We start from the raw sequence: 72,089 nt of genomic DNA on the forward strand, positions 1-72,089 counted from the left end.
CATCTATGCCAACAAAATGAATCTCACTTGCAAATACCCTAGCAACTGAATCACTGTCTTCAGCACCATAATATCTCAAATAACTTCAACATAAATGACCAATTATCTATAGCCACTGAACAATGAAGAAGTCTAAACCATAACCTGATATAGATTTATTCACTTCCTCAATATTTGACCTCATTTCCAAATTCAACTTTGCAGACCAACCCTATAATTCTTCTTACTTGTTCTGCACCATGTCAGTTGACAAATGAAACTGAAAACCATCCATTTTTGACAAAAATAAGGGCATGAATTTAATCTTGAGAGCAACCATATACTTTTTTATTCAAATTTCCTTCTTATTGTTTTCCCCACCTCAAAATAGTTGGTTAATGCATTGCTGATTCTGATACTCATACTGTTTTTTCCAGTAGACCAATGATGTAATATGGTTTCTACATTAGCTCTGCAATCATTTTCCGGTTGTGTTTTTTTATTTATGCTCATTGTAACTTGAGAGGTTAATTTTTGTGTACCCCTAATATACCCACCCCCTGTGCACTTGGGTTTCTTTAATAAATTCATATCAATAAAGTAAGTTGCTTATCAGGGGAAAAAAAAGTATTAGCAAAGATATGACGTATTGTTGTGTAAAGCTGGTAGCTTGTGAGACAATTGCTTCAACTCATCACATAAAAATGTGTTTACATTATGTACCTAAATGCATTCTTTTATTAGGATTGACTATAAAAACGGAGTTCATCGCAATTTTTGAGCACCCTGTTCACATGGAACCAGGCTCTCTCATTTCTTGACTGTGGTTCTGATATGCTGTCTTTTTTAGATAGCATGTTTCTTGTTTAATGTCTACCTTTTTTCTTGTTTTCTTTTCCCTTTTCTCTCTAATATACTTCCTGTATACTGTCACTTTTTTTGTTTAATGAAATTTTAGCAAACACACAAAACAAAAGTTAGATTGATATACAGGTTTTGTGCGAGACAATGGATTTGTAAGAGTACTTTCACAGCCGAATTCAACCAAACACACAAAACAAAAACAAAAACAAAAAACCCAATTCAGAATTTGATAATTCCAACAATCCCATTAAACTATTCACAATAAAACTGAATCAAATCAAAAAATGGGTACCTTGAATCTGGTGAATGCAAATCGTTGCCGCCACTAGTCTTTTGTTGATTCGCTATGACTGTGTTTGTGGCTGAGGCAGTGGCTGAGCTACCGGTTGTACTCGCCGATAGCCAACCGGCACGCCGTGATCCGATCTAGGGTCGTCGAAAAGACCCCAATTTGGTACTCCCCAGGCGCCGCAGAAGTCACCGGAACGGGCTGTACCACTGGTAACTTGACCGGTAACGGAAGCGGCGAAGTGCAATCCATTCTCAGTCAAACCCAAAGCTTCCTCCTGAAGAACCCACTCCTCAACCTGAAAACCCATCTTCCTCCTCCAAAATCCCCATTCCACCCCGAAAAATCAGAAAACTATCCTTCAAAAACAACAAATCTCAACAACCACAACCAGAGCCAGAGCCAGAGCCACAACCGCAGGTCCCTAATTCAGAAGACTCTTCCATTACCAAACCTAGCGACCCAACCCCATCTGAGGCCCCTAATACCCTTTTGCCCATTATATCTCTAAACCCGTTAACATTCGATGGCGAAATCAATCTTGCCCTAAACCATTTGCGCAGCTCCGATCCACTCCTCACCTCCCTAATCGATTCGTATCGTCGTTCTTCTTTCGAATCTGACCCCTCACCACCATTCTTATCCCTCACCAAAAGCATTCTCTACCAACAACTCGCTCCCAATGCTGGGTCTTGCTTGCTGAGCTACGGTGGGTGAGGAGAGAAGGCACAAAAAAAAAAAAAAAACAGTAAAAAACGCAACCCTTAAATAAAAAAAGCTAAGCTACAGTAAAAATTTATCATCTGCATTTTTTAATTATTTGTTACAGTGTTTTCAGTTTTCAGTTTTCAGCAAAATAAGCTCTATCTAAACGGACCCTAAATCGTATTATTCTACAAGTTGAGGAAATTTGAACTGGTTCTTTGTTGCTGCCTCACGCTTATTGACTCTCCACGCTCTACACATTTGACATTTCTAAGGGCATAGCCAATTCTAGTAAATTTATATTTTTGGTTGATTTCATTTAGCTGGAGATTTTGCTTGATAAAGTTTGAATTTTGAAATTAGGTATTAGATTTTCTGTACAGTGTTATGGGTGTGTTTGTTTCCTGACAAAAATAAATATATTTTCTTTACATGTTTTAATGTAAAACAGTGTTATGGGTGTGTTTGTTTTTTTTATTGTAATTAGCTCCTGAACAAAATTTTCAATGGAAAAACAATTCTGCTTTGTTTGATACTTCATTATTTTGTTATGTATCTATAATTAGCATAAGAGGAAAATACAATTCCCTTTCACAATGTGGGTAAATTTCAGAAATTCTTGGAATTTTCACTTGGTGGGTAGTTAAAATCTATATAGAGTGAAAAAATTAGAATCTTGTCTGTAACAAAGAGATGTGAAATTGAGTTAATTAACCGCCTATGAGTGAAGAACTTGATTCAATGATTTTCTATTAGATCAGATTAAGAACTCAACTCCATATAATTTTAAAAAATGATGAGTTTCTATATAATTACTTCTATATCGTTAGTGGGTCAAGTTTTAAAATCTTAGAATTGATGATGTGCTTAATTGCCAGATGGGGAGCTTGCTGCTGAGAAACACATCCAATACATTTTAACGGTCGAAAAGATGTGTTTCGTATATATCTTCTTTTTTTTTTTTCCTCATGATCTAAGTGTATCTTGGGTTGTTGAAATGATTCTTTTGTCATTTATGTCTAAAGTTTTCGTTTAAAGAAAAAATTTTAACAACTCAGAGGAAGGGTGATTTTGTATCTGTTGTGATGGAACATTTGAGAATGAGTGGGGTATACTGGGGATTGACCACTCTGGATCTTTTGGAAAAGCTCCACATTGTAGATGTGGATGAGGTTGTTTCATGGGTCATGAAGTGCCAGCACGAGTCAAGTTTGTAGAGATTCTTCAGTTTCTTCATTAAATCAACTACGTTGTTTAGTTACATTCTGATGGTTCTCCCCAAGATTGTGATTCTTCCTATATATGATTTTTGAGATGTTTGTAACTATTCAATAAGCCCAATAAATTAATGTTCATCATCATGAACACCCTGTATGTTTCTTTCTTATTTCATTAATAATAGTTTCATATTACCTATCAAAAAAAAAAAGTCAAAAGAAAATAAGAGAGAGAGAGAGATAGAGGAGAAAATGAAGATTATATAGTAATATGCTTATGAATCTTCCAATATTTGATTTTTTTTTTTTTTGTTGTTGTTGAGGTAATAGATAGAACTTTATTTGATGTAAGAAACTATAATCAGGAACATGTATGGCCGTGTGTCACCAGACCAAGGAGAAACATTAATTACAAGCAGCTGCTGAAACATGACACGTTGGTTGCATAACAGAGGGACCGTAGCAGCCAAGTGAAATAGAAAACTAACTGTGTGTTGCGCCTAGAAAGACAATCATTTTGATACATGCACTACCCCACCATACCCTTGAAAACAAACACCAAACAACCAAACCTTTCCCCCAGTCACGTAGTTGCTTGAGTAGCCGAGAGGGTCTGATATGCAGCAAGCAACTCAAGGGCCCCTTCATATATCACTTTGGGTTGTGACTGAACATTTTGAAAGTAGGCTTTGTTCCTTGCATTCCATATCGCCCAAGTTGTAGTGCACCATTGTTCCATCTCCTCCCGTGTCAGTTTCTCTTGCATCAACTTGAAGAGCTGGAAAAAATCTTGAGCACATTGTTGCTGCATTTCTGCACTCTTCCTTTAGCCAACGCCCACACATTGCGGGCAAAGGGGCACTCCCGCAGCAAGTGAGCTTCCGTTTCAGGGTGTTGGCGGCAGAACTCGCAGGTGCTCTCCACAGCCACTCTTCTCCGATACAAGTTATCTCGCGTCGGCTGAATATTGGACACAGCCCGCCACATAAAATTTCTGATCTTTGGTGGCACATTGAGGTCCCAAATCATCTTCCACAGCTTGCCTTCCTCCCAAGCTCGTGAGTGTTCCGCTTCCACCCCTTGTTTCAGTCGAAGAGCAACTTGGTAGGCCGAGGATGATGCCGAAGAAATCACCAGTAAACTGCGAGTACTCTTCAAACCGAAACAACACCTGCAAAAAGAGAATAGATGACCTAACAGAGAGTACCGGTGTGGTGCTGGCCAAAAACCCTTCGAAGGTTAAGTTAGAGTCTTTTTAAACAACCCTAGAATGCCAAAGTTGAGATAATTATGCGTACCTTGGCTTATGAGGGTTTTGGAGTATATATAGTGGCATGGATCCGAAATAAACGCCTTGGTGAGGAAGTACTTTCCTTCTAGGAGAGTAATTTGTGGGTTTTGCGTATTATCTAGAGCCTTTTTCCTTATAGGAGTTTTTTTAACTGAGGCCGAGCGTGTAGCGCAAGAACTTTCCTTATATGCATGTATGTAGAGAACAAAACAAGTTAAGGATGAAGGTTGGGTTATTCCTTTAGCTTCTACTTACTAAGGTCGTCACTCTATGTGCATTTCCTATACGGTCGTCAACCTAAGTACCTCTCCAAAAATGCCGTCAGTTTGGGACCTTCAGCCGTGACTCCGTCAGCTAACACTAACCTAACGACGTCACGTATGGGGTGTGGTTTCGATCATCAAAAGGAGACGTCCTAGTGACAATGGCTGACAGGTTCGATACTCCCGTCAGCCTTCTTAACGCATTAACAAGTAAAACCATCACTATCAGCCGACTTAACGGAAAACTCGTGCCTCCTGTTTTCCTTCCATATCAATGTGTCTCTCTGTCGGTCTCTACTGAGTGGGATGGTTATACTTATAACTATTCAATAAGTCCAATCAATTAATGGTTTAACATTTTAAGCTTTCTAAAATTTTGAGAGAGAGAGAGAGAGAGAGAGAGGAAAAATTGTAGATGATTATAGTAATGAACACATAATGATTTAATTAGTTGTGCAGAGGGGGTTTGGCGGTAACATTGGACATGATCCTCACATACTGTATACACTAAGCGCCATACAGGTTTATCCCTTTTTGACAAGCTTAATGTTTTGACATTGATAAGGTGACTAATTGTATCCTTTGGCATACTTATTGGTGGAATTTGAAATTGTATTGTACACTATTCTTTGTTTTTTGAAATACTCCAGTAGCCATAATTTCTAGAAATATTGCATTTATTGGTACTCCACTAGCCACCACTCAGTTTGGTACAGAGACATAGATGACTCTTTACAGGAGATTTAGGCATCAACAAACTTTAATATTTAAACCAAATATAAAGCAGTGTATATCTGGCAATTCTTGTGGTTCTTAATATTTAAGTCAGATGTTGCTGGGCTGCAAAATGAAGATGGATCTTTTTCAGGGGACATATGGGGTGAAGTTGATACACGGTATTCTTTCCCCTTCTGATTTGTTATTTAACATCTCATGATTTTGGGAGTTAGCATCTTTGCAAATAATACATATTTTACCAAACCTATTCTTTTTTCTATAGGTTCTCTTATATTGCTATATGTTGTCTCTCAATATTACGTCGCTTGAATAAAATCAATGTGGAGAAGGCTGTGAGCTACATCGTAAGTTGCAAAAATTTGGATGGTGGATTTGGATGCACACCTAGTGGGGAGTCCCATGCAGGGCAGAGTATGCTAGTTATTTAACTCAGAATCTTTACATGAAGTTTTACTTTCTGATTAGTTTCGACAAATCAAGTGTGCATTTTACTTCCATCATCTTCTTTGTTTTGTTTTTATCTGGGGGGACAATCTTTTCAAATATTTTATGTTTTTTTTTTTGTTATTATTATTATTAGGGTGGAAAATTTGCTGCATCTATTAAAAACAAAATGTGTTTCTCATTTCTCAGATTCAATTGCTGTCAATCAATTGTAAATTTTGCGTCTTGGTAACCCCCCAAACCTCCACTCCTAATGGAAACTATTTCCTATTTGTTTGTTCAACATTAATTTAGAAAAACTCATGCATTTCTCCTAATATATTTGAAGTGGAGGTTGGTAAGGCTGAGATTCTGCCTTATAAATTATAAATTTATAAGTATTGCAGAATGGTCTATTTAATTTCCCGTTAGTTATCAAAAAGTGCTGCAGAATAGTCTATGAAATGTATTATGGGTCTGTTTGGATAGAACTTATTTTGCTGAAACTGAAAACTGAAAATACTGTAGCAAAATAATTTTTAAATGTGTGAATAGTATTGCGAGACCCATTTTTAATTAAAAAGTACATAAATAATGTTGTGAACAGTGCTTGTCAGTGGTGAACAGTGTTTTTTCCCTTAAAAGCTGAAAAGCTGCCCCCCAAAAAAAAAAAAAAAAGCTGAAACGTGAACAGCCAAAACGTAGACGCAAATAATCTGGATCCAAACACATTCTATGTATGATGGATTAGTGTAATTTACTAAGAAGTCCATTGCTTGCATTTCATTGTAAAATAATTTCTTGCTGTGTTTGGCCGTAAACGTGCTGAGTAGTACACTGCTCAAGCTGACTCATATATCTCTTAGTTCACTCATTCATCTCATGAGTATTGGTGAGTGATGTTCTTCTTTAGCTGGCCCTATATGTGCTTGACTAGCCTTCCTTTCTAGGAGTTAAGGTAGGCTCTTCAGGGTAGAAGTCATTTTGTAAGTGATTCAATTGCTCCATACCAAGCTGATCTTGTGTGAAGTTTGAGTAGCTTCAGTTTGTTTATCGACTTACTTGGATGTATACACATCATAATTGAGTAGTTTGTGTTGTGATCAAAAGAAAATTGCAGCTGATTAAAACGCTTATATGTGATTTCTCAACTTTGTAACTGCATTCCCAAATGAATTTCAAGTGAGCTTCCAGTATAACTTTGAGCTGCTTAGAGTTAATCTTTATTTTACCAGGTGCCTCACTTTTCATTAGAGTTAGATATTTGTGAGCCACTCAAACTGCTTGAAAGTCATGTCATTTCACCAACATGTAATCTTAAACTTTTTGAACTTAGTGTTCTCCTCCTAAATCTCTGTATGTGTAAAGGCTAAACAATTATGCCTTTTTATTGTCTGCATTTTGAACCCGAAATTTTTATTCACCAAATATCTAATGTCTCTATCCATTGTGACTGCAGTTTTCTGTTGTGTGGCTGCACTTTCTCTAACGGGGTCATTGCATCATATTGACAAGGACCTTCTTGGGTGGTGGTTATGTGGGCGGCAAGTTAAATCTGGAGGTCTTAATGGCCGTCCTGAGAAACTCCCTCATGTGGGTGTATTTTATTTTAAAATAATTTAACTGAAACTTAGTTTTCCATAAAGAAACATTTTTGTAGTCTTTCTCACTGATTCTGTTGCATTGCTTCAGGTCTGCTACTCGTGGTGGGTTCTTTCTAGCTTGATCATGATAGACAGGGTTCATTGGATAAATAAGGAAAAGCTTGTTAAGTATATCTTAGACTGACAGGTCCAAATGGGCTACTTCAAAGACTATGATTACACCTGTTCATCCTTTATTTTATTTATGCATTGTTAGTTTGAACCATTTTAAATTTCTCTGAGGTGATGTGGTTTGACAAAAATCTCAGGATATGGAAAATAAAGGAATTTCTGATAGACCAGATGATGTTGTGGATGTCTACCATACATACTTCGGCGTAGCTGGTAACTAAATGCAGCATTACTGCTTTCTAACTTATTCATTTTTCCTTTTTGATATATGCATGTTGCATGTGATAATTTGCTGTCAATACTCATGTTGCACTTTGAGTTAAATCACCTTTTCTTCTTCCCTTGCTAATTTCTTAGGACTAATAGAACCTGCTTAAAAATGGGTGATCACTATGGCTAAAAATGATACAGAATATGATTTTATAGATTTTCTATTGGAGGTTTTGGGTAGGGATTGAGGGGAAGAGACTTCAAAGGTGTTTAAGTAAATGTAAGCATTTGTATCCATCTTTCCTCACACATGATGCTGCTTTTTATCAGAGATTGATGGCTTCAACAATCAAAGTTTTAGTCTTTCAAGACATTAATATATCAAATCTAAATTCATTCATCTTTGTTATTTCAGGACTTTCACTTCTTGAATATCCAGGATTGAAAGCCATAGATCCAGTTTATGCTTTGCTAGTTAATGTTGTAAACAGAATTTTCTTTGGCAGAAAACTGGTTCTTTTTTAGCTTTCTCTTCTACATCACTTGCATCAATTTGATACCTTTTTGTTTCTCTTTTAATAGAAAGAACATTGAGGCTGTATCCCTACATGGTAACTTGATCTTCTGCATCGACTATTTTCAATATGTTCACATCTAGATGGGTCTGAAACTATGCTTTTGGTGGTTCTGTTTTTTTTTTATAGGTGTTTTTGCTGGTTCTTTCTAGCTCTTGTATCTTGAATAGAACTGGGTTATGCATTGATTAATGTAGTAATAAATAGACTAATTAGCTCAACCTTTTTAAAGTCATGAATTCACTTCCATGTTTTTTTGCCAAAATGCAACTGACCCAAACCCTAGGGTTTGTATTTGCACTTAGCCCCTTTTTTAAAATTTACTTATGTCTTTACTTTTATATTTTGTACACTGCATTGACTCTTTTTTGGATGCCTAAAATTATTATTTTTTTAATTATTTTTTTATTGGTAAGTTACACAAACATCCCATGGTAGCTTTTGAATCCACAATCTCACTCTCCACCTAGAAATTATAAGGTGAGGAGGTGCCAATTGAGCAAGAGCTTATTGGCTTGCTTAAAATTCAATTAAGTCATTTGATATGTTTTTGGCTCAACTTTTGTCAATTTGTCAAAATGAGTCAAATCTTTTTGTCCAAATATACTTGCAAATGAAGTTGTTTGACTTTATACATTTTTAAAAATATAATATTTTATCAAATATAATATATATTAAATGTCGTCTCATGAATGTTTACAGATAAATTTTAACCAAAAAAATAATTGTTTAAATGGTGTTGTTTTCTAACAAATTTGGGCGGAATGATCTGAGTTAAGTTGACAAAAAATTTAACCTTAGGAACTATTTTGACAATTGGAGAAAAAGTCTGGGGGATAAATTGAACTCAAAACATTTTATATTTTCATTTTTTAACTATTGAACCAAAAAGACAAAAACCCAAAAAACCCTTTAAGATTGTATTTGGTTGGCACAAATTCAAAATGAGAATCTAAAATTTTGGGAGTTGATAAAATTATGGTTGCTATGAATTCCCACAAAGGGTATTTGGTTAGGAATTTTAGTGTCCTACTACTTACACTTGATTAAAATTGTAATAAATAATTTCTTCTCACATTTTATTTATTTTTTCAAGAATTTTAGTACTTGTCGGGGACATTTTGCAACAAGGGCCAAAATATAAGAACGGCCCAAATCTTCCACTGGTTCTTTAGAAGTGATTATTTGTGAAGAGTATTGAGTCAAAAATTTCAATATTTAGTGAATAAAGGCTAATGGTGCTTTAATAAAAGAGAAATTAAAATGCCAATAACAAAAATGAATAAAAACATAACAGATTCGAAACTTCGACTCACAGTCAACGAGAAGAGAAAATTGAGAAAGGTTGTGAGAAAGAGATAAAAGGTTTTCTTATACCTATATTTCCACCCCCAAGCTTTGGGATTGTGAGAACGTTTGCTGGTTGAATAGATTTCTGCTCTAAACTTCAGCGATATGGGTAAATTGTGATTGGTTCCTTTTGAATATGAATGGGGCCTTTTTTATTGAGTTTAGGGTGCTCTAAGTGTTTGGTTTTTAGTTAATAGAAAAGACTTTGAACCCCAAGGTATTAATCAAAGAGGTTATAGTCAATTTGCTTTAATTGGGTAAGAGGATTGGCTTGCTTTTTGCATAATTTGGGAAATAAAGTGACCTAAATTTATGGGTTGATGTTTCCTAGACATGGCAAGTCCTTAAAGGCTACATTTGGTTGCTAAAACAGACAATGCTAACCACTTAGGGTCAACTATATGTTTTAGGCAAAAAAATGATAGAACAAAAAAGTTGAGCTATAGTCAACAAGAGCATAGAAGCTCTTTTATGGTGGAAATTTCAAGTACAAGATCTCCTCTATGAGCTTGAGGTGCTACCAGTGTTTCTTGCCCACTTGGTAACATGCATGAGTTATGCTCATGCAAAAGCTCTGAAAGAAACTAATTCATACCCTCCAAACCACACTTCTTTAATTTCTCCAATATATTGCATGAGTTTAGGTCATGCTTAAAAGAATATAATAGAATATAACATGAATTGAGCCCAAAAGAAACTCAAACTAGGCCAAGTCAGGCTTATAAAAAATGTGACTTGAAAATGGATATCAATAGTAACCAAGAGTTTAGGGGATGTTTAGTAAGAGATTTTAAACAACATTTTTCAATGTTTAAACAACATTATACGTATTTTTATACACTTTTTCACCCACACGTATTTTCTAAAACATACAAACAACTTTATTAGAACAACATTACCAAACACTCCCTTAAATTCACAAAAATCTTAAATTCTTAAGAATAAAATATCTTATGAGCCAAATAGCCCTAGGTTAAGACTAAACTAAAATAAATATCTATTTTTATTACGGTATAGCCTATACTTATTATTTAATTGTTCACGTTCACCTTTACAAACCAACCTTGAACATTGATGTGAGCATCAAATTAATCCTCTTAAAATTGTATTAAACAATTATCCCAATGGACATGGCTTGTGACAAATAAACATTTTTTTAGTATTTTTTTTTTTGGTTAAAGACTAATGAACTTAATCACACATGGTTTTATGGCATTATTAATCATTTTAATTATAAAATTATACCAATAGTGTGTGCACATCATATAATTAAAAATTTTAGGCTTTAATGGAAAATATTAATAAAATATTCTGATTTGTCATGACCTAAAATTTAGCTAGTTAATTGTTTAAATTAAAAGTTCAAGACCAAATTAACACTCATGTCAAAAGTTCAAGTGGGGTAAAAAAATGGACAAAATTTTAGCTTCAAACTTGGTTGCAGCTAAAAACTATAGCCCTATTCAATATTTTTTTTATTTAATGTAAATTTTGAAAAATTCATTATTAGATTACATTTTTTTTTATTCTTGATATTCGCAAAATTTTCAAAAAATAAAAAATTAGTATTTATGTTTTCAGTAAAATGTTTAAATTTTAAATTTTTGTAATTTAAAATTATGTATAAAAGATAAGTTTTAATAAATAATATTTAATTAAAATAAAATTTAACATATATGAGCGGTTAAAATTTTAAAATATATAAGTTAATGTCTTTTTAGGGGAAAATTAAAAAGAATTTTTAACATATTTTTTTCACTTCTTTCAAAAAAAAAAAAAAAAAAAGTTGAGTAACACATTATTCCTTATAAAATAATCCGATAATTAAAATTAGGGAAAAAAAAAAAACATAACTCAGAACCATGCCTCCAAAGTGGAAACGCAGAACGACATAACGCAGCTGTAGAAGTAGAAAATCCCCAGTTCAAATCCACTATTGGACCGTGCAGTGTGGACACTAAAATCGTGATATCAAATACCTTTTTTAACTTAAAAAAAAAAAAACCGTGAACTGAAGTAAGGATTTCCCAGAAGTAAGTAAACTTCTCCTCGTCCTCGAAGTGGAAAATAGCTACTATAGCTAGTGGTAAATCGCAGAGCAGCCCGGAGAAACCGAAAAAAAAAAAAAAAAATGTCAACGAAACGCAGACGAGATTATTACGACGAAGACGACGACGAGAACAACGAAAACGACGCCGTATTTGCCAACGGCGGCAAGAGCCAGAAAGTAGAAGTGGATCTCTCTCTCTTGGAGGCCTTAGAGAAATCCCAATCCCAAAACAAGAGCGCAGTCGAAGTGGTCGACCTCAAAACCCTAAAGAAACTCGTCCTCTCCTTCGAGCGAAAGCTCAAGGACAACATCGAAGCTCGCCTCAAATACCCTAACCAACCCGACCGATTCGCCGACTCCGAAATCGACCTCCACGACGACCTCCACAAGCTCAGCATCCTCGCCGGAGCTCCCGAGCTGTATCCGGATCTCGTCAATCTCAATGCGATTCCTTCCATTTTGAACCTTCTTGCTCATGATAACACCGATATCGCGGTCGATGTGGTTCAGTTGCTTCAGGATCTGACGGATCCTGATGTGTTTGAGGACGATGACGAGAGTGACGAGCCGGCTAGGGTTTTGGTCGACGCGCTGGTGGAGAACAATGTGCTCGAGCTGCTTGTTCAGAATCTGCAGCGGTTGAACGATTCGGATCCCGATGAGATGGCTGCGGTGTATAGCACGCTCACGACGGTGGAGAATCTGGTGGAGGTGAAGCCTGCGGTGGCGGAGATGGTGTGCGAGAGGACGAAGTTGTTGAAGTGGTTGCTAGGGAAGATAAAGGTGAGGGAGTTTGATAGTAACAAGCAGTACGCGTCGGAGATTCTGGCGATTTTGTTGCAGAATAGTGCGGCGAATCAGAGGAGAGTAGGGCAGATGAACGGCGTGGATGTGGTGCTTCAGGCCGTGGCGATGTACAAGTCGAAGGATCCGAAGAGTTTGGATGAGGAGGAAATGGTGGAGAACTTGTTTGATTGTTTGTGTTGCCTGTTGATGCCGCTGGAGAACAAGGAGAGGTTTGTGAAGGCCGAAGGTGTGGAGTTGATGATCATTATTATGAAGCAAAAGAAGTCGGCTTATAGCTCGGCTATTCGGGCACTTGATTTCGCTATGACCAAGTATCCTCCGGCTTGTGAGCGTTTCGTTGATGTGTTGGGATTGAAGACTGCCTTTGCTGCATTTATGGGTAAGGTAAGAGTCACTCACTCACTCACTCACATTTTCGTAGTTTGGAATATAATTTGAGCATTTGTGAGTTGTAATTACATCTCTGAAGTTTGATATGTAGGGAGGCTTTTGTATATATCTTTTTTTTTTTTGATAAGTAGGAGGCTTTTGTATATATCTAGTGTATCACATTTCAATAAATTCAAAAACTTAGGATTCCAGCATAGTGGTATCGGTTTAGATATGGGCATTTGATTTGTAATCACATTTTTGAAATGAAGGTACTTGGTTTAGTATAGAAAAACAGAAGTTTATGAGAGTGCAAGTTTGTTCTGTGGGAAGGCTTTTGTTTTTTGGGTTGATTTTTGTTAAATCTCGTCAGGGAGTTGTAACTCAAATGATATGTCCTTCTATAATAATGGGATGGGTGGTAAAGTTGTGGGTTCAAGACCCAGTAGTGCGTGTATAACTTACCAATTGAATGGCAATTTATTGGATTTCCAGGCAGGTTGTTTTCTGTTAGAACTAAACTACTGTTTTGCTGGTTGTTGTGTTGGTTCTTTGTTTGATTGTATCTGTATGTCAGAAGTAAATACTACTGGGGTTCTTATACATGGGATTTTTCCTGGCTGTAATATATTAGAAAGAGACGTGAAACATTGGGATTCTTCAGGGAATTTTTTTTTTCCATGTAATGTAGTAGATCTGGAATCTGTACCATTTTTACTTTGTTTGTTTATGCTTTCTTGTTTTTTACCTGTGATTTAGTACTCGCATTTTCATTACATCATAACACTGACATGTTGTATCTTCTATTGTTTAGATTCCTGTGAATAAGAAAAACAAGAAAGAGCGCTACCAAGAGGAGTTAGAAGAGCGCATCGTGTCACTTATTGCATCATTATTTGGTAAGTAGGAAGTGAAGTTGTATCTTCCCCCCCCCATAATTAAGGAGTGGAGGGTAAAGACATGGATTTGATTCTGTCTGGCTCTGAGTTGTATACATCTATGAAGAAAAAGAAATTTGATGTGCTAAATTTATTTATTTATTTAATAAGTAACATAACTTTACCAATGAAAAAGGTAGTCCAAGTACACAGGGTATACTATGGGTACATCACAATCAAGATCTCAAGCTACAATTATCAAATAGATCTAAAAGAGAAGTAAAAGAAAATGATCTCAAAGCTAGAGTTCAATCAAACTAAGATTGAAAGAAAAACAACTTAAGATCGAGAATAGACCATTCACATCCCTCAAAACTTCTAGCATTCCTTTCCTGCCATCAAAGACACCTCATTAAAAATGTGGCACTACTTTCCAAATGTCTATGTTCTGATGGTGGACCAACTGACCCTGCCAAGAAGCTAGCATATCCAGACTCCTCCGTGGCCTAACCCATTGAACGCCAAACAGACCAAGTACCATAGTCCACAACTCATTAGCTATAGGGAAATGAAGAAGTAAATTGTCTACAAACTCCCCATTACATTTACGCATATAACTCCAATCTAAAACAATAGTGCCTTTCTTTTGTAAATTATCAATTATCAGAATTTTCCCGGTCCCCAAAGCAGTAGTCTGAAAAGAAGGCAACTCTAAGAGGTGCCTTCAATCTCCAAATAATTTTCAAAGGAAAAGGCATGGCATTAGTAAACATTAAGGAATCATAGTACCCTCCAACTTCAAAACCCCAACCCTTCACTGGCTTACAACAAAGTGTATATGCTAATTTTATATAACTTAGTCAATGTAAGCGGCTACTATAAGAGTCTCTGCTTATATATCTCATCACATATGTATATTAAATGAACTTAGGTTTCAGGGTATGTAACTTCCTGTGCATAAAATAAATTTGGTGTTTTTAGGATCATTGGTTTTGTGAGTGTCATTATATCCTAGTTTTTTATTCTGTTTGTCTTGTCTCCTTTGGTTTCTGGATTTCGTTAATTTGTGGTGTTGAGATCTTAATTGATTAGAGTTTCTCTTGTACACATGATTTCATGGGTTGCACTGATTTTTGGATTCTTGTTCTTGGATTTGCAGTTTTTTTATGGGCTCTGCATAAGCTCACTGTACTGAAACATATGCATATATACGATCCTACCATTCATATGCATCTTCTTACAAGCCAATAGCATTATTTTGAATAAATGACAAATGTCCTCTGACCTTTCTCTATATTTCAATTCCAGGTGGAATTTTGAGGGGTTCTAGAAGGGAAAGATTGTTGAGTAAGTTTGTTGAAAATGAATGTGAAAAAATAGACCGGCTTATGGAGCTTTATATGAGGTGGGTTGCTTCATTTGTTTGTCTATTTCTTCAACTATTGAATAATTTTCTGTTAGTTTTAAAAACCTCTTTGGAATGGCATAATTCTCGTCATGTAACCCATTATAGGTTCCATTTGTTTCAATGTGAAATGTTTTCTGTCGAAAAATGTTTTCAGCTGAAAACATTATAATGAGAAAGATTAATGAACCTGAAGCTTAAATTAAAAGTTCATTGAATTGATTGAAACTTACCCCAACTTCTAATTGAGAAAATGTATCTACCCCAGAAAAAATAATGAAGAAAAATAATATCGGGAGGAGTGAGCATTTAAAGGCTTATATTCTCATTTGAAGAATCGTGAATTTTCACAGATATTCTGATAGAGTCAAAACAGAGACTGAACGGCTAAATCATCTTGAACTCGATGACTTGGAGGTTATTTACTCTCTTTTTGTTTCTCATTTCTATATACCACTTTGAAACAAATTCATTTTAAAAACAATTTGAGATCTATTTTTCTTACTTTTTGCAGATGGATGAAGAGGAGAAGTACAACCGGAAGCTCGAATCCGGGCTTTACACTCTTCAGGTTAGAGTTTTATTGTGATGACCTGTCTGTTTTTGCTATTATTTTTTTTTTGGACAGATTCAGCTAAGCATTAGGTGCACATTATTATTATTATTATTATTATTAAAAAAAGAAAAGAAGAAGAAGAAGAAGATATCTTTTAAACCTACTGGTAAAATAATTCAGATTTCCTGGGCTTGTTCTGTGACTATTTTTTTTATTTTTTTTTTGTGGTATACCTCAACCACTACCAGAGAACTGAGGAGAAAACATAGGGCACACTTTGTTCAAATAATAATATTACAGGCAATTAATTCAAATATCTGAATTAGGTTCCTTTCGTCCAAATGAAAAATCTGAGACCTTTTTCTATGACAAAATTGCAATTATGTTGGGTGAAGAATACGGGATATTTCAATCATTAAATCTATGTTGTGAATCCCATGGATGAGCTGTCAAGATATTGAGAAAAGGCAGTTTAGCCTGATTTAGAATTTCCAAGATGAATTGGATGTCTTTGTTAGAATTATGTAGTTAAATGATTAAATTTACCATTTCCTAATAGCTTAAACTTAAGCTTTTGGGAGAATCAGTAATTAACATGGTATCAGACCAGGAAGTCCTAAGTTTGATTCTTTTTTCCTCCACTCTACCTCTCATTTAAAATCCCATGTGTTGTTGGGTCTCACTTACTAAAAGTTAGTTTGAGACCATACGTGAGGGGGACTGTTAGAATTATGTGATTAAATGATTAAATCTTTCATCTCCTAATAGCTTAAGGGTATGTTTGGTTGGGGTGAAAACATGATGGAAAAAAGGGAGAGAAAAATAGAGTGAAAAATATAATTTTCTCTTGTTTGGTTCAGGAGAAAAAACAAGAGAGACAGAAAATGAGGTGAAAAATAATCTCTCCGGGCCCACATAATTCTGTCCTCCCAATTTGGGTGGCAAACTAAGGAGAAAAGATGATGTGAGTAATAAATTACACAAATATTCTCACCTTTATTGCACTCACCTACTCCTCTCACTTTCCCACTACACCTGTGACCTGATTAACCTTTTGCCTCTTCATCCTTATCTCTTTCTTAGCATCTTCACAGCACAACAACGTGTCCGCCCACGTGAATAAATTTTTTTTTTTTTGAAAATATCTTCCCACGTAACAACGGTCATATAGATAAAATGGTCATATAAATAAAGTTTTTTTAAAAAAAATATCTTCCCAGTTAACATAACAATGGTCATGTGGATAAAGTTTTTTTTTTTTTTTTTTTTTTTGAAAATGTCTTCTCAATTAACGCATAATCAATTTTTGTTGCCCATAAATTTTAAATTATATATAAAATAAAGTAATAAAAATGTATATGTATGTGTTAATTTTTATATTATTTAATGAGTGTAAATATATCTTTTTCTTATATATTATATAACGAGGACATAATGGTCAATTTATATAAACTACATTTTCCATCCTCCCATTTTTCTCTCCAACCAAACAAAAAAGTTTCCACCCTCCCACTTTTCCACCCCTCCAACCAAATACACACGAGGAAAAACCAAATCTTTTCTATTCTCCCACTTTTTCATCCTCCCACTTTTCCACTCCTCCAACCAAACGGACCCTCAGCTTTAGGGAGAATTGGTAATTTACAATCCCCGGCATATTACTTAACTGTTAACTCATAATCTCATATAAATATTATTCCGACAAATTAGATAGGCTACATGAATTCCTTTTCTTAATGCAGCTGATCCAGGAAAGTAATGGAGGTTATATGTGATAAAAGAGAAGTTTCAGAGCCTAGCGCTGGTTATGTTTATAATTGTAGATTTGTAAAACCAGAAAAAAGATGGTGCAAAATTGGAGGGCCCTGGACCTTTCTGTGTTGCTGTTCTGATGCTACAAGGCAGCATTTTGATCTATTAGAGTTTCCAATCTTATCAAGTTGTCACCTGGATCACACTTAGTAGGCTTCTGATAAAGCTAATAGTCTCATAGTAGGGTTGATTCTGTAATATGATAGACCCAGAATAATTGTGTTAATTCTCTATGTCGAGTAAAGTAATTGGGAATAACTGGTTCATTCTGGCTTTTGAAGAGCTCTTGTAGTTCTGGGAGCCTGTACGAGATCTCTTGGTCAAAAGTGTTTGGTAAAATTAAGTAGAAGAGAAGCAGTTTAGAAAATTATACTTTTGAGCTGAAATGGATCTAAAGGACCAGCTACTTTAGGTTTGCATGTGAAAATAGTAAAATTGCTTGCCCTTGCATTATGGGAAGGGAATTAATCTTTGGCTGAAAGGAATTGTAACAAGTAGTAGATTGTTATTCTCCTTTGTTTAATGGCAGTCTCTACTTTTATGTGAAATGCTGCTTTACCAATTCAGAAGGGTGGTATTTGAAACACATGGAAATAAGTTGGCTGGTTAAACAATCTTGATGGAGTATCCTCAACACTATTGGATTTGGAGTATATAATCTCAAATATAAACAAAGCAAAAAATTGACAGTTGGGCTTACCACCAACCTCTTGTTGTGAAAGTAGAACCTGTCACCTTTATGTTGCAGGAACTCTGGGGGTTTACCCATAATAGTTGCTGGGAAGGGAACTTTTTAATTTTAAAAATTATAGAATGAAACCTAACTCTCTTAATGTAAATTTAATCCTATGTCTGCATAAAGTTTGTGCCTTCAAAGAAACACTATTGCTCATGAAATGCTTTAGGTAATTTTTCTCTTCTTTGACCTAGGAGAGTTGGATTTGTATTACTTATTGCTTTCAATTTTTCCATTGTATTGTTGGGTTTAACCTCTTTACCTGTGATCCTGCAGCTGATTGCCGTAATTCTGGGTCATATTTGGTGCTCTGAGTAAGCTTTTGCATTTGAATTTTTAGATATGTTTATGTAGAGCTTTATTGTAGCCTTTTTGGTTCTGGTCTGCATTTCATAACTTGAGTTTATTTATGTGCAGGCATCCCCATATGAGAGCAAGAATTGAACTACTACTCAAGCAGCAAAAGCTTACTAACAAGGACGTTAAGGATATACTTCAGGTATATGTTTTCAGGCTGTTTATACTCCCAACTGTGTCATAAAGCATTTAATCTTGATTAAGTGACATTTTTCACATAATTTGTTTTGTTGTTTCTAGTATGCTTTTTATATACTTTGAAACAGTCATGTTTATAAATTTAATTGAGGAATTTTGGAGTTGTGCACGCATAAAAGTCCACATTTCCTTAAGACCAGTTCAGACCAAGATTTCTGAATGCATCTGTGCAGTCTCATCATTCATATCCTCATCCTTGCCATGGCACTAGAAAATTGGTATACGGAAATGTCATAAACTTTGTTTTTATGGGTGCTGGTTGAAACTTTAATGGATGTGAAACTTTTGAAATTATGTTAATACATGCCAAAATTTGGTCCCTGGGTTCTCTGGGCCTTTCCATAACAATTACTCAATCATGTTCAGTATTTACGACCTTTGCATCCTTTTGTGGATCACAGGAATATCATGACAATATTGGTGATCTGGATGGACCAGAAGAGAAGGAGCGAGCACAGGCAAAGATTCAAAAGTTCATTTCAGCCTTTTGATTTCTTTAGGCCATAGAAACTTTTGTAAACTGGGGTACTTCAAGTTGGGGGGTTACAAGGGACCTGTTTATTTCATTGTAAAACGTCTCCCCTCTTAAAATCAAGGTTCTTTATAGGCTACCCTTCATTGGATCTACCCATGAAGTGCCTCGTAAAATAGGGAAAAGAACAATTTTTTGGTTAAGCATATATTTTTAGTTGGTTGAGGCAAAAATCGTGGACCTTGTATATGACTCTTGAAATGTCAGTGATAGGATAAAACTTAAAAGGCACCGCACATTCAATGGAAATGAAATTTTAGTTGAATTGTAGAATGCAGGCAGCGAAAGAAATGGTCTCAAGGTTGATATAAAGTATTATATTGGGTCAAACTTGGGTTATCTCTTTCAGGTGTTACTTAAACAGTTATATCAAGATCTAACCATGGTTGTCAAAATCGCAATCTGGATCGTAAAATTGCACGATTTTAAGATCTCATCTCACCAAAAAGTTTAAAATCGTAGTAAGGTCACATAAATGGTAGGATCGTATGTAGGATCATATGAGATTTTGCCAATTCTACCATTACGCCTGATTTTTTTTTTTTTTTTTATTATTTTTAAGTGGGAACTATTTGGGTAAGATAATCCACCTAAACCCACAAGTCCATCAAGTTATCAGAAGCCTAATAATGAATTGAAGTCCCAAATTTACTCCTATGTTAATATAAAATCTCAAAAAAACCTATAGTACTTAAGTTTAACGTTTTGGATGTTAATACTAGGAAGGATATTGATGATGAAATGGGATATGACAATGACACTGATTAGATTAAAACCATAGAATGAGAATTTTGTTTTAGATTTCATATTTGTAATTAGTTAGTTTACCTTAGATTGAGAATTCTCTTTTGGATTACATATTGTAAATTTGTAGTTTGCTAGTTTTTATATGCTAACTAGCTTAACTTATTTTGGATTTGGAACTTAGAATTTGGAAGACATTTTCTATATGTGTAGATAATATTTTGGTACTTAGTTGCTAATTAAACATTTACTAAACTTTTAGATATATTATATCAAAAGTTAAATATATTTTGTTTCGTTAGAATGACATAAGAACGATGTAGTGCGTGCAAATTACATTTTATGGTGCAATTTTTTTTTAATGAATGGATTCATATTTTAAGTGATTATATAATATACAAAGTCACTATCAATATGTTTTTTGCTTAAAATATGAAAATAGGTAGGATCTTACGATCCACAATCCGATTCTACGATCCACGATCCTACCTACCTCTCACGATCCTACGTAAAATCCCGATTTTGATAACCTTGGATCTAACACCCCTTAAGCTCAAAAAAATAAAAAATAAAAAGATCTAACATTCCTTAGGTTATACAAAACAGGTAAGATCGCTCCTAAGGCATTGCTAATTTTCTACATGGGTGAAATAATTCTGTTTTGAAGCTTGTTTTGTTTTTCATTTTTTATATAACAGAATTCTTTGAAGTTGGTCAGAGTGGAAATCTCATAAGGTTGTTTGTCTTCTGTTGTGAAATCAAATTTGTATATTTTACCTAGTAGGGAAGTGCAATTGTATAATGTATAATGTTTGGAAGTTCAAATTTTACCTAAATTATTTCAATTCTTAAAATTTTTATGTTGTAAATTGATGACAATTATCAATGGTTAATATCATAATGATCTAGTTATAGAAAGTTGAAACATAATATTTTGTATAATTCTCGTGTTTTATCATGATAGTTATGATTAGATGATGTATATAATTCAAGAGTTTGAATTTAGTAAAGATGGGGTGTAAAATTCATATTTTATAACATCCAATAAGAGATTGTTACATAAACTTTTAACTTAAAACTCAATGAGATTAAATTCAATAAAGATGAGGTGTAAACCAAAGGGATTACACCAGCCAATAAAGAATGTTACATTAGACTTTTACTTAAACTTATCGTACCGTGAATGCAACCTAAAGAATCTAATAACATCTTTAAAAAAATATTTTAAAAAAAAAACTCCTATTTCACGTTGTCAAACCATATGTGAAAAAGAGTCCTTAAGATCTCATCTACCCTCTCAACTCCTCCATTTTCCGTCACAAATCTTGCCAAACCTTTGTTTGCCGCCGCATTACCTCACCGGACCTCTCTTTGCCGCCAAATTACCTCGCTGAGTTTCTATCCTCTGCCACATCAATTCGCCAGAGTCGCTGTTGAAACCTTGCAACCTTAATACGTGACTTCAAGGTTTGTTTACTAGGTGATTTGCTCTTTTTCTCAATATTGATGGGTTTTGCTATTTTTTGATTGATTTGGTTTGGGTTTTGCTATATTTTGATATCTTGATGGTATGGGTATTGCTATTTTGAAATATTGATAGATATGGGTTTTGCACAGTAACATAGAATTTTGTTTTTTTGTTGCTTTTTGGTTGCTGTTAACATAGAAACGAACCTGAATTTTAGTTGCTGTTAACATTGAATCTTTTTTTTTTTTTTTTTAATTTTATTCTCTTTTTTGTTATTTGTCTCTTTAACGTTGAAAGTATCTGATGCAGTAACAAATGCATTAACAGCAATTAAGTGTCCAGCAGCATCAGTATGAAGTTCCAATTTGTAATTGAATAGGTTAATGATGTAATTCAACTAGTATCAGTTTGTACCAAGAAATAAGATTCAGTTACAGCCATGTAAAATAACAAATGAATCAGGAACAATTAAGTGTCTAGTAGCATTAATCAGTTCGTAAGGGACCAAGTCAGTTTTGATATGTACAATGAATAAGGGTGCCTCCTATATGGTTTATTGTTTTCCATTTGTGTCTCTTGTGTTTTTGAGTTTTATCCATTAATTGTTAGAGCAAGTGTTCTATAGTATATCAGGTAAATTACTTTACTTTTTTCTTTGATAAATTTATTATGAGCCTAAAAGTTTCCAATTAGATTTTGGTTTTGTAATAAAACTGGTTTCCGAAATTGGGGAAGTTTATTATGTTTTAGATTTTGGTTTTGTAATTGAATAAATCTTGAATGTCTCTTCAACTGTTCTTATGGATTTTTCTTCTCTTTTGTTTTTTCTAGGTTTTATTGAAAATAAATATTTACTTGAATTACAAATATGAGTGCAAACAATGAAGAACCAAAAATAATCTCTCTTTGTGATGATTTGGTAGAAGACGAACCGGAAATAGTAGAAGATCAAAACAATTTAAGTTTGCCTAAGAATGATTTGAATCAATCTTTTGCATCTAAATGGCTTTTGGAACCATGTGTTGATATGGTATTCGATGACTCAAAAGATGCTTATGCATGTTATAATGCATATGCAAGGCAAAAAGGTTTGAGCATTGGAAATCATAAACGGTTATTCAAAGAAGATAAATCATTGGTTGGAGGGGAATATGTTTGTTGGAGGGAAGGGTTTCTTCATAAAAGTTGTGAAGATAAAGAAAGAAAAGGTCCACAACATGCAAAACTAGAGTGGGATGCAAAACAATCATTAGTTTGAAGAAAAAAGAAGAAACATGGATTGCTAGTAAGTTTTTGGACAATCATAATAATGAACTTCTTCTTACTCTTAAGAGTACAAGTTTTGTTTCGTAGACATAGAGTGATGTAATGTGGCCAAAAAAATCTGATAGAAACACTCAATGAGTCAGGTGTACCTGCAAGAAAGATAATGTCAATGTTGAGTTAAGAATCTGGTGGTGACTATAATGTTGGTTGTGTTGCGGTTGATGTTCAAAATTATTCTGGTAATAAAAGAAGAAAATTACTTCAAGATGGAGATACACAAAGAATGTATAGCCATTTTACTGAGTGTCAATTAAAAAATCCAATTTTTTTATATGCAATTCAAGTTGATGAACATGGGCGCATGGGAAATTGTTTTTGGGCAGATGCTGGGTCAATAACTGCATACAAATATTTTGGAGATGTCATCGTTTTTTACGCTACTTAAAAAATTGCTATGGGATGCCTTTTGTTCCTTTTACTGGGGTTAACCACCATCACCAATCTGTCATGTTTAGATGTGCTTTGTTGGTGAATGAAATAGAAGAGTCTTATACATGGTTGTTGAAGACTTGGCTTTGGCAATGCTTGGACGTGCTCCTTCTACAATTATCACAGATGATGACAAGGCTATGGTTAAGGCAGTTGTAGAGATATTACCAAATACAACTCATAGATTATGTATGTGGCATATTTTACAGAAAGTTCTAGAAAAATTGGCTCATATCTATAATAAATATCCACTTTTTCAAGGAGAATTTTACCATTGCATTCATGATACAATCGCTATTGAAGAATTTGAGTTAGAATGGAGTGAGCATTTAGAGAAATATGGGTTGAGGGATAATGATTGGCTAAAAAATCATTATATGCAGCGTGACAAATGGATTCCAGCTTATTTACATTGGAGCTTTTGTGCTAGAATGTCTACAACTCAAAGGAGTGAAAGCATGAATAAATTCTTTAAAAGTTATATTCGTTCAAGTACAATGATAAGTGACTTTGTGCTTCAATGTGAGAAATCCTTAAATGTGCATTACCTAAAAAAGAAATAGCAAAATGTAAAGACAAAAAACTTCAATGCCAATTTTGAAACATGTTACAAGATGGAAGGAGAGGCGGCGAAAGTTTATACAAAAAGATGTTTATGAAATTCCATGAAGAGTTACTTTGTAGACAAAAATTCAAGACATCCAAATATCGCGAAGGAGCAAAGAAAATATATAAAGTGGTATCTCATGGGAAAAAAATCCAATTTATGAAGTGTTACTTGAAATTTCTAAGAAAATAAGCTATCTAAACATGCCATATGTTTGAATTTGTTGGAATTCTTTGTAGCCACATCTTTACCCTTTTTGTGAAAAAGTCTCTTGTGGACTTTCTTCCCCCACATTATATGTTATAAAGATGGACAAGAATCATGTATACATGACATATCTGGTGATGTCATCCAGATAGAGCCACAAATTTCTTATACTTTGATGAGAAATAGTTTAATACTTCATTTTTTGATGAGAAGTAGTTTAATACTTCATTTTTTTGGAAGTTGCAGAGTTATGGTCAAAGTCAGTGAAGAAATATGACCATCTTGACTTAGCTCTACAGAATGTTCATGCAGAGCTTCTAGCCATGCCCTATGTATGTTCTATCTAAGAGGAATGTCCTTATTGGCTGATGTGGCATGTCCTTATTAACTGGTGTAAACCAAAGGGTATACACCTCATCCTTATTAAATTTAATCTCAAACTTAATACATTCCACCACACTAAATAACATCTCAAACTCTGTTAAGTTAGATTTGCATGAGTATTAAAATTGATTGAGTATAGTTGTGTCTATTCTTTAATATGTTATATGATTATATGGCATATTAGTATGAAAGAGTGTTAAACTTGAGTTTATACTACATCCTTATAGAATTCAATCAATGTATATCCAAAAGTCAAAGATAAAAAAGAACAAGAATTGTTAGTTAACCTAGTTCGTATCTTACAATGTAAATAAAAATCGTGTAATAACACACCCTAAAGATAGTAGTTGTAGTAAATCATTGGTCTATGCCATTACGATCAAGCAATTAATTTTGATAATCCAAATCCCTTTTAACAATAAAATAAAAAAAAAGCGTGCCAAAGCGTGCTTTGTGCTTCAAAAAGCTCCAAAAAAGTGTGCTTAAACTGTGCTTCATTAAATGAGCTTTTTTTGGCCTAACAAAGCATTGAGAGCTTGGGGCTTTGAGCTTTGAGCTTATGCGTGCCTCAGGCGCACTTTTAACAACATTGAATAGGTCTCATACAAGCTACAATTCTTTCACTGGATTCAAAAACACGTCAGGAAAAGGGACTATCACAAGAGCTAAAGGCCATAAGGGGAAAGAAAAGCCCTGCAAAGCATTAAACTTGATATTGGAAACCATTCATACAACCAGTCTAAGAAGCATGAGTATGTCCATCTTCTGCAGCAGTTTCAAAGGTTTCACCAGCAACAAGCTCCGGGACTTCATCATCGTCTTCTTCTTGCGTTGCTTGTGTACCAGCAGGTGGTTGCTGCTTCTGAAACTGTTCTGCAAGCTTCCTTAGGTTGTCCAAGTTATCTGGCCCTAAAAATTGAAACCATATATGTCAGTGCAAGTTAGTTAACTGGATTGAGATAACAAAACACAACAAATTCATTTCCATAAAGCCCATAGAATTAGTTACTGTCAAGACCACTAGAAAAAAGTAATTTCCAGCTAAATAAGGTCCTGCAGCCATATAATCTAATAAAATTAATATAACTCCTTGGGTTAAAATAGCCTCATCTCCATAATAAATCTATCAAAGATCAGCACTGGAATATTTATTTTATATTACTCATACTTAAGCTGTTAATACTCTTCATTTGAATCACATAAGCATGTATTATGACATTTCCCATTTAGTGCTCCAACATGAATATGATATAGTTTTGTGTTCACATTGTTTGACATAAGCATAGGTGGAGCTACTGAGGTCAACAAAGCACGAAGAGTGTGCTTGCAATCAATGACACTCAAAATAATATTTAAACTGCTTTGCACGATAATAACAGCCCACAAGTAGGCTATGAATCCTTCAGGCAGAATTGTTTGGGACCTTCTCAAGCCAAGATTGGTGGGGGGGGGGGGGGGGGAGTGCAACACTTTACACACATGAACTTTCCAGGGGTCATTTTCTTGGCTCATAAAAACATTGTATGTTAAGATAATTCACAATCAAAGGTATATATAAAATATTTCACCCAAGGAAAATAGCAAATCAATAATTAGGCCAACCAGATGTATATTTCATTTCCTGGACCGAATTTAATCAAGGCTATAATTCTACATAATAAACCTTCTGAACTCAAGCTAGCAGCATTTGGCCTTATGAGCATATATACATAAATCTTGCATAAAAAGGTCAAATCCAGATTTGAGTAGTTTTTTTCTGAAGCCAGGATTAAAACCTGACTCAAACCCACATGAAAGCCACTGCACACATTTAAACAAATCCTCCAGCAAGTTCTTGTAGGATTTTGAAATGAAAACCATAAAATCTCGTTGTTTAAAAATCAAGTCTCAAAAGCTGAAGATTTTATCATTTGGATTCACCATCTTTGATTTTTTTTAATTCAGTAAGAAGATTATGAAATTGGATCTTGGGGATTTTGACTTCACTGGAAATGGATAACAGACAATAAAGTTCCTGCCCTGGCTTTTCATACTTTTCTCTGTTGCAATTGTTCCTTCTTGTAGTAGATGTCAATGCCCTGATTTCTTATTTTTCTCTATTGCAACTAGCATCTAATTACCAGATTATCATGTCAAAACTTCCACCACAGGCAATGGGTGCATGCGTAGCTTACTAATCCAAAAAGAATGGAAAAATTGGATTGACTAGTCTATATACAAACCAATTAGATATTCAAGGCACATTTGAGAAATATTTAACATCAGTTAACTAGTAAGACAAAAAGCCTCAGGTTAGCAAGCCAAAGAAGCAATTTGTTTGTACTGGGGTCTCAAAATACAGGTAGTGACAAATAATAATATGGAACTATTAGAACAAAAATATTATGATTTAAATGAAAGGAAAATAAACATAACAGCATCATACCTAGTTGGTTGATGATCCCCGGGAGAATATCTTGCAATTCTGAAACACAAGTTCAAGTCTTAGTTCTTTTCCACTGAAAATTATTAAAGAAGTAGATGTGCAGCAGAGAAAAATCAGTGGCAAAAGTGCAATGCCCCTTTAAAATATCTGATTTAAGGCTTATTATATGACATGAATGAAAATCTGGGAATGCAAAGCATAAAGTTAGAAGGCCCACAGCAATATTACAACATTTAAATGGGCCACCTACTATTTCAGCAACTCATGTAGACCACATCTTGAAAGACATAAAGATACGGAAAAAGCCACCAAAAAAAAAACTGCGGACAAGCATTCTAGCAAATATAAATGGTAGAAGAAGAGAATGAAAAAATACTTTTTGTTTGAGGAGAACCGCTAGCAACATTTAAATGGGCCACTTACAACATTTAAATCGGCCACCTACTATTTCAGCAACTCATGTAGACCACATCTTGAAAGACATAAAGATACAGAAAAAGCCACCAAAAAATACTGCAGACAAGCATTCTACCAAATATAAATGGTAGAAGAAGAGAATAAGAAATACTTTTTGTTTGAGGAGAACCGCTAACAACCCAAGTGTTGGCAGCAATGGAAGCTTGAACTGGGATATAAGATAATCAAAATTATTAGTCATTGGTTGCCAAATAGGAAATCAATTACAAAAACATTGGTGGGATAAAAAGCTTAGGCTACACAATCCTAAAGCCATATTTAGATTAGGAGGTTAACCTTTGGGATTAATAAACTGGATGACCGCATCATCCTTGAAAATGTTAACTTCTTCAATAGCTGGGATAGCGTTCACCCCAATCCTCTTCAAGGTACTCTGAAGCCTTTTGTCATCAGTGGTCGTGGCTCTGTGAATAGCCTTCTTTTTTCTAAGTACAAAAGCACACAAAACAGCAGCACATCAAACTTAACTAAACTTTGACACATTAAACAAAAGTAACAAACAAATACACTATGTAGCTTTTGTGAATAAAAGAACAACATGATTAATCTTTCTAACATCAAATTTTGAATCAGAAGAATGAAGCTTGGAGAATCTCTTCTGAATGTTTATCAAGTTAAATTCTAGTGGTTTACAATCTAAAACAATTATAGAATAATTTTCATTCCAGAAAAAGTTAATGTTTATCATATATAATCATCATATCCCACATTTGTGCCAATGAGCTCTGACGCAAATAACAGCATAACAAATAGCTGGTATTGAATCAAATAAAAAGGAAAGAATAAATATTTGTTTTTATAAAATGAGCAACTCTTTCTAGTGAGAAAGAAACCTTTTTTTAGTTGATTAAGCTACAAAATGAAAGTATACATATTCTATTAAACGAGAAAGAATGTCAAAACCTTCTCATGCTTCCTTTTCCACCAGTACGAACGGCACCAGCCATTTTCATGAGCCTCTCCCTGTCCATCTGAGCAGGAAAAAACACTGAATCAATGAAAACCCTCTTTCATATAGGTTGCGTTTAAATACCCGAATTTAGAATCGGATTTGGATTTGAATTTTAAAGCGAAGGATTAGAAATGCCTTAATTTCAAACCTATCAACATAGAAGCATGTATAATGGATTTATAAATTTTATGGGTTTAGAAGATATTTAAAATTCTAGGATTTAAGTTTTAAAACCCTTGACGGATTTTTCAAATCCAAATCTTCGATCCTTTTTAAACTATCCAAACAAGGTATTTGGATTCCAATCTCCCAAATCCAAATCCATGTTCCCAGTCCAACAAAATTGTGAATGAAAGTAAATGGAGGATAAGGGTTTTCAAATAAATGAAGCTTCTTTTCAACCCAATAAATTAAAGAAAAAAAAATTTTAACCAAAACCCTAGCACTTTCTAGATTCTGTACCCTGTTAGCCTGCTGAGAAATTTTCAAAGAGCCATTCTTTTTCTTATATTGCTGGAAAAGAAAAACATTGAAGAAAAAGAAGGGAAAAAAAAAAAGAGTAATAGCAATATGGGCTAAAATTTCTGTATAAAATGAAACCACTTAACACGGTGAAGAGACAAAACAAAGAAATGTTAATAAAAGAATCAAACTAAGACAGCAATCCTAATACAGAAACAACGTTAAAAAGGAAAAAGAAAAAGTACCTTTGCTTTGGTAATAAAATACGAAAGGTGGGATATGAAACGAGTAGCAGCAGAACCTGGCGGCAGTACAGAGGCAAGAGAAAGAGAGCTCTATCGGCTTGACAGACGAAGATTTAGATACGGGATAGATATGCCCTCCTCTACATGAATGCCCAATTCCTTTTTTACCCTTCCTCTCTCCAATAAACATTGGCACCCTAATTCATTTTTGGCCAAAATGCCATTACTCCATATATTTTGGAATTACCTACGATTTGGTAATACTCAATTTTTGGTACTTATTATTTTTAACTTATAGTTAATTTGATTCTTATATTTTTGTAGTAATCAAATTGGTCATTTTTATTTTTAACTTGCTATCAAGTTGGACCATGTTATTTTTTAATTTACATTCATTTTCGGCCCAAATCTAGGTTTGTTTTAGTTGCTAAGTTGATATTTGTACTTCTCAGAGTTGGAGATTAGTAAATTTGATTTGTTGTGTTTGGTTGCCAAGAAAAGCTATGATTTGTTGGTATGGACCAAACTGACAGCAAGTTAAAAATAATAGGGACCAAAATTGAATTTTCACCTACATTTTTGTAGGCTATGAGCATGCTTTTGCTTGTGATTGAGTAGCATAACTTTGATAAATTGTATACACTTAGTCTCTTGAGAATGACACGTGCTTGATTGGACATGTTGTGAAAATGACTTTGCCTTTGCTTGGGCAAGTTAGTAGATGTGTTGCTTGGTCATCATTCCGTTGTGGACAAGTTTTGGCTAAGCATGTGTCTTGCTGTCTATGCGCCATTTTTTTAGCACTTTATTGACGAGCATATTTGGTTTTACAGATAGCAACTCATATATATTGAAACTTGGCTCTGTGGGCGCAACGCATAGTTGCTTAAGGAGTACGCCTTGGGCGAGTGGATTGGGGCGGAGAAAACACAAGAAGTCGCCACCTAATTTTATGGTCCTAGAAACCATGAATATAGCACCCTTACGTGGAAGGACTAGTCTTACTACCAGGGTATGAGTTCGGAGTTTAGGTACGATCTTGGGAATGTGTTAGGCACCCAAAATCGTCCGACCTGTGGGTCGACTTCCACTCATTGTGTCCTACATCACAATCCTATTAAAGGCACATTCAACATTGCATCTAAACATGCGCACACACTAGCATACATCTAAACATACAACATGGAATTTCATCCCAAGACATAACATTCATCTATCATGCTCATCAACCAACCCTAGCATACATCTATCACATCACATCATAAGCCCTAGCATGTCCTCATCATTCATCTCATGTTATCTCATCCAAGTTAGTAAACAAATCATGGCAAATCATGTTATCATATAAATATAGTATCCAAACAACAAATAAACATGTTCATCACCCAAAAATGCATATCCATGTGAATGCATGACTCACCTCACTTACCTTACTGCATCACAGCACCTATGGCATCAATGCATGATTATGTAGATGCATGTTCATAGCATTAAAGCAAGAAACACAAGAGAAAACCCTAATCTAATCATGTTAAGGACAAGCAAACAAATAAAGAATGGAACAAGAACTCAAAAGCATAAGAAAGGAAGAAATCAGAGGCATATCATGTGAAATAAACAAAGGAACAGAATGCGGAAAAACTTGAATTAGGGTTTTTGGGCACGAGTATGCGTGCGCATACATAGACCTGCGTACACAGGCCAGTTGTATGTGTACACATACTTCGAGTCTGTGTACACATGCAGTAGCATGCGCATGCAAACACGCCCTAAACCCTAACCCAGGAACACAAAAACATAATAGAATCTAAAACAAAAAATCTAGCAACCTAAACATGCTCAAACTTATAAAGCAATGGAAACCTAGGCTAAACAAACATGTTATAACATAAAAGAAGCAAAGAAAAGAAATTAAAAAAAAAAAAGGCATAAATGAAGAAAAAAGGTTAGAACATATACCTAAAAAAAAGCTTTTTAGCTTGATTTTGACCGTTCCCCTCAGTCAAATCTATTCACACTCAAACAAAAATGATTAGTAAACTTCAAAACTCAAGGAACAAGACCAAAAAATGTCTCAATCACAATAAAATTGACTTGAGGATATTTTGTGAAAAACTTCCTCTTTGATTCACTATATCTAGTGGATCTTAGATTTTCCCTTAGGATTTTTTGTGTCTTTTGAAAATATGTCATGTATGGCTTTATATAGTGAGAAAATAGGGGTTTGGAACGGCTCCCAAACGATGTTGGCTTCGTTCCAAAACTCAACATTAATGTAGAAAACTTGTCTTTCATAGGTTTCTGAAACCTAACTGCAAGTTCGTGCCTGCATACGCATGCATCAAACCTGCGTACGCAGGTTCTGGCCTACGTACACATGCCTAGGGTTTTCTTGGCCTTTTATTTTCCAAAAACATATTTATTTGCTCATAAAAAGTTATATTTTCCATTTTAACACCTCTCAAGTCAATTTGTAATTTGATTGGGCCCTAAACTAACCATAGGCTTTAGAATTTCAATATCATTGGGGAACGAGGGCTCGAGTCATAAGGGGTACAAAATGCAGTGTGTACAGACTCGCCGCTTGATAGTCGACTTATACTCGACATGTGTTAGGTCACTACATTGTTAATTTCGAGAACATATATGAGTTGTGTTTTCATGCATTGCAGGTCATGGTGCACTTTTTTGTCATTATTTCTTAGGGGCTGATTGTGTTCTCACAAACAGCAGCTTAAATAAAGCTTGTCTTGCTATAATCTTTTGAATAGATCACGTTCATGCATACAGTGAGTCAAAGAATGCATAGATTTGCTATTTTCTTAAGGAGAAGTTTTATCCTCGTGTATAGTGAGTTACCATATGGCAATGAGGTAAGGGTTTGTTGGCTTCTTTGCCACTTTGCAAGGTTTATGCATTGGCATTCCCATCTTTTTAAGGGCTGGCTATGTCCTCACATGTAGTGGATTACCATGCTTAAATCATAAGATATTGTATTGGTTTCCCTACCACTTTGTAAGGCTTCCATTAAAAAGGTGTTGGCTTTCCCTACCTTATTGAAGGCATTACACCCTCGCAAGTAGGGTATTGCCATGTATGAATAATATGTCGTCTCATCGGCTTCCTAAAAAGCAAAAAGTTGTAGCAAACTCACTTTAGTTGGCAATGAAGCTTCCGTAAAATCAATATTTTTAAAGCCCTTTGGTAAGTTTAAGTCTAGGAAGCATGGGTGCGGATTCGGGTTAAGGTGCAGGTGCAGTGCAGTGACTCGGCAATTTTTGAAAAAATAGGGTGCGGGTGTGGTGAAATACATTTATTAATAAATTATTAAAAATATTTTTATTTATATGTTCTACATATTGTTAAGCATATTTTTTCATATAATGGTAAACATATACCAATTTAAGAGTAATAGTAGATAATAAAGTGACCGTTGAATACATAAGTACATAACCATTCCATGAAGTGAGCTTGGGTCAATGAGCTTGAGGAGAGATGGGATTGAGTCGTAGGTTTGAGAGCATGGGTTAGAGAGAGAGAGAGAGAAAGAGAGGGGGGAGGGGGAGATAGAAAGAACACTCAGAGCAGAGAGAGTGAGATGCATTTTAGGGTTTTTTTTCCCTTTTAAATAGAGTGAAACGATGCCTTTTGTCGTGTTTAAAAAAAAATTTTAACACGTGTTTCAGCCTGAATCGAAAATCGAAAAAAAAAGAGACTCGTGATAGATGCGCATGTAGCATCCATGCGAGTCCGATGCGGGTGCACCACCCCTGGAGGCGCACCTATGCTTCCTAGGTTTAAGTTGGTTTTATTGTTTCAACTGCCTTCAAGATTGATTCTCCAATATTTTTATGTCATAACCCAACGACACCATTTCACCCCACTTACCAAGAGTCAAAACTAGACAAATTATCAATTTTATCCTTAGAATTTGACTAAGAATAAAGACTTTAGACTCTGCTCCTACACATGCATTAAGGTTACACTTTTGTACAACGTTTTTCATTCTTACACCACTTAGCAATCTATTGAGTGTTGTTTTTGTAAAATTTTAAGATTATGAAGGACCAAATTATTATCACTTAGGCTCTGACTAGGTCTAGTAATACATCATCTTACCTTGCTCTCTCTATGTTGCCTAGTAAGTCTTCCTTTTAGCTTCTTAACTTTGCCTGTTGCAATTACATGACACCATATTTGTCTCTTTTTTTTTATTATTTAATTTCAATTTTGCGAACCACCTACTATTCACACAATCAATGGCTCCACTATGTCTATTCTTAGTATAGGCACCATCTTTACTTCAAATCTTTCGATTCCTGAGGTGTTACATGTGCCAAATCTCTTATAAAATTTTGCAAACCACTTACTATTCACACAGTCGATGGCTCCACTATGTATATTCTTAGTATAGGCACCATCTCTACTTCAAATCTTTTGATTCCCGAGGTGTTATGTGGTGCTCAAACTCGGGTGTGATGCTTTCAGGGACAAACGACTTGGGCTCCCAATTTACTTATTGGTGGGTTTCCTTGCACTTCTACTAATTGTTGCCTCAAACGCTCCCTTGACAGCCCAACCCCCTTTACCTTCGTGGTTCTAAGCCCAGTTCTCACCTACCCTCTAGTTCTTCTCCTCACTTTCTTTCAACTTGCCCTCACCCTTTCCTTGTGTCTCTTTGATCTCCTTTTAGAACTCCTTCACTATTCGTCCTCCCTTCTCTTTTATAGTCTCTTCTTAGTAAGGGTTAAAATTATTATCATTTCCCACGCAATCCCACTTCTGCTTAGAATCTCAAGGAAAAATCACTCATTCTGAGGATTCTCTTGAAGCTTGTTCCAGATGTTAAATAGCATTCAGAAATGAACTTCCCAAAGGCACTAACAATACTTTGAGATTGACCTAAATTTGACCGTCCCCTCATCAACCTCCCTCTGGCTTGTTAGTCGATATTAGGCCTAACCTAGCCCAGACACAATAGGTTTCCCCCAAACGTCAATCTTTAGACCCTTGCACACTTGTCATTGGGCTAGGCCTATCCATACAGTATTGAGCCAGTTTCTGTTTCCTGGGATAGCTTTTATTACCCGAGCTAGCCTTAGGCTTTGGTTACATAGGCTGTTCCCGGTCACCTAGGCCCAAGCTCCTACATGTTACATGTTCCTAATCTCTTATACAACTTAGTTTTGTGGGCAATAAACTAAACTTGGTTATCAAATCACCTTTTATTTCTCTAGTTATGTTGTGCAAGATCTAGGGACATGGCAAGAGCTTAGGACTAGCCATAGAATTGGACACATGTTCAAATTTCTAGTCTCCGACTTCTTTTTGTTGGTATTTCTACTTCTACCTCATATTCTCCAACCTCATTAGTGCTTTGGCATTCTCGATTCAAGTATTCCCAAAGGCACTAACAGTATGTGGAGATTGACCTGAATTTGACCGTCCCCTCACCAGCCTCCCCCTGGCTTATTAGTCGATATTGGGCCTAACCTGGCCCAGACACAATAGGTTCCCCCAAACGTCAATCTTTAGACCCTTGCACATTTGTCATTGGGTTGGGCCTATCCCTACAGTATTGAGCCAGTTTTCTTTTCCTGGGATAGCTTTTGATACCCGAGCCAGCCTTAGGTTTTGGTTACATAGGCCATTCCCGGTCACCTGGGCCCAAGCCCCTACATGTTACATATGCCCAATCTCTTATACAACTTAGTTTTGTGGGCAATAAACTAAATTTGGTTATCATATCACCTTTTATTTCTCTAGTTATGTTATGCAAGATCTAGGGACATGGCAAGAGCTTAGGAATGGCCATAGAATTGGACACATGTTCAAATTTCTAGTCTCCAACTTCTTTTTGTTGGTATTTCTACTTTTACTTTATATTCTCCAACCTCACTAGTGCTTTGGCATTCTCGATTCAAGTATACACCCTGCTCTTAGCATGATTTTGAAAGCTGGATTTTTCAAAGAATTGAATAAGGGAGAGGTCAAAGTTTTTCAAGTGGGACCAAGGTCAAACTGAGGTTGAACCATGGTAACGTTATAATTAATTTAATAATTATATTAGCTATCTTCTTGGGAGGGATAACTGTCACTCCGCATTTAATACTCTGACCAACTATCACTCCTTCGTTAAGTGAAGTTGATAGCCCTCATATAAGTAATGCTAAGGGCATGTTTGGTAGACTATAACGGTAATTACATAAGAATAGAATAAATATTACAAGGAAAAAAAATGAAGTAATGTAATACATATTATTATTCATTTGTTTGGTGACAACACAATAATAGAACTTTGAAGACAATAAAATGAAAGCATTTTAAATCAAACTTAAGATTATTTTAGGAAACATCATACTCATATAATTATATTTCCTAAAAAATAATATTTTTTAAATTTGAAAAAGAGATTAGTTATTTTTTATGATTTTTTATTTTCATAATTGTTATGTGCAAATGGAAAGGTTGTTTATTTAGAAATATATTAATTTTATAAATTAATACACCTATTAAGGAATAGTTATTACAATCCTTTTTGAGATGAATAGTTATTCCTCATTTTAAGGAATGACTATTCATAAGGAATGACTATTCCATGTAATATAAACATAACCAAATTGCTGAATAGTTAAACCATAGGAATAACTATTATATTACAATGTCTATTACAACTAATCAAATGTACTCTAAGGACATCGAATTTGGCACAACTTTGTGCCATAACTCGCCACGTATGTATATGTATGTATAATAAATAAAAAAATCAATATTGTTTTTAGATTAGAACAATATGTGAATATATATTTTGTTTGTTATTTTACCTAAAAGCATGGCCAAAATTGGAAAACAAATATATACTAAACATAATAAATACTTAATTAGTTGGTGTTTTCGATGTGTATATCATGAATATCTTATGTGTAATTTTTTGATAATAAAAGAGTTGTCACATAAGTTAAAACAAGTCATGTCATTGCTCTATTAGACAAAGGCAAAAAAAAAAAAAAAATCTAACGGAAGTTAATAGAAAGACTAATAGTGCTCATTTTTTAAAAACTGTAGGAACCAATAATACTCACTTAAAACTTCAAATATAAAAAGTGCACAATAGGCAAATTTAGAGACTAAAATTATAAAATTTGTTCTTTTTTGACTAGATTTTCTCTAATTGTTCGATTTATATATGTAATTTGGGGTGAGATAAAGTAACATGAATTGAATTTCATAACCGGAAGTTCCATGTTCGACACACAAGATACAACAAAATTAAAGGAAACTATCAAACTTTATACATAGAAGTCACTCAAGAATTTCAGCTATCCATAAGTTAGCGAGCAGAGAGTCGAGAGATAGAGGCAGTGGCATTAGATGTGGAGGATCCGGTTGAAGTGGATGTTTCTCCACGGACTTTTCTATCAGTATCAACGTAGCCTGGCTTTGTAGGTGGCCTATTCTCCATTGATCCCTTGCTTTTGAGCAAAACAACAACTTCAGACATTGAAGGCCTTACAGAAGCTGATGACTGCGTGCACATCAGAGCGATCTCTACTATTTTTTTCACTGCTTCTGCTGTATATTCTTCTGGGTTTAAGGTTTCGTCCACCAACTCTGAATGCTTGTTATTCTCATACAATTTCCATGCCTATAATTGCACCATAAATAAGGGGAAACCCATAATGAGCTAGAAAAATGTAAGCAGTTTTTATTTTTTATTTTTTTTTTATTTTTACAAGATATGAATTCTACTATAGTCTATTCTAAATATATATGTGTGTGAAGCTTTCTCTCGGAGACCTGAACTCCAGCCATTGCCCCTACACACCAAAAAAACTTATACTTGTGAAGTGACTATCACACCAAAGATGTACGGTGATGTAAGCAATGTTTTTTAAAAACTAGACAATGTCTCTTATCCATTAAGTGATTGGGGGTTAATATAAGCACTATATTTAATACATAAATGACATGTGAAATTAACTTTGGTTCTTTTTAATAATTGAAACATAAATGATATGTAAAATTAGCTTCATTTTCTTTCTTTCTTTCCTTCTTTCCTTCTTTTTCCATACCTCTAAGAATTTTAGGATAAGCAGCAGAATGCCAACAAAGTATTTCTAGATAGCCTAACAAGCATTTCCCTATCACACACTTGCAAGTTGTATCTAGATCAAATGAAGAAAATGAAGAACCTAGTAACTAAAACTACTTGTTTTTTGGAGATGCAGTAGATATATGTTTCCTGCGTTTGTTATTAAGTTTAAGAATAGTAAACCATATTGATTTGGGAAATTACCCGTTCAAGGAGGTAGTCGCCATCAAAAGCATGCTGGACCTCGCTGGTTTTTCGGCCACATATAATTTCAAGTACAACGACCCCAAAACTATAAGTATCTACCTTCTCTGATAGTTGACCATGGATTGCATACTCGGGTGCCGAATATCCTCTGAAGTTTAGATCGAATTAGCTATCCATGAATAATAGTAAGAATGAAAAAGAACTATTTAGCTAAAAAATAAAGAACAAAAAAGAACTAATAAGTGATAATCCTCTTCGCATATAGATCCTATTTGCTTAGCACATATCTTGCGGTAAGGACATCGTGTTTTAACAACCTTATATATATATAACTGTGATGGGATGTCATCCCATCAAATTTGATGAGACTTCAGCCATTTTTGTATTCATGATAGTGAGATTATTTGCAAAGCGAAACCATTCAAATAAATAAATAGAGCCCAATTACTATTTCTTTTCCTTAAATTTGAATGGTGGATAAGGGTGCATATAAATATGAGCAGAAGTAATCTATTTTTTTTTTATCACAAGTACCATGTAAAATCTTTGGATTTTTTCTTTCTCTATACCTATCCTACAAGTACAGCATTTGAATCAATAGATAATATTTTCTTATGTACAAGAATATATATATATATATATACACACACACACACACACACACACACGACTTTAGATAGAATAAAATGACAGAAAATAATATATCTGGTCAACCCTAGTTAGTCTATCAAAGATTCACTATCCAAAGATTTTAGGACTAAGCCTTGGTTGTTGTAATTATGTTATTAGGATAAGAATCTTAGCATAATCTTAAACTATATTTAAAAAAAAATTCAACATAGGTGAAATCGAGTAAAGCCTGGTCAAGATTTATATGGTAAAGCTTGGTTGATGGACAAAGGATGATTTTTACTAGTTTAACTTACAATGTTCCAGCAAATTTGGTACTAAGATGAGTTTGATCCTCGGGTAGAAGCCTTGCTAACCCAAAATCTGCAATCTTGGGTTGGAGATCATCATCTAAGAGAATGTTGCCGGTTTTTATGTCTCTATGAATTATACATTCATGGAATTCCTCATGTAGATAGGCAAGTCCCCTGGCTGTGCCCAAGATTATATCATTCCGTTGTTTCCAATTGAGAGAGCCTCGTCTTTCACCTATTTCCCAATAGCATATATAAATTAAATACAAGTTTTACAAACAAGCAAATAAATATACGCATCACTGATATTAAATTTGGAATTTGCTTCAACTTCAAAATAATTTTTTTTTTTAAATCTTATATAATTGAGTGAACAATTTATTGAACTTCAAAGCAAAAAGTTTATTATAACTTGCACGCATTTAGAAAAGCTTCAAGAATAGACAACATACTCTACTTACTAATATTTATCAGAAACTTGTGCTGAATATGCTTATTCTCATTAATTAGAAATAAGAGTACAGAATTGGTATATATATACACAAAGAAGAAAGAAAACTAAAACAGAGCAAAGCTAACTAACTATAACACATGCAATAGATCAATAACTAACTGTTACACTCGTGAACTAATAACAGAATTAAACACTATTACAAGCTACAGGTCGTTTTTCTTGTTCTAAAACATGACTAGTGTCATTTAGCTTGATCTCTATTCTACAGATACCCTTGTGACTTCTACCTCCTTCTGTCATACTTGCCTAATCTTGCTCAAGCTTGGTACCTTCATTTTGACACTCCCCCTTAAGGGCAGCTGCTACATGTATATTAATCATCCCCATTTTGCAAACTAGATTTGAAAATTGGTTAAAATGCAGTGCTTTAGTCAACAAATCTGCAAGCTGACAATGAGCTCTAACATGATTCAATTTAATGACTTTCTCTAACACCTTGTCTCTAACTAAATGACAATCTATCTCAATATGCTTGGTCCTCTCATGAAACACTGGATTTGATCCAAGTGCAAGGCTGCCTCACTATCACAAAACAACAAGGCTTCTCTTTTATGTTCAACACCAATGTCTTTAAGAAAATATAATATCCATACTATTTCGCAAGTAGCAATTGCCATTGCTCTATGCTCTGCTTCTGCAAAGGATCTAGAGACCGATGATTGCTTCTTTGATTTCCACGAGACCAAGGATTCTCCAATGAAAATACTATAGCTTGTGACAAATCTCTTGGTGTTAGGACAGGCAGCCTAATCAGAATCTATGAAGCCCTTTACATGCAACTCTGTGCTAGTTGAAAACAAAATACCCTTACTTGGTTCATTCTTCAAATATTGTAACACCTTATGCACTGCATCCATATGTGGTTTCCTTGGCTTGGACATGTACTGACTTAACTTATGAACAGCAAAGGTGATGTCTGGCCTGGAAATTGTCAAGTACAGTAACCTTCCAACAAGTCTTCTATAAGCACTAGGGTCCTTAAGTTCTTCCCCTTCATATTTACTTAATCCGACATTCTATTCCATTGGTGTCTTGGTTGGCTTACAGCATAACAAACCAGCATCATTTAATACTTCTAAAGTGTATTGCTTTTGACACATTGATATGCCCTTATCTGATCTTGCTATCTCCAAACCAAGAAAATATCTCAAGTCACCTAAATCCTTCAATTTAAATTTCTAATCTAACAACACCTTAAATTGATCCACCTCTTCCTTATTATTACATGCTATCAAAACATCATCCACATAGATCAATAAAACCACGAAACAATGACCCTTTTGTCTAGTAAACAGGATATAGTCTGCCTTAAACTGTTTGAAGCCCAACTGAACCAAAGTAGAAGAGAATTTGGCAAACCATTGCCTAGATGCCTACTTCAGCCCATAAAGGAATTTTTTCAACCTACAAACCATCTCCCCCTGGCTCTGAAACCCTGGTGGAAGAGACATATACCATCCTTTTACAGCAGCCACAACCAAAAGGCACTTAACATATACCATCTTGGCAACAGGTGAGAATGTCCCATTGTAATCAACCCCCTCCTTCTGTGTGAAACCCTTGGCAACTAATCTTGCCTTATACCTCTCAACAAAACCATCTGACTTGTACTTGACTTTATAGATCCACTTACATCCAATGGGTTTTTTATTAGCTGGTAAAGGTGTCAAAGTCCAAGTGCGATTGGCCTCGAGAGCTGCAATCTCAGCAGCCATGGCCTCTTACCATTAAGGATTAGAAATAGCTTGGTAATAGTACAAGGGTTCAACAATAGATGAGATAGAACAGCAGAAATGTTTATAGGAATGAGAAAGTGAATGATAAGAAAGGTGAGAAGATAAAGGGTGAGAAGTACCTGTGTGGAGAACAGTATCAGTGGGAATTGAGGATACCTGGTTACAGTGATAGACTTAAAGGTAGGAAGGTTGTTTAGAAACCCTAGCAGACCTTCTAAGAGGGATAGGATCAGCCAAAGGTTTAGGTGGTTCAATAGGAACTTCTTGCAAGAACTCATCATCAATATTAGAATGAATAGCAAGAAGAGAATCATCAACATGACCAAAGGAGGAAGGATAGGGCAAAGAAGAAGAATGAAGAGTGGAATCAAAAGAATCAGAAGGAATAGAAGGGAAACAAGGCAAGGGAAGTGACTAAGAAGCAGAATCAGAACAAGAACTAGAATAAGATTTAAAAGGGAAAACAGACTCATGCCATACAACATCCCTAGAAATAAAGGCCAAATGAGACTGAAGATCAAACACCTTATAACCCTTCACATTGAAGGGGTAACCAAGAAAAACACATCTCCTTGCCCTAGAAGAGAACTTAGTCCTAGTAGGAGCAACAATGGATGCAAAAAATTCACAACCAAATACTCTCAAATGCTCATAAGAAGGGGATTGTTTAAAAAGAAGCTCATAAAGGTTTTATTGTTGAGTAAAGCAGATGGCAACCTATTAATCAAATATGCAGCTGTGAGGATGCAATCACCCCAAAAATTAATAGGAATATGAGACTAAAAATGAAGAGCCCTAGCTATGGACAACAAGTATTGATGTTTTCTCTCCACAACAGAATTTTGTTGTGGAGTATAAACACAACTATGTTGATGCACAATACCATTTGAATTATAAAAATCTAGCATGTTGAATTCCATAGCATTGTCAGATCTAACAGATTTAATCTTGCAGCCAAATTGAGTAAAAACCATAGAGTAAAAGGAAGAAATGAGAAACCTAACTTCTGATTTGGACTTCATTAAGTACACCCAAGTGGCACGGGTAGAACACACTATATGGTCAATTGCACCAGTGTCAATGACCCAAGTATCAGAATTATATGCTCTTCTATTAACTACTTGGGTAGAAAAAACTGAATGCTTAAAACTCATACTTGCCATAGAAGAAGCATTAGATGATACCACATTTGCCATGGAATTGGTTGCTTGAACAGAAGTATCCAATGGAGAATTAGAAGTCCCAATAAGAGCAAGAAGCTATTGATATTGCTCTGGAGTGAAAACAAGTGTCATAGAACCTGAACCAGTCAGAAAAGACACATCTTGGGATTGTGATTGAGGCTGTGGAAAAGTCACTTGATGTGCCATTGCAGGTTTGCCCTTGAACTTATAACCAGGAGGAAAACCATGCAATTTGTAGCACTTATCAATGGTGTGACCAAACTTACCATAGTGAGTGCAGACAGGCCTCTCTTTTCCCTTATTCCAATGCCACCAACCTAGTTAACCCCAGAATTGACATTAAAATTCTGTGATTTGGTAACTAAGGCAGTTGATTCCACTCTTGGATTGGAATAATGAACAACAGATCTTTGTGTTCCTTCTTGAATCATCAAGGAATACACTTTGTTGAGAGAGGGAAAAGGATTCATAAGCAAAATTTGTGTTCTTACTTGTGAGAAAGCATCATTGATCCCCATCAAAAACTTCATAACAAATTCTCTAGATTGCAAATCAGTAAGTCTCTTATTCACATTAGATGTGCATTTGCCACAAGTGCAAGAAGGAAAAGGATTATTATTTTGTAATTGATCCCAAAGAACCTTTAACTGAGTGAAGAAGTCAGTAATGGAAGTCTCACCTTGATGAAGATTTGCAATGTCCTTTTGAAGACTGTAAATCTTGGGGCCATTCTATTGAGCAAGACGATTCCTCAAATCATTCCATATTTCCAGAGCAGTGTCTTCATAGATAATACTAGCTTGAAGCTTAGGAGAAACTGAATTTGTCAACCAAGTTCCCACCATATTATCACACCTAATCCAAACTTGAACAGTTGAAGGCATGGACACCAATGGAGATGACAAGGTAAGCGTACCATCAATGAATCCTAGCTTGTTTTTTGTGAGCAAAGCTTTCCTCACTGCTTGTGCCCAAACTAAGTAATTCTCACTCCCTGTCAAAGGCTGAGTCACAAGCACAGTGCTTGGACTTTCTCCATGGTGGAGAAACAGAGGATCATCCATTGGAGAATCTTGAGCAAATGGAGGAGCACTCTCTGTTGTAGGAACTGATGAAGTGGTAGCGAAAGCCAATGATGATGAGAATAAGCTTTGACAAGATGAAGGAAAATTCAAAGAATTTCGAAGAAAAGTACCAAAATGAGAGTAAATTCAAAAGAAAATTCGAAGATTTTCGAAGGAAAACACCAAACCCTAGAATGGAATTTGTGAAAAATTCTAGGGACTGAGAGAAAATTGAGAGAATTCTAGAAAAGCTGCTCTGATATCAGAAACTTGTGCTGAATATGCTCATTCTCATTAATTAGAAATAAGAGTACAGAATTGGTATATATATATACGAAGAAGAAAGAAAACTAAAATAGAGCAAAGTTAACTAACTCTAACACGTGCTATAGATCAATAACTAATTGTTACACGTGTGAACTAATAACAGAATTAAACACTAATACAAGCTATAGGTCGTTTTTCTTGTTCTAAAACATGACTAGTGTCATTTAGCTTGATCTCTGTTCTACAGATACCCTTGTGACTTCTACCTCCTTCTGTCATACTTGCCTGATCTTGCTCAAGCTTGGTACCTTCATTCTGACAATAGTATACACCAATATTTCTTCCCCAAGATAATTAAAACAAAAAGACCATATCTTCATCTTGTTATTGTCATGATTACATTTAGCTGTTGCTTTACATTGTCCTTTAGCTTTAACTTCCTTTTGAATCTATCATTTAATTATATTTGAACATCCCTTTCCATTTTCCACCACTATTTTCATACCACTCTTCTCAACATTTCAATAATATTTCTTACTAGTTTCAATGTCAAATAAGGATGGTTTCAAGTTTGTATATCCATATTTTCAAGATCAAAAATGAAAATTTTGCTACACAAAAGAAATATATCTACTTTCACATGCTTCCTCCATTTTAGCACAACAAAACCATCTCAATTCTCTTTAACCACCCTCTAATCCAGGGTAATTGTGGTCTAGAAAATCAAAGCCTTCTAGTCTCAAGAGGGATTGAAAGTTCCCAAAACAAAGATTGAAGAACGAAGAAATCAAACCATCCAAAATTTGTTACTAAAGAGAACTAATTCTCTTTTACATGAGATAATAAATTAGCCTATTTTTAGAGTTAATTAAATGCATGCATGTGAATTTAACATAGTTTCCAATTATAAATGATCAAGTTTTCTTAAGATTAAAGAGATGGATTTAACTTACCAAATAAGAATCTATCTAGGCTACTATTTGCCATGTATTCATAGACAAGAATTCGCTCTGGTCCTTTGCTACAACACCCAAGAAGACGGATCAGATTTCGATGATGAACATTGCTTATAAGCTTCACTTCACTCTCAAAATCAGCCTTTGCCCTAGAAGATTGGCCTATAGCTAGTTTCTTAACAGCAACCACCTTCCCATTTTTCAGAGTACCCTAGTCAATGTTGCAAAGACAAAGAAATGGAAAATAGTCCACCACACAACAAAATGATGATAAATGCTAGGGTGAATTGAATATGGAAATTTGAATGTAACGAACGACAATGAAAAAAATGTGTCATATAGAGAGGGCAACGATGCTTTAGGTTTTTTTACTTTTACCTTGTATACATCACCAAAGCCTCCTTCTCCAAGTTTGTTTTCTTCACTAAAATTTTTTGTTGCAGATTTCAAATCATTGTATTTGTAATTCACTGGGCCTCGTAGTTCAGTTGCCCCTAATATGTCACCTGTTATGGAGATGGTGCTTTCATTTATGTTGAAAAACTCATACAAATATTGATGTATCTAAAATTACTTATTCAACATATATATACATATATGAAAAATGATGTAACAACATTTATAATTTTTTGTGATCGCAAACAAAACATAAAACATTACAATTTAAATTTTATTGAAAACCTTGGTGTTATTACCTCTACGAACTTTCTTGGACCTTCTTATCATTATAAGGAAGACAAACAAAGCTATAATGAGAAAAGCACCTCCACCTCCAACTACTCCTCCAATGATGGCATTCTTGTTGCTTGAACCTCCTGTTATTAAAGATCATCATTAATTACAATACTTCAAAATATGCAAATTCCATTATAGTTCAAAATTATGAAAAAAATTTGACGTAGTGACTAGTTATATATATAGCAATACATTTAGAAATATAGATCTCCATCAAAACTCACCATTTCCTATGAAGGAACTGATAGCAGTAGTTTGGTTATCAGCAAAGAAGGGCGTATCTGAGTACCTCAAAAAACATCCAGCATCAACTGCCCTACCATCTCCATTAGGAACACAAAGTTGTATATTGTTGGATGCGACATTCAAGCAATTCTGACAACCACTCTCAGTAGCTGTCTCAACACACTGTGCCACAGCATACACTGTTACATTACCACTACTATCAACCACTTCTCTCTTACTCGCAGCAAAGAAACCATTAATCCTAGGTGTTGCTACTTGGAGATCTTTTAACAATCCGTCCGCAGCCGTACTAAAAGCATTAGGTTGTGATGCAATCCGATTTCCACAATACCCTTGATTACCAGGCAGAGTGGTTTGGTCAAAGAAGATATTGCTCTCATACCTAAAGACACAAAAAGCAAATAAAACAAATGATTTTAGTTACTACCTAGAAGGGATGGGAGATTATAAGTTTATAACTTAAAGAGTCTTCCAACTAAAATTTTGAATATTTTGATTTGAAAGATTATAAGCTTATCAAATATGTTGTTTATCACTTATTGTATACAACATCAAACAAATTACTTAACATCCTATTGTAAATTTTTATGGTTAAATTGAAAGTACTTGATGTAACAAGTAAGACTGTTAATGTTTCTTTTATATTTACAAGTTTCTACCAACACATTGTTCAGGCCTAACTTTTGCCTTGGTCACATGGCAAGCCAAGCACCCATGCACAAAATACCAAAAAAACATAACAAAGCCTACAATGAGCAAGACTTAGGTTTGTGCATAAATAAATGGGTTTTGGTTCTTTCTTACCGGATACTTTTCATGCTCTTTCACATCATATTTTCTTTTTTATATATCATGTTTAAAATGTAGACATCTCCTATTGTGAAACATTTTACACTAAGTAATGTGAAACTGCCTACGTGAGTCCCAAAAACAAACCCAACAAGAAACATATTGGCTTTGGGTTTCATGCCCATTTTTTCTTCTTTTATTATTAGACTTCGGACCCAAGTCTTTGACTACACACAACCGAAGCAAAAGGACCCATTAGGCCAGGTTACCCGAACCTAAGCTAGGCTAGATGACTTGCACCCCAAGTCAGGTTGAATAACCCATCCAACTAGACTACCCATACACCAAAGTCGGGCTAAATAACCTGTAAATTTCAATTTGGGTAAATGACCCACAATTATTGGGGGCAAATGACCCGTAATTGTTTTTGGCAATGACCTATGAAACTTAGAGCAACCACATTAGTCCGTTTAAAACTTTCGTCTATTTTACACTAAAAACCTATTTTTTCTATTTTACACTACCACATTTCCAAAACACCCACATCAGTTTATCTATTTTACACATCTATTCTAATTAAATAATATTTTTTATTATTTTTTTTTTATTATTTATTAATACTCACTCTCACCGGTTCCTCTACATTTTCTCTCAAGTCTCACCCGTTCTGTATCAAAAAAAAGTCTCACCCATTCCTCTCCTTCCCTCACTCTCTCCCTCATAGCCGCCTCACCCAGCTCGCTGTCTCAGCCCTCCACCAATTCGGCCTCCCTCTTTCCTTTGCCCCTCCCTTTCTCCTCCACCATTGACCCTTCGCCTCCCACCCCCAATGGACGACCCTTCGCCTCCCACCCCCAACCGACGAGCACCGATCTCCCTAGCTCCGATCCACAAGCACCGATCAGATCCGAGATCTCCCTAGCTCCGATCAGGCTCCGATCAAGCAAGACCCATCTCGGTCAGATCTCCCTAGCTCTGATCAAGCAAGACCCACAAGCTCCAATCCAGTCAAGCACCAATCGTTCCACAAGCACCGATTGTTCGATCAAGCACCGATCTGTGTTTGTGTATCTCTGTGTTTTTTTTTCTGAGCAAGTGTATCTCTGTGTTGATTCTTTGTGTTGATTTGTTTGTGTGAATGTGTTTGTGTGTGGGTGTGTTTATGTGCATCTGAGGAAAAAGAAGAAAATGAGGAGAGAGGTTACTGAGTTTGTTGAGCACGGAGAAGAGATAGAAAAAAAAAAGAGCAAACGGGGAAATTGATAAAATAATAAATGGACGAGCTACAGTAGCCATGTATATTTACACGGTTACTGTAGCTCGTGGATGAATTTTCACAATTTTGCACAGCTTTACACCCACTGATGTGGGTGTTTTTTTGCCCAAAATGTATAAAATAAGAGAATTTTTATATTTTAGAAGAGTTTCCACTCATTGATGTAGATGCTCTTTGGATGTGTTTGTTTAGAGGTGAAATAGGTTGAATGAAAAACTTTAGAAAGAAATGAGGAAATTTTTTTTGAGTGTGTTTGGTTGGGTGAAGAGGAAGGAAAATAAATGGTAAGACCCAAGTGTTTTTTCTCCGGACTCACCAAAAAAAATTTTCTCTAAAATAGAGAGAAAACTGAAGAGAGAAATTGTGCATCATTTTTGGACAAAAATACTCATGTGCAATAAATTGATCTACGTTACTTTTCTTCACACCCTTTATTTCCTTTTTTTTTTTTTTCCACTCTGCCTCTCTTTTCTTTTTTTTCTTCTGACGTTGCCTGCCTCCTCTTCTTTTCTTTTTTTATTTTTTATTTTTTTTTTCCTTTTTCTTTGATTTAGTGGGCAGGCTTTGCCTGACTCTTCTTCTTCTTCTTCTTCTTCTTCTTCTTTTTTTTCCTTTTGATTTACTGGGCAGGCTTGTCCAGTATTTTTTTTTTTTTTGTGTTTTTTTTAGATGTGATTTTATTTTATGGACATGATTTTTATTTTTTAATAAATTTAGGTGATTGATTTTTTTTATCACTTTTTTTGTTTTAATTGAGTATCATTTTTTAATAAGGGTATACGCTTAAATTTATACAAACTTACTTTTTTCATCCTTTCATTTTTCCACTCCCAACCAAACAAAAATGAGGGAAATTAAAAAAATTTCTGTCCTCCCACTTTTCCATCCTCTTACCATTTTCTATCTTTCCACTTTTCCTCCCTTCCAACCAAACGGACCTTTAGGCTAAACGACATGTAACCCATTTATTTTCTTGGGTTTTATAATTCTTGGCTACATACAGCACACTAATGAGAATTGGACTCCACATACAGTATAACGATAATTTCAAAACTGAAACATTATGGGGCCATTTGGTATAAGAGTTTAAACACATGTTTTCAGTTTTTAAACAACATTACACATATTTCTATATACTTTTTCACCCACACATATTTTCAAAAAAAAAAAAAACATTATTAGAACAACATTACCAAACAGCTTCTATATTTTCTATAAAAAAAATTAAAAATTTTTAAAGTATAACGATAATTTCAAAACAACTATCAAAATATATTGTTTATAGCAAATAAAAGGAGTGCAGAGTGAAGACCAAAATAAACATCATTTTCACTTTTCAGTAAGCCTTTAATTTGGACCCTTCCATCAAGTAGCAACCTAATTTGGGAAGATGAAAGAGACGTACTAGTTTAGCCAAAAAAAAAAAAATTTGAAAGAGACGTACTAAAAAATTGCATTCGTACGGTAGCGTAGCGTTTTCAACATAGCCTACGGATATTAATAATACTATCTCTGTGGTCTAATGGGAACTGGGAAGGCTTGTTTGAAATCCAGCCGGCTGATTCATATCTGTTGATTCTATTTGGACGGTCCAAATTGGACCTTAGTGAATAACACCTATAACAATGGTCTGATGACAATGACAGCAAATTAAAATTATTATTATTAAGAGGTATTGACTTTTTTTTTTCTTTTCTTTTTAAATGAACAAAATTTGGATCAGAAGAGATAAGAATTCTTCCTTGAAGAGCCCCACTGAACAGAAGAGTCGGTTTTTTTTTTTTTTTTTTTTTTTTAATTTTTTAAAGAAGAAAACAAAGGGCTGTTGACTTAAAGTTAAAACACCATGGCTTTTCAAAGCAGAGCCAATTTGATTTTTGCTCCGCATCTCCTTAGTTGAATCAATATAGAATTTTTTTTTTTTTTGGGGGGGCTGATAGTTGAATTAATATTCAATTATATATATATATATAGTTATATACAAACGCATACGTATAAACAACATAAAAATTATGATTCTTATAAAAAAAAAACATAAAAATGATGATATATAGGCAATATTATAGGATTATAAAAAATTGAAACTCCAACTAATTAATATCATGACTTGCCAACTGCAAAAACTAAGAGCCATTGGATCTTTGCTTGTGCTGATCTCCATATTGGTTGAATATTAATTCAAATAACTTCATATACACTACACTAAATTCTTGGCACATCTTCTGGCATATGTTTAGAAATGTTTTTTTACACAGATTTATTTTATACATAATTATTATAATTGTTAGGTTTCAAAAAAAAATTATTATAATTGTTGTTATCTTATTCTACCATCATGTTTTATATTAAGATTTTTTTTCACTCTTTTAACTCTCACAATTCTAATCTCATTATTATATAGTGTAATTATATTTTCAAAAACCTTAGATAAGAAATTTTTGTGATAGATGAAAAGCTAGTCCTACAATCTTACTCCCTTAAAATTATGGTTGACAAAAAAGAAAGCATAAAAGCAGCTAGCATGGTGGTGGTAGGTACCTGAGGAAGCAGCCATCATAGATGACACGGGCACCGTTGGCGGCGGAGCAGTTGCGGATTTGAGACACGGCGGCGGTGAAGCAAGCAAGACAGTCAGCACTAGACAGGTAGTTCCTGCACTGCACCAAGGCATAGGTTGATTCCGAACCTTTTACTTGCTGTGCAGTTGCAAAGTATTTGTTGTTGTTCAGCTGAGTTCTGAGGTCTGAGAACGTTGCGTTTAGATTGGTATAGAAGTTGGAAACATCGGAGACGTTGTATTGGCTGCAACCACTGTTTAGGAGGTTGATTTGTGGGTCTGCTACAACCAATCTCAACCACCATAACCACCATGTAAAGGTCAATTTTAAGACCGTGTCCATATTTCTATGCGGGTTATTCATAAGATCAGACACAATAATTGAGGATTGGTTATGGAACTTTTGGAATTTTGTATGATATATATAATGTAAGAGATTACGCAGTATGTAGAAAAGAAATAAAAAAAATAATGGTAAATGGAAAAAAAAAAATGCTCAAAGGACGTGACGTGACACACGTGTGCACGAGCTAGTCCTAATTGATGTGTTTGAACTCTGAATCTGCTTTAAAAGTAGTCGTTTCGACCATGAATGAGATGGATATGAAGTGGTCCATTAATCGACCATCAATTTTTTTCATAAACAGAGGAGACTTCGACACCATGAATTTTTTTTTTTTTTGGGTAAACAAGACTTGGACCTACCATAAATTATTAGTTTAGTTGGGAACTTGGGATGCTTTCTTTTTTCTTTGAAAATTGATAATGCTAAAAATTATCAGTGAGCTGAGTAGTCCTCACATGCCCTTGATGAAACCTACGAAACACAAATAAAGAGAAAAACTTGTAGAGAGTACCAGTGCGGTACCGGCCAAAGAGAGTTTTCTATCACTTTAGAGCACCAGAGTTAGGGTATACTGTGCGTACCTTGATTTGTGAGGGTTTTAGGATTTTTATAGTAGTGAATGGTGAATGAGATCCCTTTGAAGTAGGGATCTTTCCTTATTGGGAGAGTCTAGTGCTCTAGGGTTTCCTAGATTTTTGGGTGTCTTTTCATATAAAAAAAATACGAGTATTATCTTACGTGTTTTCCAAGATGTTTCCATACATAGATATCCGTGGAGTGCAAGTCAAGATTTGTTGGACCCATCAGCCTCTTGGACTCGTCAGCTTCTTGCTTCGTCCATGGGTTCCTGTCCGCTCAAGGGGGCGTCCGTTGGGTATGATGGTGGGGTCGTTGCTTTTCGTCCCGTCAATTTTTGTGTCGATGTTTTTGGTGCCGCTGCTTTGGACCTCTGTTCATATCCATGAAGCTGACGGGTTCGCGACTTCATGGTACGATACGCCTTAAATTGTATTCTCAAGAATACCCTTATCAAAAATGTTAAAGTTAAAACTATTTTATAATATTTTTATAATAAATTTTTAAAGTGGTGCATTGGTTATTGGTGAACCTAGATGAAAACAAATAAAAATTAGTCACATTAACAATTTGTATAAGTATTGTAAAATAATTCATAGTTGTAGCATTATTTTATTCAATGACAAACTTAATAACTAAGTCACGATTTTTTGAAGAAAAGTGTATGTGTGTATGCAAGGACGGAACTATGCCTTGACTTGGGGGGCAATGGTCCCCCTTGAAATTTTAATTTTTAAAAAATATTATATATATATATATATAATTTTAAATAAAAATAAAAATATTTATTCTTGGCCTTCCTAAAAATTATACTCCATTGGACACAAAAGCCAATAAACACAATAGGCATCTCATTCCTTGTGGCTCTACACTATGTGATCAAATGTATCCATGTGGTTTGTGTACTATAATGTATATTGATTTTTACTTTTGGTAAACTTCAAAACATATTTATTGATTATTTATCATTTTTTTTATGCAAATGACTTGAGTTGTTAAGTTGTTTGACAATGGTTATTTGTTGTTTGGGACTTAAAGTTAGAAGTGTGGTTCTTTTTATTTCCTTGTCCTTGGCAATGTTAATTAGTTTTTTAGTTCAACAATATTTGACATAATTAGATGATAAATATGACTTATATTTGATTGATAAATATAATCATGAAAAATCTAGCTACAATATTAGATTTATTTCAAAAGAAAAGTACAAATAATTCAAAAACAATTATTATGTGTCTTTTCTTTTATTGATTAGTCAAATGAATATATTTAAAATGATGGAACAATTAATATAAATTTTACTAAATAAGCCTTAAAAATTGATGTATCGATCATTGAGACACAACAAATAAGTAATTAAAAATTTTATTTATTATATTGTTGATGTGACACCAATCACATTCATTACCTGATGATGCCGAAAATTGTCAGTAAGTCGCATAATGTTCACGTACTCTAGACAAACACCTGCATAACACAAAAAAGAAAAAGACCCTACAAAGAGTACCGATGTGGTACCGGCCAAATACCCTCCAAAGATCAAGTTAGAGAACTTTTACAACTCTAGAGTGCTAGAGTTAGGGTGAATTATGCGTACCTTGGTTCGTAAGGGTTTAGGGGTTCTTATAGTAGCATATAGCTGACATTAGTTTCTTGGCGGAGAAGATCTTTCCTTGTAAGGAAGATCCTCATTAATTCGCGTATATTGTGGGATCCTTTCCTTGTAGGGATTTGATTAAGGTTAATCGTGGGGTACAAGATATTTTCTTGTATAGATATTCGTGGAGGTCAAGCAAGGCCATGCTGGACTCATCATGCTCTTTATACCATCAGCTTTCCTACTTCCGTCGTCGTACATAGATGCCGTCGGGTATTGAGGCGATGTCGTCAACTTATAGATTCGTTGGCTTATGGACTTATCGCGCTGCTTCTCTTGTTCAGGAAGCTGACGGGCTCAGTAAACTTGTTAATTTCTTTGTATGCAACGAGTTTATCTTCTTTTAAGAATATCCATATCAGCTACCCCCTACTCCATGACTTTGTCGGCTTAGTCAACGGGTTATGGAGTGTAGCTCTCCTTTCATTTATTATCTATTTGTTGAAAAAACAAGAGTGCTTATTAATGACTTCCCTGAGCAGCTTTTATTAAATGCTGGGACACGTGGCATAGGCCCGTTGGCCTTGTTTCTGAACAACGGCATCGCTTCGTTCATTGTGCCCTTTCGTTCGATAAATAGTTCTCTTCTTCCTCTCATTTTCCTTTATTTCATCTTTGCAAGTCTTTTAAGAGGGAGAGTTGTTGTTCCGTCACTTTTGTTGTCTTCAACTTGTAGATTTCGTTACTTCTACAAAGTCATTAGCTAATCTTGTAAGTTCTATTCTTACGTCACTTTCTTCTTTTACTTATATTTTCTAGTCAGTCGTCACTTCTATAGAGAGACCCGTCGAATAGGTTCTTAGAATACCTCTGTCGCTTGTAGGTGAATAGATGTCAGGGGATAGAGCAGCGATGAGTAAGCAGTCATCGTCAATCCATGAGAGAATGGCCTACGACGAAGGTTACCCATCAGGTCATGGGCTTGAGGAGGGCTTATCCTAGTCTTCGAAGAGAGAAACGTCCTTCCATTCTCCTGATGAAGAAGAGGAAAATTCTAACGGGGAGGAAGTAGAGGTAGATTTGAAAAATGAGTGCGACGAGGGAGAAGGGGACGGAGTGCAAGAGGACGGCACAGAGAAGGATGAAGAGGACGAGAGTGAGGATGACGAGGGAACATCCTCTGAGGGTTTAGGAAGTCAGGAGGACGATGGAACTTGTCCCTTCATCCTTCCTACACTATGGATGGTTAATGACTTTTACCCAAAGATGACGGCCAAAATATATAAGGATCTTCGAGATCATTATCAAATCCCTCACAACATCCCAATCCGTTAGCTTGGGAAGTACAAGAAGTGTTACTCGGGGAAGATCGTGGCCGTCGGCATGTATGACGCCATGTTCGCGACAGGGTTGAGATTACCACTAACGGGTAACGGCACTACATCGTTAGTTGGCTAATTTTCTAGGGTTATTTGTCAGCCAGATCGCGCCCAATGCTTGGAGGATTTTCATAGAGGCCGAAATCTTATGGGGCCGTTTTAGTGGTGGGAACCATCAACTTACCCTTAACAAGTTCTTTTGGCGCTACCGACCCCAACACATTGTCTTGTCTCAAGGGATATACCACTTTGCGGTTAGGAAGAAAGCACTTAGGCTAGTATCAGACATGCCTGACTCCAATAGGAATTGGAAAAGTAAATATTTTTTCATCCAAGGGACTAATTGGGTTTGCCGATGAGAAGAATGGGTGACGATGCCCTGTGGTTTTGACAATACTTGGGGTATTGTCAAGAGTTCAGGTTTGATACCGTCGGTCTTTTCATTTTTCACTTCGCTTATTTGTTAGACCTAACGTCGTTTGCTTCCCTTTTTCTCCGCTAGTGTTCGTCCAAGCATAATAGAAAAGCAAGAGGCTTTTATCCGTCAAGTTCCTGACATCCCATTTGACGAGTGGAGGTGCAAAGATTTGATCACTCTTAACACATTACACGCTTATTATGGTGGTCCTGTGCCAACTCCTAAGGCTCGTAGATTGAACCAATACTGTCGTCAGCGTAAGTTTTTACTTTTTTGCTTCCTTCTTCCGTCTGCTTGATATTTACATCCATTTACCTAAAGTTTGTCCTTTGCTTGCAGAAATGGAGGCAGCCAGGCAAAGGAATTTGGTAAGGGCGTTAGCTATAGCGCGTAAGCAAAAGGAGAAGGAGAAAGAGAATGAGGGACTTGGACCCTTGCGCTAACCAAGAGACCGACGACCTGGGGGCGTCAAGTCTTCTTGACCTTTCAAGAGTTCATCCTTTTCTTAGACTCTTCCATTCTGTTGTTCATTCTTTAGCTAACGATTGTTTGATTTTCAGGCAATGGTGTGTATGAAGGCGCTCCGGGATAGGAGCATTGCTAAGAAGGGGGTGATCGCTTGTCTAAGGAAGCGAAATGAAACCCTGGCCAATGAACAGGCGCAATATAAGCCAGTCATCCATACTCTTAATGAGGAGGTGATGGCTTTGAGGGAGAAGCTAACGGAGGAAGCCAGTCTCCAAGGAAAGGCAGAAGAGGCAAAGGCGAGCATGGGAAAGGAGCTGGCGACTCTTGTTGAGCAGGTGGAGACGGCCAAGGCCGACGCCATAATAGAGTTCAAGGCTTCCTAGCCATTTATTGATGCATGTGCAGTGTATTATAGTGACGGGTTTGATGACCTCCTGAAGCAGGTGGGGTCCGTCTACCCAAACCTTGACTTATCCAACGTTACCATGGATGATCCCCTACCGACGACCACTGTTGATGGCGACACCGTTAATGAGGAAACTGAGGATTCTACTCTTATGGAGCAGGGATTGAAGGATGACGGTGTCGTGCTTGCTCAACCAGCTCTGGAGAGACCCGTCACTCCGTCTGCTGAGGATCCTTTCAAAGATGCCGAGAACCCTTCTGCCCAAGATGCTTAGAATTCTCCTGCTAAAGATGACGAGAACCCTCCTACACAGGATGTCCCTTCAACCTAGTTTTCTTCTTTTAAAAATTCAATTTTCTTGTTTCTTATTTTCAGACAATGTTAAGTGCCCTTCTATTTTTGGGATTTTATTGTAAACACATTTTTATTATTTATGGTGTCTATTTAATATATTACACTCATCGCTTTCTAGTATGCTCTTGTGTTGATTTTCTATCTTGTAATATGAATCCGTTTGTCCCCTTTGGACTTAATGATGGACTTGTCACTTATGGACCTAATAATGAACTCGTCAACTTGTGGACTTAGTAATTTCAAAGCATCCTTATGGGGTGAACTCGTCCACTTGTGGAATTAGTAATTTCAAGGCATCCTTATGGGATGAACTCGTCCACTTGTGGACCTAATAATAAACTCGTCCACTTATGGACTTAGTAATTTTAAGGCATCCTCATGGGATGAACTCGTCCACTTGTGGACCTAATGATGAACTCGTCCACTTGTGGACTTAGTAATTTTAAGGCATCCTAATGGGATGAACTCGTCCACTTGTGGACCTAATAATAAACTCGTTCACTTGTGGACTTAGTAATTTCAAGGCATCCTCATGGGATGAACTCGTCCACTTGTGGACCTAATAATAAACTCGTCCACTTATGGACTTAGTAATTTTAAGGCGTCCTCATGGGATGAACTCGTCCACTTGTGTACTTAGTAATTTCAAAGCATCCTCATGGGATGAACTCGTCCACTTGTGAACTGAATAATAAACTCGTCCACTTATGGACTTAGTAATCTTAAGGCATCCTTATGGGATGAACTCGTCCACTTGTGGACTTAGTAATTTCAAGGCACCCTCATGGGATGAACTCATCCACTTGTGGACTTAATAATAAACTCGTCCACTTATAGACTTAGTAATTTTAAGGCATCCTCATGGGATGAACTCGTCCACTTGTGGACCTAATAACAAATTCGTCCCCTTATGGACTTGGTCACAGATGTAGTTTCGTAGAGACATACATACAAAAATCATATATGAACAACTCCTCTTATTGTGATAAATGCGTGCATAAGTAGAAAATTCTTCTTAAAAGAATAAAAAGCTACCCTTTTGGCTTAAAAAATACTGTGATAATAAAAATTAACCAAAGGAAGTAAACTGGAAATGAGGAGTGTTGTTCTTCGTGCCGTCATCAACTAGTAGTATTTTTTCAGGTGCTTCATGTTCATGGGTGGTTCGACTTCTGCCCATCTAACGTCTCCAGATAATAGGCACCTTTCCTCTAATATCAAGTGATTCTATAGGGTTCCTTCCAATTAGGGCCAAGCTTTCGCTAAGAAGGGTCTCTAGTAGCTCCCATAACCTTCCTCAAGACGAGGTCTCTAACTTAGAAGTCTCTGTATCTAACTTTGGAGTTGTAGTGCTTGGCCATAAGATCTTGGTACCGTGCTAGCCTATGTTGAGTTGTTGCCCTGACTTCATCCACTAGGTCAAGCTGTTTAGCCTTTGTTGAGTTGTTGCCCTGACTTCATCCACTAGGTCAAGCTGTCTAGCCTTTGTTGAGTTGTTGCCCTGACTTCATCCACTAGGTCAAGCTGTAGACGCATTGCCTCGTCTTTTCTACTCTCGTCATGGTTGTCCACTCTATAGCTTGTGAGTCTGACCTCAGTTGGAATAACTGTCTCGCTGTCGTATGCCAACCGAAACGGTGTCTCTCCTGTAGGTGTTCTAGCTATTGTCCTATATGCCCATAGTATGCTTGGCAACTCATCTGGCCATATACCCTTTGCCCCTTGACCCAAGCCTTGATAATTTTGAGCAAGGATCGGTTCGTAACCTCTACTTGCCAGTTGGCTTGAGGGTGGGCGAGGGAAGAGTAGTGGTTCTTGATCCCTAGTTGTGAGCAAAAGACCCTAAAGGAGTTCGTTGTCGAATAGCAAGACTCTAGGGACCCCATACCTACAAATAATGTTTTTCCAGACAAAGCTTCGCACATTCTTTTCTGTGATGGTGGCCGAAGCTTCAGCTTCTACCCATTTGGTGAAGTAATCTATATCGACCACTAAGAACTTTAGCTATCTATTGCTATTGGGAATGGGCCCATGATGTCCAATCCCCATTGAGTGAAAGTCCATGGAGCCGCCATTGGAATGAACTCTTCTGTTGGTTGTCTATTGACGTTGCTGAACCTTTAACATTTGTCGCAAGCTTTGACATAAGTCTGGGCATCTTTCTACATAGTGAGCTAGTAATATCCAGCTCGAATCAGTTTGTGCACCAATGATCGCCACCCCGCATGTTTCCCACAAATCCCTTCAAGGACTTTTCTCATGACATAGTCTACTTCTTCAAGGCTTAAACATCTTAAGTACGGGTGGGAGAAACCTCTCTTATATAAGACGTCTTTTACTAGAACAAATCGCACTGCGTGGACCTTCAACTTTCTCGCAGCACCCTTATCGTCAGGTAGTGTGCCGTTTTTTAAATAGGAAACTTTCAGTGTAGTCCAGTTGCTTCCCGAGTCTATTTCCTGCACACCAACGTCATCTATCAAGGGCGAGAGCTGAACAAAAGAGAATACCTTACTAGGGATAAGCATATGTTCTGTGGAGGTGGCTTTGGCAAGGCGATTAGCCTTCTCGTTCTCTTCTCTAGGGACTTGGATGAACTTGGCCTGCAACTTGCCTACTCATTTCCACACCTGCTCCAAGTACCTCTTCATCTTCTCCTCTTTGCATTCGAAGTCACCATTCACCTGGCTGGTGATGACCTATGAGTCGCAATATACGACCACACTTGTTGCCCCTGTGGCTTTGCAAGATCTAGCCCCGCCAGTAAAGCTTCGTATTCTGCTTCATTGTTGGTCATTGGGAAGTCCAGACAAACCATGCATTCGATCTCATCCCTTGTTAGACAATCCATCCATGTAGATGCTCCACTGAGGTTGTTCTTCTACCCCCTAGCCTTCCATGCTGGTGAACTTTGCAATAAAATCGACAACTACTTATCCCTTTATGGCGGTCCGAGGACAGTATTGTACATCAAATTCACTTAATTCTATCGCCCGCAGCACTATCCGTCCGGTGGCTTTAGGACTACTCATTACTCACCATAGAGGCTTGTCTATCAAGACGATCACAGTTTGGGCTTGGAAGTATGACTTGAGCTTACAAGTTACGGTGACTAAAGCAAAGGCAAGCTTCTCCATTGGTAGGTATCTTTCCTCTACACCTTGAAGTGCTCGACTAGTGTAGTAGACGGGCTTCTGTACCCAGTCTTTTTACTTGCTAAGGTCGCGCTAACGGGAACCGGAAATACAGCCAAGTAGAGGAATAATTCTTCCCCTGGTTTGGAAGGACTTAGCAATGGTGATGAGGAGAGGTAGGCCTTCAATTCTTCAAATGCTTGTTAACACTCGGTCGTCCACTCAAAAGACTTTTTCAGCATGCGAAAGAAAGGTAGGCACTTGTCCAATGCCCTTGATACAAACTTATTTAGCACGGCTACCTTACCGTTGAGGCTTTGTACTTCTTTCGCGTTCCTTGGTGGTGACATTTCCATTATGGCCCGGATCTTGTTTGGGTTGACTTCGATACCTCTTTAGGACACGTTGAATCCCAGGAACTTTCCCACCGTCACTCCAAATACACACTTACTCGGATTAAGCTTCATGTTGTAAGAGTAGAGGGTGTTGAAGGTCTCCTTAAGGTCGTCCAAGTGGTCGTCCTCCCTTCAGATTTTTACTTGCATGTCATCAACGTAGACTTGGATGTTTCTTCCAATCTAATGTGCAAACATCTTGTTCATTAGCCTCTGATATGTTCACATTCTTGAGGTCGAACGGCATTACTTTGTAGCAGAAGAGGCCTTGGTTGGTGACAAATGAATTCTTCTCCTGATCAGTTTCATCCAATCTGATCTAATTGTAGCCGAAAAAAACGTCCATAAAGCTCAATAACTAGTGTCAGGCTGTAGATTCTACTAAAACATCAACCCATGGGAGGGGGTAGCTATCCTTAGGGCATGCCTTGTTCAAATCCATGAAGTTTATGCACATCCTCCTTTCTCGTTAGCTTTCTTAACCATCACCACGTTGGCCAACCAATCGGGGTAGTATACTTCTCTAATGAAGTCTGCATCTTGCAACTTGCGGACTTCTTCCGCTATAGCTCGGTCTCGCTCCTGGGTGAACACTCGCTTCTTCTGATGGATAAGGGGAAAAGTGAGCAACACATTTAACCTATGCACCATGACTAAAGGGTCGATCCCGGGCATGTCTTCATGGCTCTAGGCAAAGACGTCTTGGTTTTCTTTTAGAAATGTTGTGAACGCTTGACGAATTGACGGACTAGCGAGTGCCGATCCTAGTCGTTCGTTTAGGCCTGGAGTTGTCAAGTAGTATCTCTTCCAATCCCTCGACGGGTTCTACAACCATCCGTTACTCTTCTACGCTCATGGTTTGTAAATGGTCGTCCATCTCCAACATTGCTATGTAACACTCACATACAGCCACTTAATCTCTGCGTACTTCTCCAACACCGTACTTGGTGGGGAACTTAATCATCAGGTGATAAGTTGAAGTCGCAACCTTCCATGAGTTAAGGGTAGGTCGTCCAAGGATGGCATTATAGGCAGATGAGCAGTCGACCACAAGGAATGTTACATCCTTTGTGATTTGTTGTGAATAATCATCGACCGTTACGGACAATGTGGTTGCACCGAGGGGATATACTCTTGTTCCTCTGAATCCAACAAGTGGGGCATCGGTCGGGACCAGTCGTTCCCTATCAATCCTTATCTGCTGGAACACCAGGTAGTAGAGGATGTCAACAAAGATTTCGTTGTCAATTAGGACCCGGTGTGTGTTGTAGTCCCCTACTCATATGCTAACAACGAGTGCATCGTCATGTGAGTGGTAGAGACATCGGGCATCTTCCTCTAAGAATCCGATGATGGGGTTGTCGATCTGCACCATCTTTAGGACGAAGCCCGTCGGCTGGATGTTTTGAACCATCCTGAGGTAAGTCTTACGAGCCTTTTTGGACGAGCCAGAAGAAGCAGTGCCTACTACAATCATTCTTATGTCCCTTATGGGCGGCCTAGGAGGCTCGTTCTCCTTTTGGGCAACCTGTTCTTGTAGGAGGTCTGTTCTTTCCTTGTTAGCAAACCTCTACAGCTTTCCTTGTCTGATAAAAGCTTCTATTTATTGCTTCAAGTCGAAGCAGTCAGATGTGTTATGACTGTGATCTCAGTGAAAGCAGCAGTACTTGTCTCTGGATCTCTTATTAGGATCCCCCTTCAGCTTATCAGGAAATTTCAAGGATCTTTCGTCCTTGATCTATATCAGGACTTGGTCGATCGGGGCGGTCAATGGGGAGAAGCTTGTGAACATCCTATTGGGGGGTTTGGAACACCTATCCTCTCATCAGTCTCCAGTCCTTGTTGTCTTTCACCTCCTGTCCTGTCGTGCTTCCTCCTATCTTTCCCTCTTCTTAGGCTTCTTTTCCTAAGCCAGCAGCATGTCTTTTGTTTTCATGTACTTAGTTTCCCTGTAGAGTACGTCTGACATGGCCTTTGGGTCATTTTTGTATAAGGAAAATAGAAACTTACCCTTCCATAACTCGTTCATAAAAGCAACCACGAGTATCTTGTCGTCAGCTTGATCAATCAAAAGCGCCTCTTTGTTAAAGCAGGTAATGTAGGACCTCAATGTTTCATCCTCCTATTGCTTGATGTTCATTAGGTAGACAATGGACTTTTTATACTTGTGTCCCCTGATAAAGTGCAAGGCAAACTGGGAGCTCAACTCCTTGAAGGTACTAATGGATTTGGTGTCAACCTACTGAACCAAACCCTTGCTAGTCCCTTTAGCGTGGTGGGGAAGGCCCTACACATGATCTCGTCCACCACTCCTTATAGGTGCATTAAGGTCTTGAAAGACTCCAAGTATTCTAAGGGATCCTTGGATCAGTCGTAGGCCTCTACTTGTAGCATGCGGAACTTCGGTGGAAGGGGGAACGAAGTGACAAATGCGGCGAATGGTTAGTCGGTTTGATGGACTAACTCATCGAGGTCGCTAAACACCCGTCCTCTGAGGATGTTCATCATGAAGTCCATCTATTCCTTCATCATCTGCATCTCCGCGACCATGTGTGGTGGAGCCGTATCTGCAGCGGATAAACGACTTGTATCCTGGTTCACTTGTCTTGTCGGGGCGTTGCTGCCTTCCAGCCCTTCTTAGTCTCTTCTCTCGGTGTTGGTGCCTTCTTGGTCCTCCTCTTGAATGTTGAGCCTTGCATTCTTTTGGCTTAGTTGTTCCTCTAAATCACGGTTTTGCTTAGTGAAGCGTTCTACAACCACGGCGAGAGTCTAAACCTGTCTCTCAAGGGCGGTGGTACGCGGTTCATCGCCTTGATCATTGTTAGTGGTCGCCATCGAGTGAGTAAGTACCATGCAACTCTTTGTCCGGAAAATGGCAGTATGGCTTACAAGGATGTTCCCATAAATAGCGCCAACTGATGATGCCAAAAATCATCAGTAAGCCACATAGTGCTCACGTGCTCTAGATAAACACCTGCATAACACAAAAAAGAAGAAGATCCTACGAAGAGTACCAGTGTGATACCAGCCAAATACCCTCTGAAGATTAAGTTAGAGAAATTTTACAAATCTAGAGTACCAGAGTTAGGGTGAAGTATGCGTACCTTGGTTCGTAAGGGTTTGGGGGTTTTTATAGTATTGTAGAGCTAACTTTCGTTTCTTGGCGAAGAAGATCTTTCCTTGTAAGGAAGATCCTCATTAATTCGCGTATATTGCAGGATCCTTTCCTTATAGAGATTTGATTAGGGTTAATCGTGTGGTACAAGATATTTCCTTGTATAGATATTCGTGGAGGTCAAGCAAGGTCATGCTAGACTCGTCATGCTCTTTATCTCGTCAGCTTCCCTACTTCCGTCGTCTTACATAGATGCTATTGGGTATTGAGGCGATGTCGTCAGCTTATGGATTCATCGGCTTATGAACTCGTCGCGCTGCTTCTCTTGTTTAGGATGCTGACGGGCTCAGTAAACTTGTCAACTTCTTTGAACGCAACAAGTTTATCTTCTTTTGAGAATATCCATTTCATTACCTATTTGTAAATATTGTTAGTAAACTTATACTAGTAGTTTTGAGATTTTATTTATTTATTATGATATTGATATGACACTAATCACTTTTAGAATATTGTCATGAGAGGTACTACGTCCACAATATTTTTACAACATTTTCACAACAAATCATAGGTGGTTAGTTATTATTGGTTCAAATTTGAACTTAACACTAAGATTACTTTTTTGCCCCAACAATAACAACCAGTAATAACCTGCCACTTAAGATTTGTTGTAAAAATGTTGTGGACATATCATTTCTTTATTATCATATTAGTTTGCAAACTTTTAGTATAATTAGTAGCAGTTTTATCTCTTTTTTGTCAATATTTTATTAATACTAATTTTTTATTAAAAAAAATAGTTATACTTTGGCAGCTAGATGTGCATTTGGGATGAGCTTAATTTTTTAGCTTATTTTCATTTTCAGCTTATTTTTGTTTTGTTATTATTTGTGAATCTCATTGTGATTTTTGATACCATTCATAAATCCTACTATACTATTCAACTTATTTTTGAACCTATTTTTCTATATTTTTAACAAAAAATTTCAATTTCAACTAAATAAACTCTACTGATGTGACACTAAATGTAAATTTTTTTTTTCCTTTTTTTTTTCAACCAGCTGGAATGCATGTTAACTCTAGCCAATTGAGTCATTGTTACATTAAAGGATATAAATTGAACTCCAAAAATACAACTTAGTAAAAAAAGAAAAAGATAATACGGCACCGGTCAAAGCCTGCACCAAACTTTGTCTGGCTTGCAGGGGGGGTTTTCCAGTTGATGACGCGGTTGAATTCAAAATTATTATTTCCCTTCGCGTTCCGAAGTCTACGAGGGACGTTGAAGTCAAAAGTTTTTAATTCCCTTCTCCCACCCTCTGTCTTGCTATCTCAGTTGCCCACCAATTTGGCAACTCTTCCCTCTCTTTTCACACATTTTGTTATAATTGTACTATATACTGTGACATATTGAAAAACAAAATGATGAATTTACGACAATGACAGATACCTAACACATAAAACAGTCGTAACAAAGTTTGTAAAAAGAAATATGTAGGAGCATTATTGTTTCGTTATTTCTCAGTGCTGGCTTTGGCCCCTGGAGTTTTGTTAATGTTATCTTTGTGGAGACTGAGTTTTAGCCTCTACTTTGCCCTGTTGGGCTGTACTTGCTCGGTTTCTTTTGCAATAATAAATTCTTCTCATTCATTTAAAATATAAAAATAGAAGTAACACTTTTATTAAGTGAGTCATCTCCACAAATACGTGTGAGTAGAGAATAAGAGTCCGGATTCAACTCTCCAGTCATATATATATTTCTTTTTTCTTTTTCTTTTTTCATTAATTCCAAATTAATTATTTCCCTGTACATGTATTATGGTTATGGGAGTGCATGGGTGGGGTTTAATTGAGTTTGAAGGTTTTTTTTTTTTAACTCTTCCCAAGCTTGTTGGGTTGAAAAATTACCAACACGTCACATGTGTATTAACTAATCTAACTCTGTTGGGTTAAGTTGGGTCCATGAATGTTGTGGATACATATTTTATACTTCATAAAAGTTTGGATTTTAATCTTATTTAATTATTCTTTTGATAAATTTTACAATTTGTTAAATTATCAATTGTCCCAAAAATTTAAACTATTGAGATATGGTAAATTTAATCATATAACCAATACTTCTAACACTTCTCTTCACGTGTGGGCCGAAACTACCTTTTAATAGGTAAAGCCCAACACGTGGGAATTTAAATGGAAGGTAGAGTGAAGGAGACAAAGATCGAACTCAGGATCTCGTGCTCTGAGACCATGTTAAATTACTGATTATCCCAAAAACTTAAACTATTGGGATATGGTAAATTTAATTATTTAACCAATACTTCTAACACAATTCACATAATATATCTAAATTATATTGTGGATTTCTAAATTTATACAAACTAATACTAAAATAAATCACACTAAAAAAAATTTAAAATAAGGATAATAAGATAATATAGTGGGTTAAATGGGTTGAAAAAACTATCAACCTGAACTAAGCTCTACTCAAGACTCAAAAAAAAAGTTCTAACCCACTGACTCACAAAAATCAACTCAGGCCATAAGTTGGGTTGATTTTGTTAAGTTATTGGGTATGACAGCTTGATGCACACCCTTAATATTTTAGTCCACAAACTTGTATCGTTCAATTTTTATCAATCTTAATTAGAATATTTCTGCACTTCATTTCTAAACTAAAAATGCAAAACAAATCCCTGTGCACAAATTTGTACATATAGCAATTAATGTTTCCAATGTTTTTGCGTTTGACCTTGTTTTTAGATTAGCAATGAAGTTTTAGTTGTATCAATGTCCATTCTATAATTCATTTCTGAGAAAAAAAATGTTTATTTAATCATTTCAATTCCAATCTAACTTCTTTAGTGAACATTTTTCGTTTAAATTTGATATAATAACAAATACCATCCTCATTCCCACATTTGTGCAAATTAATCATTACAAGTCCTTGTTAGGTACTAACTTTTATTTATTTATTTATTATTATTATTATTATATTAAAACTTTTATCAACATGGAATAGTTATGTAACCTTAAAACATATGCTAAAGATTATGAGTGAAATTCTGGAGTCTGGACAAGACAAGGAGTGGTAGATAACGTTTTGGCCTGCCAAATGAAGAGCTCTGTTCTCTTGGATCGCCTTTGGCCACTGCATACTTTATTTTTTCTGCATTGAGTTTAGTGGATGTCTTCTCTGGACAATCGGATATACTCTGTCATTACTCATTTTCCTTCAAAATAAAAATCTTAAAGAAATTCGTAGCAAGTAGCTAGGAGTATCTTTCCAACAAATTTAGCTTCAAAAAAATGTACACATATATACATATCACCTAGAAAATAAACTTAGAAATGTAATTTTTAAGTTTTGTTAAAATAGAACTTCTATCTTATATAAAATAAAAATAAAACTTGCACATTTTAAGGAATATTTATAGTAAATACCTTATCATTTAACGGAGTTCGTCTTGTAAAGAGTATAGCAAAAATATTCGCCTTTCAAATCCTCTCACTCCTAATTATCAAATTATTTTTAAAAATATATAATAATAAAAATAATTCAGTCGGTCTCAATAGGACATTTTATCTGTGGGGTGCAAGAGCTTCAGTAAGGTAATTGTGACACATTCCCATTGTTGAGAATGACTACTATCCTGCCAAGGAGGTCACGCCCTCAGACTGTGGGATCACGTCAATAGCATGTCACCAAAGGGGGTTATACCGTACACAAAAAGCTTTGGAGAGAAAGGTAACGCTGACGTGACTGAAAGGTTGGTAGCTACCACCACATTAAATGCATCCCACCAAACCTCCTAGCTGCATATATGTGAAGAAGACCCTTAAACAGTGCTACTTTGGCTGCCGCAACTCACAAGGGGGTTGGGAAGATGTCTGATGAGATAGTCACTCAAGTAGTGGCCTGGATGGTCAACAAATGGAGGGCCAAGATCATCTAAGGAGGACTATATAACGTAAGGAACCCTTTAGAGAGTGGGAGAGGGAAGGGAGAGAAAAATATTGTAGCATTAGGAGCAAAATTTGTAACCAAAAATCAAAAAAAGCATCTATATAAGATTTAGTCTATAAGGACTGTGCCGAGGACAATTTACTTTTTGCACAACAATTTTATTCTTGATTTTCTTTTCATCTAGGCTCACTATAATTGTTATCTGATTCACTAGAGCTTAGTTTTTCAGCACACTCTATAAATTCATTATATTAGGCTCTTTGGGCCAAGATCCTATTTCCCTTTAGGCTTGGGAACCAAATCCAGTCCTTTCAATTGGCGCCGTCTATGGGAATTACTTGAGCTTTAGTGAGAACGACATAGAGTTATGGTAGGCTCAGGGCCAAACCAGGAGGAATCTGTGGGGTCCCAATGTCAAGATGAGCGGGGAAGGGACCGAGAGGTTAGTGTGCATACCACACATACCAGTAGGAGCAAGTACAGGGGTGGGAGCCACGCCTCTCATGAGGCAACTACCAAAAGCATGCAATTGGAAATCGATCGCTTGAAAAGAAAGTTGCGTCGAGAATGACGTAGAGGAACTCCTTCGAGTTCTAACCACTCTTCCGATGGTAATAATGTTAGTAGCTACCGACACAGGTCAAGGACTCCTCCTAGTGAGTTTTTCTCGTACGACGAGAAGCATCGTGGCAAGTGGGGGAAGAGAAGCCCGCCACAAAAAGGCTTGGGCAACGATGCCATGAGTAAGGCTCTAAGTTAGATCTCCAAGTCACCCTTTACCCGAAGAGTTGAAGAAGGAAGGCTCCCCCGACGGTTTACTCAGCCAGCATTTACCATCTACAATGGTAGGACAGACCCCATGGAGCATGTGAGCCACTTCAACTAGAGGATGGCTATGCATTCCAAAAATGAAACTTTGATGTGCGAAGTGTTTCCATCTACCTTAGGGCCTGTGGCGATGAGGTGGTTTAATGGCCTAAAGGAGGGTTCCATCGGCTCTTTTAAAGAGCTTACGAGAGCCTTTGGCTCTCGAAGGTTCCTCGGCATTTGGATTCCTTTCTGTCCATGGCCATGCGAGAAGGGGAAACTTAAAAAACGTACTCTGACCGATAATGGGAAATGTTTAATAAAATTGATGGGGATTTCGATGACGTAACCATAAGGACGTTTAAAGTTGGCCTACCTGCCGAGCACGATTTAAGGAAATCATTGACGGGGAAGCCAATTAGTAATGTGTATCAGCTCATGGATCGTATTTATAAGTATAAGCGGGTCGAAGAGGACCAACAACTAGGCAAAGGTAAGGCTAAGGTGGTCCTTCAGGATAGGAGGGACTTCAAATCGGACAAGTACAACGATAATCATCCTCAGAGGGATTTTTCTAGGCCATCTGGGGCTGCTACCGCTCAAATGGTTAACACGGTGTTCTGAGAACCAGTGCACCAAATCTTGGAGAAAATTAAGAATGAACCATATTTTCAATGGCCAAACAATATAGGAGGAGATCCCGCAAGGTGCAACCAGAGCCTTCATTTTTAGTACCATCAGGAGCGAGGGCATACTATAGAGGACTGTAGAACCTTGTGGAATCACCTGGAGCAGCTGGTCTGAGATGGTAAGTTAAAACAGTTTTTATATCACCCCAACGCACAAGGAGGTCAGGCAAGGACCAGATCACAAAGAGATGCTTCTTCAAAGCCACCTCTGAGCACAATCAACGTTATTCTTACTGCCCCAAGAAGAACTAGTTCTCACCCCTCTAGGGTGTTATCTATTGCATAGCCACACCCAAAAGACTACTCTCTTGAGCCGAAGAGAAGTAGGGTGGGAGTCTGACTAGCGCAGTTTCTCTAACGAGGCTAAGGTTGGCACCTCATAGCCACACGAAGATGCGTTGGCGATTACCTTCAGGATAGGGAGGTATCATGTGAAGCAAGTATTGATTGACTAGGGTAGTGGGGCAAAGACTATGTACCCTGATTTGTATGAGGGGCTAAAGTTAAAACCAGAAGATTTGACTGGTTATGATTCACCCTTGGTGGGTTTTGATGGGAAGGTAGTTATACCTAGGGGTGTGCAAAAAATAAAGGAACCAAAAAAACCGCTTCAAATCGACCGAACGGATTAAAAAATTTGGGTTCGGTTCAATTCGGTTTCAGTTTCGGTTTTATTACCTAAAAAACTGAAAATTTTGGTTCGATTTTCGATGGCAAATTTTTATGCACCGAACCGAACCGAAATATATTATTATATATTATTATATTAAATATATAATATAAAATTTGCAAATATTTGAGACCAGAGATACACTTTGGCAGGGGCAGCTTTGCATTGGGCCTCTATCATTTCGAGCCTGCATCATTTTGTTCACAATTGGGCCTTGTAGATCAGTCATCAAAATTTCAAATGATTCAAAATTGGGCCTTGAATAAAATGATGACTGATCCGGCCTAGCTTATCTAGTTATCTTAATAGCTTTTCAACGTTTTCATTTTATCTTTTTAAACATAACATTTTAAAACCCATTAGTTAATCACCTATAATTAAACTAAGTAAATATCTAATGATTCTAATTAAACTAAAACTAATTAGAATATAAAATCAAAAGTTGGAAAAACATACCCCACACTTTTCACTCACACTTTTCACTCACACTTTCCACTCTCTCTCATGTTTTGCCTTCACTCTTCAGAACAGACACTAGACAGCCTCCACTCTCTCTCACACCGAATCTCCCTCTGCCGCCACTAGGCCGCCTCCACACGCTGCCCTCCCCACGCCGGCTTGATCATCGGCTTCTTATCTCACGATGAGTCTCCATTTTGAAAATCTCGATACCCTTTGACCCTTTCTCTGTTTTGTGTTTTGGTTTTTGAAAATAGTGAATCTCTGTTTTGTAGTCTAAAACATAATATCAAGATGTTTATATTTTCAAGTTTTAATGTTTTATATGCAAATAAAATTAGGGTTTTGAAAAAATCGATAACCCATGTGTTAAAGTTAGCTCAGCTGATTGCCTTTGTTTCATGTGCTCGTTGAAAATCTCGATAACCCTTTCTCTGTTTTGTATTTTGGGTTTTGTTTAATACTAAATCAATAAAGTTAGGGTTTTTAAAATACTAAATCAATAAAGTTAGTATTTTTAAAATACGGAATGTTTGAATCTCTGTTTTGTAATCAAGATGTTTATTTTTTCAAGTTTTATATGCGAATAAAGTTGGGGTTTTGAAAAAATCGATAACCCATGTGCTTGGCTGCTTGTGCTGGTTGGTTTCTTTATTAAAGTTAGCTGATTGTCTTTGAGTTCTGATAGATAAAGTTAGCTGCTTTTTTATTTATTTATTGTTGATATATTTTTGTTTATTGTTGTTGACATGCTGTGAATCTATGACTGTGATGTTGAGTTCTTATTTTCTTATTGATGTTACAAATTTGAAAATCAATAACCCCATGTGCTTAACTGTGATGTTGGTGTATTTGTTAATAGTTGACTATGATGTTGGGGTATTTGTTTCTTATTGCCTTGATGTTGATGTGTTGATTATTATCTTATTGACGTGTTTATTGTTGGCTTGTTGCTGTATACTATAGTCCTTCTCTTTTTTCTTTTCTTCTTTTCTTTCTTGTTGACTTTTTGTGTTATTGTATACTAGAGTAGAGTGATGAGTCATTTTCATTCTTTTTTTTTTGTTGCTGACTTTTATTGTGTTATTGTTTCCGTATTTTTTTTTATTGTAGACTAGACTCATTTTGGCATTAAATTTTCATTTTTTATTTTTTACTTTTTATAGTTGCTGACTTATTGTGTTTTAATTTATATTGTAGATGAATGAGACAACGGAAATCCCAGAGGATCAAGACCTTGAAACGGGTCAAGGGACAACCAATGTGCATGAAGACAAAGGCAAACCCCCACTCCCACCAAATGCAAGTAATACTTATAAAAAATATCTATTGTTTGGAGTCATTTCACTGTTATTGAAGGGGGGGGGGGGGAAACCTAGGGCAGCTTGTAACTATAATGGCATAACCTATGCTTATGACACTAAGCAAAATGGCACTACAACCATGAGAACTCACATACAATCACAATGTTTAAAATATCCTTATAAGGAAGACAAAAAAAAAACCAATCAATCCTAGCATTGAAACCTAAAGAAGAAGGAGAAAGTAGTGGTAAACTAGTGCCTTGGGTGTTTAATTTTGAGGAATGTAAGAAAGCATTGGCAGAGATGATTATTTTAGATGACCTGTCTTTTAGGTTTCTGGAGGGTTTTGGTTTTAGGAAGTTTATGTCTGTTACCCAACCTAGGTTCAATCGAATCCCTTGCCGCACAACAATTGCCAAAACTTGTTTTAGGGTGTTTTTAGATGAGAAACAAAAGTTGAAAAAAGCCCTAAGAAAGCAATGGGTTTGCCTTACCACAAATACATGGACATCCGTTCAAAATTTGAACTACATGTGTCTCACTACCCATTTTATAGATAGTGATTGGAAAATACACAAGAGGATTCTTAGTTTTTGTTTAGTGGAAAATCACAAGGGTGAAACACTTGGGAAGGCGGTTGAGATGTGTTTACTTGATTGGGGGATAGACAAGATTCTAACTATTGCAGTTGATAATGCTGCTTCTAATAGTGGGTTGATTTCTTTTATTCAAAAAAAGACTAAGCATAGGAAGGCAATAATTTTAGGGTATAAATACTTGCATGTGAGGTGTAGTGCTCATATCTTGAACTTAATTGTTCGTGAAGGGTTAGTTGAAATGGATGAGACAATAGTGAAGTTGAGGAAATCTGTGCGATATGTGAGATCACCTCCACAAAGACAAAGCACATTTAAGTTACGTGCAAAGAAGGAGAAAGTTGAGTTTAAAGGTCAGTTGTGCTTAGATGTGTCCACTAAGTGGAACTACACCTATATCATGTAGGAGAAGGCCGAGAAGTATCAAAAGGCTTTTGAGAAATTGGAGGAAGAAGATCCAAATCATTCTATAACAATTAGAGAGGAGGCAAAGGAAGATGGAAATGATATACATTAGGTTGCTTGGGGAATGGATGATGTGGATTGGAAAAATATTAGGATCTTTTCTAAATTTCTTAAAATTTTCTATGATGCAACCTTGCGGTTTTCGGGTTCTAATTATGTGACTAGAAATTCTTTCTTTTGGGAGCTCATGTCAATTCATGACACAATTGACTTGGAGTATGAAAAAGATAGTTATTTGTTGAGAAAAATTGTTGATTACATGAAGAACAAATTTGAAAAGTATTGGGGGAACTTTGATAATATGAATCATTTGTTGTATGTAGGGTTAGTTCTTGATCCTCGATACAAGATGAGGTATCTTGAGTACTGTTTTGGTACTTTGTATGAGAACCAAAAGGTTGTTGATATGGCAAAAAGAGTAAAGGTTGTTTTGGTGGATTTATATAATGCTTATGCTCAAAATCAAGTGGGGAGTAGTAGTGTTAGTGCTGCTGCACAAGCCCAAGGCCAAAAACCAAGTGGATCAATGGAGGGAGATGATTCTAGTGTGGTTGATGTGAAGGCAATAAGGATGATGGGATTTAAGAAGCACTTAAAGGGTAGATTCTTCCAATACCAAATCAGAGGTTAATAAATACTTATTAGAGAGTTGTGAAGATGTCTTTGATGATAATTTTGATATTTTGGCATGGTGGAAAGTTAATTCTCCATGATACTATGTGCTTTCAAGAGTTGCATGTCATGTTCTTGCAATTCCAATATCCACTGTGGCCTCAGAATCTACCTTTAGTACAGTTAGTCGTGTCCTTGATCCCTTCTAGAGTTCATTGCCTCCACTTATGGTGGAAGCCCTCATTTGTGGTCAAAACTGGCTTCGTTCTTCATCGGCTTTAATCTGCCTTCGTGCTGCCATGGATGATGTTGAGGAGTTTGAAAAGCTTGATGGAGGTATGTCTTTATTCCTTCATCGACTCCAATCTACCTTCTTTATTTATTAAAAAAAATTATGCATGTCTATTATTATTATAAAAAAAAACTGAATGTCTAGATTCTTGGCATATTTATTGTTTTATTGTACAAGTAACTTTTATGTTTTTTTCATTTTTTGTTTGTAGAACTCGTGAGTGATGTTGCATTAACATCAGAACTAGGCATGTCCATACCAACACCTATTGAAGTTGATGGTTGAAGATTGCTCTTTGCTCTTTGGATAGGTGGTATTGATGATGACATAGGGTTTTGTTAGTTTTTATTTTGACAACAACTTGACATATTATTTACACTTTTTGCTATTAGACACTT

At 36.2% G+C, this 72,089-nt stretch overlaps 2 protein-coding genes, 1 long non-coding RNA gene and 3 pseudogenes across 5 annotated transcripts in view; 3 read left to right on the forward strand and 3 right to left on the reverse strand.

The window, feature by feature from the left end:
- LOC142639772 (uncharacterized) overlaps positions 1-1,862 on the reverse strand; it is a 3,045-nt gene extending 1,183 nt beyond the window's left edge. The window contains exon 1 of the long non-coding RNA XR_012845164.1: positions 1,136-1,862. This is a non-coding gene — a long non-coding RNA (uncharacterized LOC142639772). The remainder of the gene's footprint in view (positions 1-1,135) is intronic.
- An 891-nt stretch (positions 1,863-2,753) lies between these two features.
- Positions 2,754-8,279, forward strand: LOC142629110 (geranylgeranyl transferase type-2 subunit beta 1-like; annotated as a pseudogene).
- A 3,419-nt stretch (positions 8,280-11,698) lies between these two features.
- On the forward strand, positions 11,699-19,552 carry LOC142613266 (uncharacterized). Of its 2 annotated transcripts, none has more exons than XR_012840262.1 (8): positions 11,699-12,920; positions 13,720-13,804; positions 15,092-15,188; positions 15,457-15,605; positions 15,703-15,759; positions 18,569-18,606; positions 18,710-18,791; positions 19,249-19,552. XR_012840262.1 is itself a non-coding variant. In XM_075785537.1 (8 exons), the coding sequence occupies exons 1-8, from the start codon at positions 11,811-11,813 to the stop codon at positions 19,336-19,338; spliced, it is 1,623 nt and encodes a 540-aa protein (XP_075641652.1). In that variant the 5' UTR covers positions 11,703-11,810; the 3' UTR covers positions 19,339-19,552. The 2 variants fall into 2 exon arrangements, 1 of the variants encoding a protein (XP_075641652.1); XM_075785537.1 differs by having other exon boundaries at positions 11,703-12,920; positions 15,542-15,605.
- Positions 19,553-21,355: 1,803 nt separating this feature from the next.
- LOC142629117 (protein FAR1-RELATED SEQUENCE 5-like) lies at positions 21,356-24,312 on the forward strand (annotated as a pseudogene).
- A 579-nt stretch (positions 24,313-24,891) lies between these two features.
- Positions 24,892-29,295, reverse strand: LOC142621611 (basic transcription factor 3-like; annotated as a pseudogene).
- Positions 29,296-36,224: 6,929 nt separating this feature from the next.
- On the reverse strand, positions 36,225-50,081 carry LOC142637735 (cysteine-rich receptor-like protein kinase 2). Of its 2 annotated transcripts, none has more exons than XM_075811786.1 (8): positions 49,633-50,081; positions 45,008-45,411; positions 44,744-44,863; positions 44,427-44,554; positions 44,046-44,238; positions 38,331-38,562; positions 37,402-37,552; positions 36,225-36,750 (listed from the first exon to the last, which is right to left on the reverse strand). In XM_075811786.1, the coding sequence occupies exons 1-8, from the start codon at positions 50,013-50,015 to the stop codon at positions 36,436-36,438; spliced, it is 1,926 nt and encodes a 641-aa protein (XP_075667901.1). In that variant the 5' UTR covers positions 50,016-50,081; the 3' UTR covers positions 36,225-36,435. The 2 variants fall into 2 exon arrangements, with proteins under 2 accessions (XP_075667901.1, XP_075667900.1); XM_075811785.1 differs by having other exon boundaries at positions 44,046-44,259.
- Between the last annotated feature and the right edge of the window lie 22,008 nt (positions 50,082-72,089).

Source organism: Castanea sativa, chromosome 1, assembly GCF_040712315.1.
Source record: "Castanea sativa cultivar Marrone di Chiusa Pesio chromosome 1, ASM4071231v1".
Lineage (NCBI taxonomy): Eukaryota > Viridiplantae > Streptophyta > Magnoliopsida > Fagales > Fagaceae > Castanea > Castanea sativa.

What these genes read in the sequence shown, in the direction of transcription:
- LOC142613266 (XM_075785537.1), top strand. Translation starts at nt 11,811, where the DNA reads ATGTCAACGAAACGCAGACGAGATTATTACGACGAAGACGACGACGAG. An exon ending in CCGGGCTTTACACTCTTCAG is followed by an intron (nt 15,760 to 18,568) that starts GTTAGAGTTTTA and finishes GTGATCCTGCAG; the next exon opens with CTGATTGCCGTAATTCTGGG. An exon ending in ACGTTAAGGATATACTTCAG is followed by an intron (nt 18,792 to 19,248) that starts GTATATGTTTTC and finishes TGTGGATCACAG; the next exon opens with GAATATCATGACAATATTGG.
- LOC142637735 (XM_075811785.1), bottom strand. Translation starts at nt 50,015, where the DNA reads ATGAATAACCCGCATAGAAATATGGACACGGTCTTAAAATTGACCTTT. An exon ending in GTCCAAGAAAGTTCGTAGAG is followed by an intron (nt 44,555 to 44,743) that starts GTAATAACACCA and finishes TCTCCATAACAG; the next exon opens with GTGACATATTAGGGGCAACT. An exon ending in GCTTTGGTGATGTATACAAG is followed by an intron (nt 44,260 to 44,426) that starts GTAAAAGTAAAA and finishes AACATTGACTAG; the next exon opens with GGTACTCTGAAAAATGGGAA.